Source organism: Musa acuminata, chromosome BXJ3-11 (assembly GCF_036884655.1).
Source record: "Musa acuminata AAA Group cultivar baxijiao chromosome BXJ3-11, Cavendish_Baxijiao_AAA, whole genome shotgun sequence".
Classification (NCBI taxonomy): Eukaryota; Viridiplantae; Streptophyta; class Magnoliopsida; order Zingiberales; family Musaceae; genus Musa; species Musa acuminata.
In genome coordinates, this window is record NC_088359.1 from 4,295,664 (window position 1) to 4,365,786 (window position 70,123).

At 38.6% G+C, this 70,123-nt stretch overlaps 7 protein-coding genes, 1 long non-coding RNA gene and 1 pseudogene across 11 annotated transcripts; 4 read left to right on the top strand and 5 right to left on the bottom strand.

The window, feature by feature from the left end:
- Positions 1–14,627: 14,627 nt before the first annotated feature.
- LOC103970473 (UDP-glucuronic acid decarboxylase 4) lies at positions 14,628–18,311 on the bottom strand. 2 transcript variants are annotated; one of them, XM_065174488.1, is made up of 6 exons: positions 17,612–18,311; positions 16,791–16,937; positions 16,521–16,600; positions 16,330–16,413; positions 16,141–16,215; positions 14,628–15,344 (listed from the first exon to the last, which is right to left on the bottom strand). In XM_065174488.1, exons 1-6 carry the CDS (start codon positions 18,237–18,239, stop codon positions 15,009–15,011), a joined length of 1,350 nt encoding a protein of 449 aa, XP_065030560.1. In that variant the 5' UTR covers positions 18,240–18,311; the 3' UTR covers positions 14,628–15,008. The 2 variants fall into 2 exon arrangements, with proteins under 2 accessions (XP_065030560.1, XP_065030559.1); XM_065174487.1 differs by having other exon boundaries at positions 16,791–16,933; positions 17,608–18,311.
- Positions 18,312–21,741: 3,430 nt separating this feature from the next.
- Positions 21,742–32,014, bottom strand: LOC135653246 (protein pleiotropic regulatory locus 1-like). The gene is made up of 17 exons (XM_065175013.1): positions 31,737–32,014; positions 31,557–31,581; positions 31,147–31,267; positions 30,272–30,353; positions 30,111–30,164; positions 28,507–28,591; positions 28,217–28,309; positions 26,824–26,887; positions 26,633–26,718; positions 26,437–26,538; positions 26,209–26,292; positions 24,217–24,277; positions 24,077–24,143; positions 23,910–23,987; positions 22,515–22,579; positions 22,275–22,352; positions 21,742–22,159 (listed from the first exon to the last, which is right to left on the bottom strand). The coding sequence occupies exons 1-17, from the start codon at positions 31,889–31,891 to the stop codon at positions 21,987–21,989; spliced, it is 1,473 nt and encodes a 490-aa protein (XP_065031085.1). The 5' UTR covers positions 31,892–32,014; the 3' UTR covers positions 21,742–21,986.
- Positions 32,015–32,432: 418 nt separating this feature from the next.
- Positions 32,433–33,822, bottom strand: LOC135652321 (tryptamine hydroxycinnamoyltransferase 1-like). The gene has a single exon (XM_065173164.1). It carries the CDS (start codon positions 33,723–33,725, stop codon positions 32,433–32,435), a length of 1,293 nt encoding a protein of 430 aa, XP_065029236.1. The 5' UTR covers positions 33,726–33,822.
- Positions 33,823–34,639: 817 nt separating this feature from the next.
- LOC103970475 (chaperone protein dnaJ 49) lies at positions 34,640–38,638 on the bottom strand. Of its 2 annotated transcripts, XM_009384261.3 has the most exons (3): positions 38,325–38,638; positions 37,104–38,215; positions 34,640–35,074 (listed from the first exon to the last, which is right to left on the bottom strand). In XM_009384261.3, exon 2 carries the CDS (start codon positions 38,190–38,192, stop codon positions 37,116–37,118), a length of 1,077 nt encoding a protein of 358 aa, XP_009382536.2. In that variant the 5' UTR covers positions 38,193–38,215; positions 38,325–38,638; the 3' UTR covers positions 34,640–35,074; positions 37,104–37,115. The 2 variants fall into 2 exon arrangements, with proteins under 2 accessions (XP_009382536.2, XP_009382535.2); XM_009384260.3 differs by having other exon boundaries at positions 37,104–38,638.
- Positions 38,639–43,490: 4,852 nt separating this feature from the next.
- On the top strand, positions 43,491–45,804 carry LOC135653373 (phytochrome A-associated F-box protein-like). The gene is made up of 3 exons (XM_065175288.1): positions 43,491–44,619; positions 45,166–45,242; positions 45,467–45,804. The coding sequence occupies exon 1, from the start codon at positions 43,567–43,569 to the stop codon at positions 44,593–44,595; it is 1,029 nt and encodes a 342-aa protein (XP_065031360.1). The 5' UTR covers positions 43,491–43,566; the 3' UTR covers positions 44,596–44,619; positions 45,166–45,242; positions 45,467–45,804.
- Positions 45,805–49,214: 3,410 nt separating this feature from the next.
- Positions 49,215–54,735, top strand: LOC135653371 (beta-glucosidase 22-like). 2 transcript variants are annotated; one of them, XM_065175285.1, is made up of 13 exons: positions 49,215–49,578; positions 49,910–49,973; positions 50,155–50,213; positions 51,584–51,659; positions 51,732–51,803; positions 52,461–52,548; positions 52,671–52,926; positions 53,010–53,125; positions 53,200–53,420; positions 53,507–53,532; positions 53,621–53,726; positions 53,818–53,914; positions 54,172–54,735. In XM_065175285.1, exons 1-13 carry the CDS (start codon positions 49,411–49,413, stop codon positions 54,398–54,400), a joined length of 1,578 nt encoding a protein of 525 aa, XP_065031357.1. In that variant the 5' UTR covers positions 49,215–49,410; the 3' UTR covers positions 54,401–54,735. The 2 variants fall into 2 exon arrangements, with proteins under 2 accessions (XP_065031357.1, XP_065031358.1); XM_065175286.1 differs by having other exon boundaries at positions 49,235–49,572.
- Positions 54,667–55,870, bottom strand: LOC108951743 (uncharacterized). Its single transcript, XR_010502403.1, has 3 exons — positions 55,632–55,870; positions 54,910–55,552; positions 54,667–54,816 (listed from the first exon to the last, which is right to left on the bottom strand). It is a non-coding gene; the product is annotated as an uncharacterized LOC108951743 (long non-coding RNA).
- Positions 55,871–56,982: 1,112 nt separating this feature from the next.
- On the top strand, positions 56,983–62,244 carry LOC135653372 (beta-glucosidase 22-like). The gene is made up of 13 exons (XM_065175287.1): positions 56,983–57,293; positions 57,631–57,694; positions 57,873–57,931; positions 59,207–59,282; positions 59,355–59,426; positions 60,087–60,174; positions 60,297–60,552; positions 60,636–60,751; positions 60,826–61,046; positions 61,133–61,158; positions 61,247–61,352; positions 61,440–61,533; positions 61,791–62,244. The coding sequence occupies exons 1-13, from the start codon at positions 57,132–57,134 to the stop codon at positions 62,017–62,019; spliced, it is 1,569 nt and encodes a 522-aa protein (XP_065031359.1). The 5' UTR covers positions 56,983–57,131; the 3' UTR covers positions 62,020–62,244.
- Positions 62,245–64,729: 2,485 nt separating this feature from the next.
- LOC135653116 (beta-glucosidase 22-like) lies at positions 64,730–70,048 on the top strand (annotated as a pseudogene).
- The last annotated feature ends 75 nt before the right edge of the window (positions 70,049–70,123 follow it).

Sequence of the window (70,123 nt, forward strand, 5' to 3'; positions counted from 1 at the left end):
CTCTGCTGTAGCTTATTCCTATGCTATAACATTGCTATAGCTTTTTCCATTACTACAGCTTTCTCCTCTACTACAACCGTCGCCGTCGCCGTCGCAACCGCAACAACAACAACAATAGCAGCAACGATCTGCTTTTGCCCTACTTACGAAGCCTCTGGCTTATAAACTATTTGCTTTGCATCAATCCAAGATTGGTATCCTTAATAGGAGTACCATCTTGTAGGGGCATGATAGTAGATAAGATTTCCTCAATTATATGAGGAAATCTCTCTACTCTGTTGAGAGAAATCCTCTATTCTGTTGAGGAAAATCCTCCCTAATCTGTATAAATAGGAGAGAGACAAAGCTAAAGTTACTTCAATAAAACTTCTTCAATAATTATTTTATCTTCTATTTTTTCCATCACAGACTTCTAGAAAGAGATTAGTAGTGCGATGGAGCCAATGACTGATACTTGAATGACTTGTAGAATAAGACAATATTATCGCAACCATAACTTGTGATCAATATTTGCTATTATGATGTGTTTTCTCGATATTTGGATCTTTTTTTGGTGAACAACTAAGAGAGACATGAATATAGCCTAATAGATCATATCTAAAGAGGAGATTGTTGAATTGTGCTTGCTAAAATGCATAGTTATATCTTTCAAGAGCTTGAAGGGATTAGAGTTGGTTTATTGATATATATAAGTCCTGTAGGTTGAGATGAACTATTGTTTCTTGAGAAAATAATAATTGGAGTGTCAAATGTAGATGAGGAAAGATGAGGAACATATGTTGAGAAGATGTTGTGATCCAATTAGGAAAATCTTGAACTAATAATATAGTTTGGATACACAAATAGTGGAGATATAATCTATTGGAGGAGATAAGATATGAGAAATGCACAAGGGATGATCTATTGAATCTCGGATTTTGATGATGAAACCAATTGATAAGTGTTTATGATTTAATCTACATTTTGAGTGACGCAGGATGCTTCGATCAGGATGAGACAATTAAAACAGAAAGAATTATGTTGGGCTGGTGGAACATGTTAGTGCTAGTCATAGGTGCCCAGCAAGCCAATCACGTGAGTGATGGCACGTGTGACTTGATACAGAATCTTTTTGCTTATTATATTTTGGCGTATATCACTTTATAACTATTGCATAAATGCATATATATATTGTGATGTCCTTGGATTTGTGCAATGGGAATCGGATCGTGATGAGATCACGATAATGAGATCGATTCACCTTTAAACACATATCCTAAATAATCCCGGTCATAGGTTACTCGAGAGGGACATCGTGATAACCGGATAGACTGGTGTGCTGTATATCCGTCCATATGATGGATGCAGCTGGTCTCATAGCTGCTCGTGTAGGGACACTAGGGATACAGTACAGGTGCTCATTGGAGAATGAGTTCACTGATTGATCCGCTTACAGAATGCTGGATGGTTGATGATGCCTTATTGTCAGACAGCGATTCCGTAGTCCTAGTGGTGTATCTGGTCCTTAGACTTGAGACACCAAGGATGTCCTGTATGAGTGCTCCACTCTTTGATACCAGACTTATAGGTTTGGCTGTTCCCAGATCTAGTACAGTTGGTCATTGGGAGTGGTAGTCGACCTTACGAGGGCTATTGAGTGTCAATAGAGGATCATCCACTCTCGGCGTCATGAGAGGAATATCCTATGTGTTCTTGCTCAGACAAATCCCTGGCTAGGGTCATTCGGGTTGAGAGAGAAAGAGTTCTCCGGGAGGATCCGATTAGAGTGAGACTCGAGTAGAAACCGTATGGGTCTGACAGCACCATGCTCGATATACGGTCTCTGGGATATTAGATGGATGAGGGACTATAGGTACATGGTAACTGAGGACAGACGGGTCCAATGGATTGGATTCCCCTGTATCGTCTGGGGACTACGGCGTAGTGGCCTAGTACGTCCGTAGTCGATGAGTCGAGTGAATTATTACAAAGATAATAATTCACTAAGTTAGAAGGAGTTCTGACAGGTATGACTCACGGCCAGCTCGATATTGGGCCTAGAGGGTCACACACATATGGTAGACATTGCGATGAGTAGAGGTTCGGATATGAGATATCCGACGGAGCCCTTGTCTTATTGGATGCAGATCCAATACCCACTAGGGAAGGACCCATTAGGGTTTGACACGGGATCTCTATAAATAGGAGGGATTCACAGCCTCATAGGCTAGAGTCTTTGCTTGCCTTTCCTATTCTCCTCTCCCTCTCCACCTCAGAGTAGGCCTGGAGTTTTGAGGAGCGTCGTCGCAACCCTGCTGTGTGGATCACCGCTAGAGAGGAGGACGCTTGACCTCCTTCACCCTCTCCTAAGGATCTGCAAGGAAACAGGGATATACGATCTCCCTAGGTAACACAATCTCTATACGCAGTTTTGTGTTTTGCGGATTTTTGCGCACCAATCTTCGCACGACGACGAACATCTTTTTGGGAATCGGGGATTTTTGTTTTCTTGTTCTTCCGCTGCGCATATGATGTCGCCCTCAATGATTTCCCAACATTGGTATCAGAGCCAGGTTGTTCGTGCGAATGATTGGTTTTGAACTGCGTGTATTGTGTTTAGGAAGAATTTTGCGTCAAAATCGTTGACGCAAAAGCGAGGAAGGGCAGCAACAGTTGCTGCCCTCGATCTGCATGCCTGCAGCCACCTGCAGCGGCAGCCGCAGCCGCAGCCAGGCAGCACAGCGCCGGCGCATGCGCAAGCGCTGTGCCTGCAGCAGCCGGCCGGCGGTCTGCTTGCAGCAGGCTTGCTGCTGGCGGGGCTGGCAACCCACGGGCAGAGGCGCCGCAGGGCAGCGGCGCCTGCCGCCGAAAGGAAGCGGCGCCTGCCGCCGTAGGGCAGCGACGCGCGACGCCTGCCGCCGCTGCTCCCGCGGGCGAAACCCCCCTAAAGGGGCGGCCGCCCGGCGGTACAGCACCGCCTGCGGAGGCAGCGGCGCCCGAAGGGGGCGCCCACCCGCAGCAGCATCGCCGCCAGTCGGCGTGCCGCCTGCAGGTGAGGGCAGCGCCCTCGCCCCGCCGCACAGGCCGCCGCCGGCAGGGTGGCGGCGGCGGCAGCAGCGAAAGGGGGAAAGGGCATTAGGGTTTTCTGGGAAAAAGACAGTTTTGCCCTTCGGAATTTGAGAAATTCCAGTTTCTGTCTTTTGACCAAATTACGAAAATACCCTTCGGAATTGAAAAATTCCCTACATGTCCCTGATTTCAGAAAAATATTAATTAATTAAAAGGTTTAGTTGATTATTATTTTTATTATTATCTACTAGTCCTACATGATGTGATGTATGATGTGTGGACGGATGATCATGGACCGTGTGATGTGTGTACTTGTGATTATTATTATTGAGGTCTGCGAACCTCCATTATATTTCTCGTTTATTGTCGGGCCTACGTGCCTATGATTAAGTTGTAATCACACGAGGAGGCGCAGCGGGAGCGTGGATGCGATAGCGAGACCCACGAGACGGACGATCGTGATGCATGGAGATGCATCAAGATGTCGACGGAACTGACGAGGACGAGATGGACGATCACAGGGCATGGAGATGCACCGTTGCACACATAGATCTTGATGTGAGTGATTAGGCCTACTGGCTCGGGCCTAATCATATTAGGTAGTGGTCCATGATCATCTGATGTGATTGCTTATACACATACTAGATATGTATATATATTTGCATGCGATGTAGATATATATTAAATATGTATATGTGTGATATGTCATATTAGGAGACCAAATTATAGAAACATCTCTCGATAATATTAAGTCGGTAAACGTGAGGCAATTAGATTGACCCACGTGGCCTTCCATCGTTATGAGTAGGAACCGAATCCCGGTGTAGGTTGAGTTGGTCGAGTCCCTCGAGACTTACCTATATCGCGATTCGCTATCTTGCTTACGACATAGAGATGTCACCGGTGACCTGAGGGCATGGTATGCTTGGTCGAGTCCCTCGAGGGTATATCATAAAATCAGACTCATCTTGTAATGAAGGTGTTGACTTAACCGAGCATCATGGTTGGTCGAGTCCCTCGAGGCCATGGTGATTCGGAGGCCGAACAGGACGGGAATCACAAGGAGTTGTGATCAGCAAGAGTTGCCTACCTTTTAGGCTTAGTGTGATTGGTCGAGTCCCTCGAGGTTACACTAAGACGCTGATTGGATCCTGATCCCCACTAGAAGTCTGCCGGAGACTTCCGTTTCACGTGCTGAGGGTGTCGCGTGACTCGTTAGTAAAATAGTGGGAGCATATTAAGATAGAAGTTCATATCTTGATAGTTTATTTCTTGCAAAATCTGCATGTTATTCATTTATGCTACATCTTTATTTTCAGAAAATGTCGCTTTCAAATCTCTTACGTGGCATACTTGATGTCAACCGCCTCACTGGTCCAAATTATACGGATTGGCTCCATAACTTGAGAATTGTTCTCACAGCGGAGAAAACCGTGTACCTCCTTGATACAGTGATGCCTACGCCCGAAGAAGGGGCAAGCGAGGATGAGATCGCTCGCTACGTGAAGTACATTGATGACTCCACTCTTGCTCAGTGCTATATGTTGGGCTCTATGACTCCAGAGTTACAGAGACAACATGAAAAGATGGATGCCAGATCTATTCTCTTACATGTCCGTAAATTGTTTGAGGAACAGGGAAGGACTCAACGATATGAGATATCCAAGAGCCTTTTCCGCGCTAGGATGATTGAGGGGACACCGTTTCAGAATCATGTCCTAAAGATGATTGAGTGGATAGAGAAATTCACAGGTCTAGGAATGGTCCTAGAGGATAACTTGTGTGTGGACATTGTGCTTCAGTCCCTACCATATTCCTTTTCATAGTTCATAATGAATTTTAATATGAACAAGCTTGAGGTGACTCTCCCAGAGCTCCTCAATATGTTGAGGGAGGTAGAGAGTACTATTAAGAAAGAGAAGCCAGTTCTCTACACTGGTGAGACCAGAAAGAAAAGGAAAGCAGAAAGGTCCCTTAAGAAGGGAAAGGGCAAGGGCAAACAAGGTAAAGCAAAGGTTGCTAAGAAAGACCCAACAAAGGACAAAGGCCAGTGCTTCCACTGTGGTAAAGATGGGCACTGGAAGAGGAACTACAAAGAGTACCTTGTAGAAAGGGCGAAATAGAAGCTTAGAGAAGCTTCAGGTATATTCATGATCAATCTCCAATTGGCAGATTTTTGTGATAATGCATTGGTATTGGATACCAATATTGCTTATCACATCTACAATTTATTGTAAATTCTAGCAAAGCCGAGGGGAGATTGACGAGAGGAATATTGCATAAAGGTTTGTTTATGCAAGACACTACTCCACATATCATGAATGTAAGTGTCTAAGAGGAAACGAGATGAGGTGAACAGTGCATACCTATGGCATTGCAGGCTAGGTCACATCCATGAAAGAAGGATTCAAAAGTTGCTAAATGATGGATATCTAGATCCATTCGACTATATGTCTTATGCAACTTGTGAGCCTTGCATTCGTGGAAAATTGACCAACTCTCCATTTAGCGGAACTAGAGAGAGAGTCACTGAGTTGTTGGAACTCATACATAGTGATGTATGTGGACCCATGTCAACTCATGCCATTGGAGGTTACTCCTACTTCATTACATTTACTGATGATTTCTCAAGGTATGGATATGTGTACTTAATGAAGTACAAGTCCGAGGCCTTTGAGAAATTCGGAGAGTATAAGAATGAGGTGGAGAACCAGACTGGAAAGAGTATCAAAACTCTTCGATCAGATCGAGGAGGTGAGTACTTAAGTACAGAGTTTACTCAATTCCTCAAGGAACATGGGATATTATCCCAATGGACACCTCCTTACACACCTCAGCTCAATGGTGTCTCTGAAAGGAGAAATCGTACATTATTAGATATGGTACGGTCCATGATGAGTTTCGCTGACCTACCCATCTCATTCTGGGGATATTCCCTAGAAACCGCAGCTTACCTTCTGAACAGAGTTCCAACTAAGTCGGTAGTGTCTACACCATATGAGATATGGAAAGGGAAGAAGCCTAATCTTAAGGTTGTTAAGATTTGGGGCTGCCCTGCCCACATTAAAAGACACAACCCGACAAGTTAGAATCAAGGACAAAGCGATGCAAATTTGTGGGATACCCCAAGGAAACTTGTGGGTATTATTTCTATCATCTCGAGGACCAAAAGGTCTTTGTAGCTAAGAGAGCAGTGTTCCTTGAGAAGGAACACATTCTTGGCGGAGACAGTGGGAGAATGATAGAGTTGAGCGAAGTTAGAGAACCAAGCTCAAGCACCACTCTACAGCCCGAGTCTGTTCAGGTACCTAATACACAAGTTTCAACTTTACGCAGGTCTGATAGAGTATCTCATCCTCCTGAGAGATATGTTGGACATATTAGAGGAGAGGATGTTGAGGATATTGATCCTCAAACCTACAAGGAGGCTATTATGAGTATAGACTCCGGGAAGTGGCAAGAAGCCATGAATTCTGAGATGGATTCTATGTACTCCAACAAGGTTTGGAACCTAGTTGATGCACCCGAAGGTATTGTACCCATCGGTTGCAAGTGGATCTTTAAGAAAAAGATCGGAGTAGATGGAAAGGTAGAGACCTATAAAGCAAGGCTAGTGGCTAAGGGGTATCGTCAAAGACAAGGTGTTGACTACGACGAAACCTTCTCACCCGTAGCAATGCTAAAATCCATCAGAATTCTATTGGCTATTGCAGCACACTATGATTATGAGATCTGGCAAATGGATGTGAAAACCGCATTCCTCAATGGGAACCTCGAGGAGGAGATGTATATGATGCAACCTGAGGGATTCGTGTCCAAGGACTGCCTAGATAAGGTGTGTAGGTTGCTTAAATCCATTTATGGACTAAAGCAAGCTTCCCGAAGTTGGAACATAAGATTTGATGAGTCAATCAGATCTTATGACTTCGTTAAGAACGAAGATGAGCCTTGTGTGTACAGGAAGGTAAGTGGGAGAGCTATCACCTTTTTGGTGTTATATATGGATGACATCCTCATCATTGGGAATGACATAGGAATGCTATCCACAGTAAAGACTTGGTTATCTAGACACTTCTCCATAAAGGACTTAGGGGAAGCATCCTATATCTTGGGGATTAGAATCTATAGAGATAGATCCAAGAGGATGCTTGGCTTGTCCCAGTCCAGGTACATAGAAACCATTGTCAAAAGGTTTGACATGGAAAACTCCAGAAGAAAGGGCAAACATGAATATGATACCTTATCCCTTAGCAATAGGGTCTATCATGTATGCCATGCTATGTACTAGGCCTGATATAGCGCATGCTCTGAGTGTCACGAGCAGGTATCAGGCGGATCCAGGCTTGGAGCACTGGAAAGCAGTAAAGTGTATCCTTAAGTACTTGAGAAGGACTAAGGATCTTTTACTTGTATATGGAGGTAATAGCCTTAAGGTTGAAGGCTTCACTGACTCAAGTTTTCAGTCTGATGTCGATGATAGCAAGTCGAATTCAGGGTATGTGTACACCTTGAATGGAGGAGCAGTGTGCTGGAAGAGTTCCAAGCAAGATACCACTGCTGACTCGACCATAGAGGCGGAGTACATTGCTGCATTAGATGTAGCAAAGGAGGGAGTCTGGGTGAAGAAGTTCATCACAGATTTGGGAGTCGATACAGATAGCGACAAGTCGACTTCCTTATATTGCGACAACTATGGGGTGACTACTCAAATAAGGGAACCCGGGTCTCATCAGAAGTGTTCTGAGGAGGTTCCAACTTATCAGAGAGATCGTAACCCGAGGATATGTAGCAGTGGAAAGAGTTCCATCCGAAGATAACATTGCAGATCCACTGACAAAGCCGTTGTCTCATTTTGTCTATGAGCGTCACAGGAGTCTGATGGGGATCAGACACATAGGTGATTGGCTTTAGGTCAAGTGGGAGATTGCTAGTCATAGGTGCCCAGCAAGCCAATCACGTGAGTGATGGCACGTGTGACTTGATACAGAATCTTTTTGCTTATTATATTTTGGCGTATATCACTTTATAACTATTGCATAAATGCATATATATATTGTGATGTCCTTGGATTTGTGCAATGGGAATCGGATCGTGATGAGATCACGATAATGAGATCGATTCACCTTTAAACACATATCCTAAATAATCCCGATCATAGGTTACTCGAGAGGGACATCGTGATAACCGGATAGACTGGTGTGCTGTATATCCGTCCATATGATGGATGCAGCTGGTCTCATAGCTGCTCGTGTAGGGACACTAGGGATACAGTACAGGTGCTCATTGGAGAATGAGTTCACTGATTGATCCGCTTACAGAATGCTGGATGGTTGATGATGCCTTATTGTCAGACAGCGATTCCGTAGTCCTAGTGGTGTATCTGGTCCTTAGACTTGAGACACCAAGGATGTCCTGTATGAGTGCTCCACTCTTTGATACCAGACTTATAGGTTTGGCTGTTCCCAGATCTAGTACAGCTGGTCATTGGGAGTGGTAGTCGACCTTACGAGGGCTATTGAGTGTCAATAGAGGATCATCCACTCTCGGCGTCATGAGAGGAATATCCTATGTGTTCTTGCTCAGACAAATCCCTGGCTAGGGTCATTCGGGTTGAGAGAGAAAGAGTTCTCCGGGAGAATCCGATTAGAGCGAGACTCGAGTAGAAACCGTATGGGTCTGACAGCACCATGCTCGATATACGGTCTCTGGAATATTAGATGGATGAGGGACTATAGGTACATGGTAACTGAGGACAGACGGGTCCAATGGATTGGATTCCCCTGTATCGTCTGGGGACTACGGCGTAGTGGCCTAGTACGTCCGTAGTCGATGAGTCGAGTGAATTATTACAAAGATAATAATTCACTAAGTTAGAAGGAGTTCTGACAGGTATGACTCACGGCCAGCTCGATATTGGGCCTAGAGGGTCACACACATATGGTAGGCATTGCGATGAGTAGAGGTTCGGATATGAGATATCCGACGGAGCCCTTGTCTTATTGGATGCAGATCCAATACCCACTAGGGAAGGACCCATTAGGGTTTGACACGGGATCTCTATAAATAGGAGGGATTCACAGCCTCATAGGCTAGAGTCTTTGCTTGCCTTTCCTATTCTCCTCTCCCTCTCCACCTCAGAGTAGGCCTGGAGTTTTGAGGAGCGTCGTCGCAACCCTACTGTGTGGATCACCGCTAGAGAGGAGGACGCTTGACCTCCTTCATCCTCTCCTAAGGATCTGCAAGGAAACAAGGATATACGATCTCCCTAGGTAACACAATCTCTATACGCAGTTTTGTGTTTTGCGGATTTTTGCGCACCAATCTTCGCACGACGACGAACATCTTTTTGGGAATCGGGGATTTTTGTTTTCTTGTTCTTCCGCTGCGCATATGATGTCGCCCCCAATGATTTCCCAACAGTTAGAAGCTTGGACATTGAGCCGGAGGATCGGCAGACGTATCGACAGAAGGCTTCGGGCCATGGATTCGGGCATCGGGCCAAGAAGAGCGGATATTGCGTCAAAGATATCGGAGTTACGGAGTCAACTGGTCGATTGGGCGATAGGCCGCAAGAGAGGACGATGCGCCGAAGAATCGGACGAAGCGTCGAGGGACCAATGACACGTCGGACAACATGATTAATGCTTAGTATTAATTGTCTAGATCGAAGTGTATTTTTACATGTGCAGGATTAACTACAATAGCAAGGCATAAAGCAAAATGAAGTCCTAGAGTCAAGGACGCAATTTCGTTGGGAGTTCGAGAGTTCGTCGGAAGTTCTGCAGGAACCTGCCGAGAAGTCCAAGAGCTTACCAAAGAAGCTCATCGGAACTCGCTAAGAAGATCGTCATGAAGTCCAAGAGTTTGCAGGGAGTCCGCTAGAATGTTGCCGAGAGATCGTCGGAAGTTCGCCGGAAGAAACTAGACTTACAGACTTATTTAGCTTAGAATATGTCTTAGGAATCGTAGTTAGCATGTAATTGGGTTTGGATTTAGGCCAACCCAATTAGGGGCCAGTTGGGCCCATGTAAGGACTGTGTTGGGCCCAATGAGAGGCCCAAACAGTATCCCAAGAAGTGGCACTATCGTGGCACAGTCTCCGAGACTATGTCAGGTGGTGATATCGCCCAGACACAACCTCCGAGAGGCTGCAGGCGGTAGTACCACCAGTCTGGACGGTGGTATCGCCCAGTGTAGTGTCAGTGTCAGACTGACACTGACTGACACTGGCAGTGGTACCGCCCAGCACAGGCGATGGTACCGCTCGGACCTAGGAAACCTGGGATGAGATGTTTTTAGGCTCCAAGTTTGAATCAACTTGAAGCCTATAAATACCCCTCTCATCCTTGGTTAACAAAGACAAGCACAGAGAATTTAAAAAGGAAAAAATACTATAGAAATCTCTTGTGAGAATCCTCCTCTAGCCTAAGTGTTAGAATAGTTTGAGAGGAGTGAGTGCTTGTAAAGGTTGACTCCTAAACCTGTGAAAAGGAGAAGAGGGGTGTAAAAAGGAGGTTGATCTTCACCTATTAAAGGAAGATCGATAGTGGATGCCGGTGGCCTCGACGGAAGAGGAATCGGTGGAGTGGATGTAGGTCACGACGAACGAACCACTATAAATTGGTTTACAGTCTTGTTCTGCTTTTAATTCTTGTATTGCAAACTGATTTACTTACTTCACTTGCTCATTATATTCTTACAAATGTTTTAAAGTTAAACACTTTCCGAGATCGATTTTCAATGTATGAAGATTTCACGAAATCGGTGATTTTACTGCTGCACTAATTCACCCCCCTCTTAGTGTCGACCCCTTTCCTAACAGGATCTAATCTGATGAAAGATATTAGATCTAAGAAGTGCACAAGAGTGGATTTGATCTAAGATGTGTAGGAGAGGATGATCTCTTCCTTCCTCTCTTGAGTCATTCTCTCGATCACGAGTACTGATGACATAGTTGAGAGGATGGTGGAAGGCACTGGACTATCGTTGAGAGGTCAACCGTGGATTCAAGGTGTCAGTGAGTTTTGCGATTAACAGGAAGTGGACGAGGACATCGATAAAGATGCTTGGTAGTAGGTAAGAGTAGAAGGAACACCCACCACCCACCAAGTAGAACTACATAGTAATAGAGGATCATCAAAGAAGTCGATCGATCATTAAAGGAGGTGATTAGATTACAAAGTGAAGTAAATTTATTACAAAGGAGTCACGCTAGGAGATTGATAGGGAGAAGTCACATGTCTTCGTTTTCAATACAATGCTAGAATCCAAAAGCGAGAAGCAAAAATCAAGAGTTGTAAGACAACAACAAAGAAGGCGAGAAAGATGAATAACAATTGCCAATAGGTTAGTGGGGTTACGAGGAAAAGGGAGCCATACTTAAAGCAAGAATGCTGTGATACCATGAAAAATTTATTGTGAAAGAGATTATTTCATTACACAGGTTGTGAGGAAAAAAATTTCTTCAATCATGTACTCAAATTATGCACTCAAATATATAATTGATACTTCAATCATAGATTGTTGAGGATTAGAGTACGTAAGAAACGTAAAGTTATCATTCCGTACTTATCTATGTCATGATCTTTTATCAATTTTTTTTAATGAGTAGGTGAATATGATTTTAAAAAATCTTCCTATAACCTCATCATGTCAGATTGGTTCATACCCAACACATGAAATTGGAATTGATCAGGATATACTTTTTTTTCTCCTAATGTGACTTGAATAAGATTTAAATATGGGATCCTTCATTTTAATACTATGATAAATTTTTTATCACTGTACCTTAAAATTCAAAGATAATAGATGATACATGATCCGATCTATATTCTAACAACACCTACTAATCAATAATTAGTTGAGAGTAACACATTAGTTAGTTAATAAGAACCATTTCAATTCATTCCCTCGTTAGTTAATCAATCTGATGAGGGACAAACTTGGTTACATGGCTGCACATACTCCCATACGACAACACTGGTCTGCCTAGTGGTCCATCTTCAAAATGGGCTAATTAGATTTTTATACTTTAAAAATTATATTGAAATCCTTATAATTATGAAAGTGAAATATTTAGTTTCAATTATAAAAACGTTGTCAGTTTTACTATCGAAAATACGAAAATGATAAACAAAAAAATAATCTCAACATCCTAGTTATGTTTTTTGTGATAACAGACAACAACGTCATTGGAGACCGCTAGTAGTTGTTGTAGATGAGGAAGAAGACTAACGACAAGAGGTGAGGCAAAAGGATAGGAGAAAGAAAACGATAAAGATGTCGATGCTCTGTATCTATGTCAGCACCACTCGATAATTATGTCACGTTGATGCAGTTATTGAGTGACGAAAGGGCCGCTCGACATTTGCATCGACGTCAATGTAGATGTTGAGCGGCCCTTTTACTACTTTACATCTTTGTCAACATCACATCGCATTTGCATCAATACCGATGCAGATGCCAAGCGACCCTTTTGTCGCTTTTCATCCGCATCAGTGTTGACATAGTTGTCGAACGATGCCGACATAGTTATCGAGTGGTGTCGAGGTAAATGTAGAATGACGAAAAAACTGCTAGGCATCTGTATCGATGCTCACATTAATGCAGAGCGGCACCGCCCTTCCCCATATCATTGACAATGCCAAAACAAATGTAGAGCGACGTCGCTCTACATCTGCATCTATGTCAACACAGATACAGTTGTTGAGCAATGGCGGCGCAAATATAAAGTGTCAGCATCTGCATCATCCTCTTCCTCCTCTCTCTTTGCCTCACCTCTCGCCACCGTTCTCCCTTCTTATCCATAACAGTAACTCGCAGCTCTCAATGATATCATCGTCCATCTCAATCGAAAACATAACTAAGATGTTAAAATTATATCTTTATCCATCGTTTTCGTACTTTAATCGGTAAAAACGATGACGTTACGATAAATAAAGTTAGATGTATCACTTTCATAATTATATGAATTTTAATATAAAATTTTTAAATCTAAAAATCTGTTCTTAATTAGTCCCCTCTAAATAAAGGTAAAAGAGATGTTTCAATTTTCACCTCATGCAACTCACTCTCTCTACAGCGTTGAGCTCTAAGCTTTTTAGTCTTCATTTTAAAACCCGAGGATCCTTACGCTCATCTCATACATATCTAGTATTAAGGAGTAGAAGAATCAAAATCTTATAGACGTCACAGTCATATCTCTACCATCTCGGAGGCATCTTTTAAGTGTTAAGAGTCATCTCACATCAATCGAAAAATAGAGAAACTAAGACCTTACAAGTGTTACAGTCACCTCTATCCTCAATATTATCTTTTGGGTCCATTCAAACGAGCAAAAACTGTATGAAGTCCATCCAAAATAAATAATTCTTTGTGAGTATTTGTTGAAGACAAATGATGCTTATCATCAGTAATATAGACTCTTCGAGAATGAAGCCAACACTCTTCGGTCTAATCAGTTCACTAGAAGCAGCCCAAAACCTAGTCAACTAAGCTCAGTATTACTTATGGTAGATGAACTTAGAATAAGATTCCTATTTCTATCATTAGAATCCTCTATTAAATCTGATCATACTTGTCTGGTTTTGGCTAAAGAACATGTCTAAATTCTCTACCAACTGATAAATACTGGGTGAACTTGTGGAATGAGGTAAGATATAAGGATTTGTGTGACTCTTTAGGCAAGGTTAACCTGATGAACTCAGTGACTCCATTGAAATCAGTGGTTAGTCATCAACACACACCACAAGTGCTGATATTTTTGGCATCACCAGTATTGTTGCTACTGAAATTAGTCTTGAGATTCTTGTGACATTAACATGACTGTAGGCAAGGGACTTCACATAGGTGATCTGGGAACTTAAATCAGTTTCTGATCTGCTACTTGTGCTTGAACATTCAACTGAGATAATTTGGAGAAACTGCAGCTGCTTCTCTCACAAGTGATTTCTGATGACTCCATCTATTTTCTCAACCATTAGTATGAGATTGGTAGTGGACTATTGACCAAGCTGCATGCAACTTTTTTGCCAATAAATGGAGATATACCAATTGTTCATCATCTTTGAGTAATGTAATTAACCAGAAGACCAAAAAAACCAATATATCATTATGCCATTAGACATCAGGTTGGTAATTTGCATAGGAAACATGTGCCCCCAATAAATATACAGTAATTTCATCTGTGTTTCAAGGTCAAGGAGAACATCTAAACTTGCACACAATGTCCTATACAAGTATTCAGTTTTGTTGATTTCTGTTGATTCTGATCTCTCTGCAAACTCAGCATTGTCTCAGTGATACCAACTATTTCAAATGCTAAGCAAGTAAAAGACAGAAATATTGGTTGAAGCATTGATTGAGTGTCAGGAGATGAAAAAACAAACCACCTTTCGCAAGGAGAAATCAGATCAGCTTTTACAGCCTTTGATTTAACCCTTTATTTCAATAATACACCAAAGTATCCAAAAGGCTATTAACCACTTACCAAAGCTTAAAAAACTGATACTGCACCAGAACAATGAGCATAACATTTTCTGAGAACAGAGGAGGGCATGGCACCCACGAGCATCAGAACATGACAAAAAGACAACATATAGGAGATTCTATTAATTCATTCAAAGCAAATATAACACCTGTATTAAACTCAAATTAGATGACAACACATGAGGACACCTGCTTCAAAACTAAAGGGAAAAAAAAATAAAGCAATAATGTCTCCAAAGGGACTTGTCCCACTGCAATGCAGGAATCTCTAGTAGCTTATACAGCAACCAGCAAAAGGACAATAATGGCCAAGTCATTTAGAACCTAAACCAATCAAGGCATGATCCTTCTCTTGCTGAGCTTCGACCAAATGGGATTCTTATAGTCTGTAAATTTCCTGTATAGCACAAACCAGGTCCAAAAGAGAACTTTGAATCTTAGGAGGATCCCGTTCCAAAAGAGAACTTTGAATCTTAGGAGGATCCCGTTCCAGTGGCTGTGGAAGTTGTGGATGGTTTAGCATCAGAGTGATCACCAAAGATACGTTTGTGAAAGTCGGAGACCATTAGAGGAAGACCCTGGCGGAGAGGGATCTTGGGCTCCCAGCCGAGCAGTTCCTTGGCCCTGCTGATGTCAGGCTTGCGCTTGTGAGGATCATCCTCTGTGTTGGGACGGAACTCGATTTTAGCATTGGGGTCAATGGTTTCCTGCACAACTTTAGCAAGCTCCAGCATTGTGAACTCTCCAGGGTTGCCCAGGTTGAATGGACCAATGTGTTCTCCTTCCATCAGCCTCATTAACCCCTCCACCTGTATTTTGTTGTTAAACACTAAGCAAAATTTGTAGAAGATTCTCACACATTGAATATGAGGACTCTCTGTCCCTTGGTCAAGCATGGACTACCGCTTTACCAATATCATTTTTGTTTATTTGTCCTTTTCTACCTACCTTTTGAAGAGACCACCAATGGATTCTTAAAATACATGAAGCCTCTTGTTCAACAAGTGTCTATGTATTTATTTTTGGAACTAGAGCTAATCCCTCGGTGTGTATCGGTCGGTACTTATTGAGTATAGAATAGATATGCTTCTCTTCATCTTAAGAATAAAATTGGTCAGAATCATATTCAGGAATAGAACATTCTAGCAAGATTCATGGAATTAGAAATAATATTGCAACAAATATGTGACAAACAACACTATGCTTTTATTAATGACCTCCAGGAATTGAAGCTTAATAAAGTATCTAAACTTTGATTGCTAGACTAACTAAAGGACCAACTGGGGTCTAAAAGGTGTGACCACTACTGGGCAAAAGGACAACAATGTGAAGCCAATGGAAAGGAGAACAATCCGTTTAGACATGGTAGGTTGATTCTGCACATGAATGTGCTGTTTTTGAATGTCCAAATAACACTTGGACCCACCCCCACCAACCACAAGAACTTGAGAAACCTAACTGGTCCATGTGGGCCTAATATGTACCAAAGCCAGAGCTATTGGTTTGTTGTATGATCACAATTTCCAACATAAATAACAAGCATATATATGACACAAGAAAGGACACAAAAGTTGAAGTTGGTAGAGCAATAGGAAGAAGACTTACAAGGTCAGAAACATATTGGAAACTCCTTGTCTGCTTTCCATCCCCATAAACCGTCATTGGCTCCTTCCTCAAGGCCTAAATCATGTATCAAATTCAAACAGCGGTGTTGCACTCATTAATCCAATGCATATCACTTTATTTATTGAAACTAAACAGAAATCTCGAAATCTCAGCAAAGTTGTCACACACCTGAGCAACAAAGTTGCTGACAACCCGGCCATCGTCAATGCACATGCGGGGCCCATAAGTGTTGAAGATTCGAGCAATCCTCACCTGTATCAGAGGAATTTAGCATATAATAAATACCAAACGAGCCAATCAAGAAGCTAAATCTAGAGCAGAGACACATTATATTATGGATTAGTTAGAAAGTGTATGACCTCGACTTGGGCACCACGGTGGTAGTCCATGGTCAGTGTCTCCGCTGTACGCTTGCCTTCATCATAGCAGCTCCTAACCCCTGTGCCCATACCAACAGCTTGTTAGATTCTTTTATATATTTTATATGACAAAGTAAGCATCTAACTAATACACAAAAGGAAGAAAAAACAGGACACTCACCAACTCTAGATCAAATTTATTACACTTGAGATTCTATGAGAGAAAAAGCTGAAGAAATGAGAGACATGGTGATAGAGAGAGATGCATACCGATGGGATTAACATTGCCCCAGTAGGTCTCAACTTGAGGGTGCTGCAAGGGATCGCCATAGACCTCGCTGGTGCTGGTGAGGAGGAACCTGGCCCCCACTCGCTTGGCCAGGCCTAGCATGTTGAGAGTTCCCACAACGTTGGTCTTGTGCACTCCACAGAAAAAGCTCAATGAATCAAGGCTTTTAACAGGCAAAAGAAAGATTCTTGCTTTTCTTCCTTCTTATTCTATTCTAATCTTGACTGAAAGACTAAGAACAACCACAGAAACCAAATCGAACATTTTGGAACAAGAAACAAGCAACAATTTGATCTCAAAAGGCCAATATTAAGATCTGTTCAACAACTACTAACTTTCAGAAGTTCAAATTACTGAAGACCAGGTAAAAAGGGACCCTGTTTTCATCAAGTTGTAGATATGAGGAGACCACCACCAAGAATTAAAGAACCAAGATCACATAGAACAGTACTGAGCCAAAAAACAGTCCTTTTTATCAATGATCAACGGAGCAGGACAAGGCTATAAGAATTATTTTTAGGTGATGGAAGAGATACAGGAAGCCAATTTTAGGAGATCTAATGATAAGAACACAACAGAGACAGTCTACCACCAAAGACGAACAAAATTAAAAGACCTTTAGGGAATATAAATTACAGGAATAAAAAGCAAAAAAAATGCAAACTTGAAAATTATCTATAGAATGTATACGAAAAACCAGAAACTTCAGCCAACTTGGAAAAGAGCGATTTTTAGCACTAAAAAAATTGCAGAAGAAGAGACTAATGAGAGAAGAAAGGAAAAATAGAGAGGAAAAAGGATATGATGGTCTTGACGGGGTTGAACTTGTAGTGGACGGGGGAGGCGGGGCAGGCGAGGTGGTAGATCTGGTCGACCTCGAGAAGCAGGGGCTCGACGACGTCATGGCGGATGAGCTCGAAGTTGGGGTTCCCGAAGTGGTGCATCACGTTCTCCTTCCGCCCCGTGAAGAAGTTGTCCACCACGATCACGCTGTCACCCCTGGCGATCAGCCGGTCCACCAGGTGGCTGCCCACGAACCCGGCCCCGCCCGTCACCACGATGCGGAGCCCTTTCCGCTTGATCCCTAGCGGCACCTTCCCCCCGACGAATCCCCTCGCCGCCGCCTCGAACGCCGCCCTATGGTGGTGCTGTTGCTGCTGGCGGTCCATCGCCGACCGGAGGGCGAGTTCGGACGCCACGGCGGAGGAGTAGGAGTAGGAGTTGGTGGAGGAAGACGAGGGAGCGAGGGCGAAGAGGAGGGAGGCGAGGGCCATGCCGACGAGCACGAATACAAGGCGCTGCTCCCGCAGAAGGTAGCGAAGCGGGCGCCAGAGCCAGAGGAGGTGTTTCTCCGGCTTCGGGGTGTACCCGCTGCCGCTCTCCGGCGGGTGGGCGTCGTGGCCGCCGCGGTAGATGAGCTCGGAGGCCATCGTCGATAGCACGGGGATCTGGTTGCGAAGGTAGCAAGGGGGCCTTCCACTTTGAAGAGTCGTCGGATGGGGGGGGACGGGGGGGCGTCTTGTAGAGAGGGAAACAAAGAGCCAAGGGCCTGCGCGTAATTTCGCCTCGCTCCCCGCCTTCCCAAGGGTACAGATCGAATGCGTGCCAGGTGGACGGCGAGGATGCGCGCGGCCCCTCCACGTTCTGCTTGGGCCCACGCAGGACGTGCTTCCGAGGGCTTGGCTACCTCGCAAGCGACAAACTGGTGGGCCCCGCCGTTTGACTCGGCTACGGAAGGGTGGGTGGGGGAAGGGGGCGGCCGTCGGTTGGCTGCTGAGCCTGGCGCCATGTGCCGCGCAGGACTTATCCCGGGGGGGGCGGTACACGCTCCTCGCGGTTGGTAGATCGGTGGGGACGGGCGTCGGGGGTGGCCTTTTCGGAGACGTTACTCAACCGAAGGTGACTTGGCCCGCACCACCGCATCGGCCCGTGGAAAGCACGTGGACTTTTAAGACGACTCGGTCCGAGTTAGGCGACGCAACAAGAAATCGTCCGCATCGGACCAAACCGAGGTCCCCCATCCAACTGCTGCCCAAATTAGGCCGACCCAAACAAATTTAGAGCTCCCAAAACACACGAAGAAGACGACGCAATCAACTTCAATTATAGAGTAACAACTATTTTATCCCCAAAAATGTCATATGGTTTTTGTTTTGCCCCCCATACAATTGATCGCAATTTCTACTTGTTTTTTATTATATTCTTTTTAACGTGACAAGCGATCGTAGTTTCAGCACAATAATAAGATTGTTCTCTTATGACGTAAAAAATTATAATTTTTATCTATATAGAGATAAGGCGGTATATATTAATATTTTTTAAACTATTATTTTTCTTTCTAAATTACTGTTATATAGAGATGAAATTTTTGTGTTCTATTCGGAGTTTATTTCATGACTCAAGAAAATATCTTGCACCTATCAAAATCAATGGAATCAAGAGCCAAAGATCCTAATTAGGTGGAGTGTCTTCATCAACCTAGTAATTGTGAGTAGGCATTTCTAAAAGTCAAAAGGAGATGCATGATGTCTTCGTCGAGAGTTGTTTGGAGATTGTTGCCGTTTCAAGAGCTTTTAGAATCTGTATGCGATTCATCATCAATATCAACCCAAAGTTCTTCCTTTGATGCTAATTATGTTCTATTGGGTTTGCCTTTGTCAATCAAAGATTTGGTCCAAAAATGAAAGGAGGAGGAGGAATCTATTAGTGTTATGGTTATTTTCCTAGTCTAAGAGTTAGGTAATTAGTTCTTGTCACATACTTTCTTGATGATAAAATGAAGTTGACTGATTCCATGGCTCCAATGACATCAAAATGCTATGCATTGTATTGATGGATACATGTAACTAAAACCTTAGTAAACATTGAAACAAGTCGAGCACCTTCAAATCACTCATCAACAAGAGATTTAAGTTATCAGAAATTAAGTCAGTCATACTTTTCATTTGAGAAGGTTCGGTTTGTGGATCTATCATGAAAGAATCTCGAGGACAGAGGTGTTCTTCATGTATCAAATCTTCTAGGGCAAACACAAAAATATGTTTCTACTTTTGGGTACTTTTTCTCTATATGAAAAATAAAGGTCTCCTAAGGGGTATGTTTGTGTTGTTCCCAATAAGAAATAAATTCATGTTAGTTTGATTAATAAATTTAGAAAGAAAGAATCTAAAGAGAGTTTTATCCCTTGGAAGTTCCTATTTATAAAGAAATAAATTTAATTATGAGATGATTGGCTAATTTCTATATGATAGGAGATTGTGAGGTCCTAAGTCGATGATGAGATTGTTGGATGTCGATGTGACACTGATTTGAGAGTTGACTTTGCTCCAATGATATATATATATATATGTATATATATATTCTTCCCATTTATCATTTGGAAAGATGTTTTTAATTGAAAAGCATATCATATTACATATCTAATTTATGATTATTAGGTTTCAAAAAATTTCTTTTGATCCTTATATAAAAAGAATTAGACTAAATAATTCTTAGCATATGATAAAAATAATTACTTCATGGATTATTAGCAATGCATAAAAAATAATTACACTTTTCTATTCAAACTTTGACTAGTAGTCTTTTTATTTTGATTGCAAACTTGGTGTTGATGTTGTAAGAGGAATACTTGTAGGAAAAGAAAAGGATGGGATATTCTCTTTTGTTCATCAATTTATCATTACTGAATTATGACATTTCAAAGAACAATGGAGATTTATCCAAAAACAAAGGCAAACATTGTTCTCATAATTGTCTATTTTGGTAGGTCTAATCAACAAAATATAGACAAAGGAAAGAAAATGATGGGTTACCAAAATGGAGCACACTCATTTGGTAAATCTTGATGATTCACCCAAATTATAAAAAGAAAAAAAAATATTAGTTTTACATAGTTTATAAGGTTGCACCATAACATTCTGATCCAATCAAGTGACATGATGGTAGTGTTGCCAATCAACCATGCATGATTAATTATTTATTTAGATAGCACAACAACTCTTTCAAGGAACATTTGGTCCCAATGGCATTCACAATCATGATTAAATCCCATGTGATACAGAGACTATTTTGCCTCAATAAGACAAAAGGAAGCTTGAATCCCAAGCCATGATATGATATGATGATCAATGGTTGTGACACATCAAATACCCCACCTTTTGCCTGCAAAGTCAAAATCATTTAGACACACACTGCTGCTTCACCATCCAATGGGTTGCATGTCACTCAGCCAACTTCCCCACATTTAAATATTTGCTCAGCAACTTGAAAATGACCATTCTTGATTGAGTCAAACAAATAAACACTAAAAAAAAAAGATTTATTGGCACACCGATTTCTAATGCAACAGTGTTAGTTAAGATGTTTGTGTTGGATAGGCCACAGCCAACGTTTACTACTAATAATTGATAGGCAAAAGCATTGCCTGCTGCCTTTGTCCTCTCACACATTGTGATGGACTTTGAAAGGTGCTCTTGAACTGCATCTCCATTTGAGCATTTACCCATATCTTCATTTCTTATTGCATTAAGATCAGTTATATAAATTACAGTGTCAGAGCCAGCTTAGAATCTCGAGGCCAAATCTCAGTAGTTGTCGCCATTGTCCTTTCTAATTAAGGGTACGTTGACTTTGTTAGATTAATCCATAAGACATTCCTTTTTTGAGCATCTCGTATATTACATTGCTCTGTACAATCCTATACGATTTAAGGGCCTTCATCGTCAGGGTAAACTTTCTTTCAAATCTAATGACTTTCGATCTTACATATTGGCATGCAAATAATAATTATCATTATCGACACAAAAGTTTATCAAAACATATAAAAATACTCAATTTTCTTATGCATAAAAAGACTTTTTTTTTCTAAATAAGAAGAAAAACTAGATTATCTCAGTTGTTTAACTAATGCTCTGTCTAAACGTAGCTAACCAATGAGCATAATAGTTAGCTTCCCTGTCTAAACGTATACAGGAATCACTTCTGTATCTATATGTATACAGGAATCCTACCAGCATGGAACTTGTCAAAACAATAAAAAAGATGTCGAATATAGCTGATAAAAGATCTTGAACAGTGTCTAACCGCTTAAACTTGTTTTGCCTGTTCCGAATCCCTGAAAACATATTCAGAAGTGCCAGGACATTCTGAAGAATATCTGAAAACCATCTTAGCCGAAATTAGTATCTGCGGAATTCTTTTGGTGGCTTGAAGTTTAGCGGATGGGTTTCCGGAGTCGCACTTGGATCTTCTTTCCACATCTTGATAGTTTTGTCTGCTTCACAAGTAACAAGTCTTGAGCCGCTTATATCATACGAAAGAGCATAGATGCATGCTTCGCTGTCCAGGGACCCTGAAAAAAAATTGTATAAAATTACAAAAAGGAATTCGGGAAAATCAACATACCGTCAGGCATAGCCAGAGAGATAAACAAGGATACACAAATGAAAGTACTGGATAACACTAACCAGGCTGGACAATTGTCTGGGCTTGCTGGAAGTTGTACCCGCTCTTCCAATCCCAAAACCAAAGGCTTCCATTGTCACCTTCACAAAACTTGCACATTGTCACTCCCAATAATTGGCTACATGAGGATTTTTCGACCATGTAGAAGCAGAATATTATGATGCACAACTAATGTAAATATGAAACATTATGCTCTCCGATGGCATGCGATCACTGATACCACAAGTTGGTTTACAACATACCAGCAGTGGCCAATACACCATCTTCGTTAACTGCCATTGAGTTTATTATTGTTTTCTGCTGCAACCTGGACAACAAAATATCACAAGAAGCATTTCAGAGTCTGTTTCACAATATTATTATTGACAATTTTACAAAGAGTGAAATCTACGCAAACAATCCACAATTACAATTGCAAGACAAACTGAACTACTCATATCAAGCCACAAATTGCCCTCGATCATTCTGTGATGAAAATACGGGAGTAGTGAATAATCCACAAGCTCTGAAGCAAATTCATAATACTGCGACTGTCAGTTGGAACTTGCAATTCTCCAATAACTAACATCAAGCCAATTAAAAATCATGTGTTAGCTTATAATCTGGTTATTCATTCGACCACCAGATTGTCTTCCTCCCCCATGTCCTTTGAAATGTAAGTTCAATGAATGCTCATGTGATTCTAAAGGATTATCAGAACCATTGTCCATGATAAAGTGAAATATGTCGAACTAAGGACAATGAAGAAAACAACACTATAACTCCACTACTCCACAACGATTCACTGAGTACTCACAAACTTACTCAGTAGACTTAGATACAAAATACACAATCTACCATATTTACCAATTGAAAACTGCAACCTCAAAACATAATGCAATTTTCAAGGGTATGCATCACCAGTAAGATGATCAATCATATCTACTAAGGACGAAAAACCCTATGAATTCAACTTTATCCATAGGAACAATTCATATGCTTTCAAATCTTTGAAACAATTCTATTATGATCAAGCTGTCTACTTCATAATATTTCAAATTTACATAATTGCTTCACTGTTCCAATCCATAGATTGACAAACTACACGAAAATGTGCCTCAACTCAGCTCAACTAGATAATTCTGAGGTATGCCTCCAAAGCTTACATTAGATATCAAGTCTATTCATATGCATCTTCTTATCCTCCGTTTCTTTTTTTGTTATCCTCAAAATTTTAACTACAAGCGTGTAGAATTAAATATTTAAAGCTACAATAATGTATCAAAGTATTCAACATATTTTTGTCTTGAACTTTATGCATATAAAATAAAAAGGTTTTCCAAATTGTGAAATCTCTGAATTTAAGTCATTTTTGAGCGACCAACACGAAAACGTAGAAAGCATATTTTACTCGACCCAGATGTCTAAAATAAAAATACAAGTAAATACCAAAGAGCAATACTCTTGCATCAAGATCAGAACAACAAGAGAAGAATACATGGTAACAGATAAATGAAACTTGACATGTGCTCATGGTCATCTGCAAGTGAAAGCACAGCTCATAACAAAAATAGCACATAAATTGATTGGTGACTTTCTTTCCAACCATGATGCGCTTATAGACTTCCATTTAAAATTATGTAAGAACAAATACTCACAACATGTTGTGAAGAAATTCTCCTTTTGGAAGGTTAAACTTCTTTATATTGTCTGCTGATGCAGATGCAAATGCTCTCCTACAAGAACAGAAATTAAATAGCTCCATGGACAATTTGATAATAAAGAATAAGACATCGTTACCAAGCCATGGGTTATGAAGAAATACTCTTTTGGATGCAATGCCATAGCCCGAACAGATTTCTTATGATGGGTAAGTGTTGCCATTGTCTTTCCTGCAAATGAAATGTCTCTTCATTTATTTGAAGAACAATAGCAAACTTATGGATATCGAAAGCAGAACATTACCAGCTACAAGATCCCAAAACTTAATAGTACTGTCATGGGAGCCAGTTACCACTTGTGGATCCTGCAAAAAGGAAAGAAACAAGTTGCTGCTGTAGTAATGTGAGAAAAGATGGCCAGGCAGTATAATGTGAAACAATGGTTAAGAGATTCAGAACTGTCTGTATTTCTCCTTGAATATTAGCATATGCAGCAGAACCATGAAAAATACTCAAACAGAATCAAAGAACCTTGCTAATGGGGCACTGAAAGTAAGTTGGACCAGAACATAAAATCAGAAGTTTCTGAATATAAAAATATAACTTTGGTACTGAGTTCAATTCTAGCCAATCTTTGCATCCACTTCTGCTAACTATACATCAGGATGCTGAATCCAAAGATGTCCCAGAGTGATGAATGAAACAACTAGATCTGAGCCATCTAAAGATTTGTAAAACAAGATAAATGTGACGATTGAACCAACTAGATCGTTCAAACTGTCACCAGCATGACACTAAGAGTGTGTATATAGATGGGAATCAACTAAAATTAACTATTGCCGTGGAAAATGAACTTCCCCAATTTTAATAGCTCTGACTAGTAAAAGCACATATTTTATATGTACATTACATAATTTAAAACAAAATGTATTTCCAAAATATATCCCAAGTTTAAAAAAGAAAAGATAGTTGGGCAACTTAAGACAACAGCGCAAGCCATTGACTACGCTAAGCCACTTACCAGCAATTCTAAGTCATGCCAACTCAATCAAGAACAATATCTAAGTCACGCTAGCAAGCCCAATAACTTGTGCACACCATGGCAGGCGCCCAACTCACCCAGCATGGCCGCATTACACCTCTAATTACCACGGACAAGAGACCAAATCATAGGAACTTGAATCCATCTACCCGCCTTAGAATTGCAATCCAGGATTCTCATCCTGATTCACATTGGTACTAATATAAATGGCTGTAATTGTGAATCGAGTCTCATTCAATGCCATTTACTTTTACTGGTATAATTATGACAAAATAAAATCCATATTCCCACACCAGAATCCATTAAGAAATGCTCAAAACAAGAAAAGAAAAAAAAATCAGTGAATTAATAGCTTTCAGATTTTCTACTACCATTGCTCTTGTCTTGTTGTTTTTACTTATCAAGATTAAAAAATATTTTAGAAATCAAAGTAAATGGCTCAATATGTATGTACTACAATCCAAAATAACAACCCAACTAATCCTGACTTCCCATGTATCATGAACCAAGCAAAATAGCATCTGTTGTAATCAAACACACTGCATCCAAAACATTCAATGAACAATATATCTATAGCCCAAATGCTACAAATATGAATTGCATCCCTGTCAAACCATAAGTTTGGTTAGTTAGGACTACCCCAGTTTAAGTATAATAAATAGTTATAATTTCCTCATGCTCCTCAAAGTTTAAATCAATTTGGTCTTGCAAATCCAGCAAGTATAATTTCCAACAGATCAAATATCTAAATTAATTGATACTATGTTCATTTGTCTCCATCTCAGCCTTACTTTTCCATATGAGGATTCAAAATTTGAAAATTAGATTCAAACAAACATAGACTCATTGAAAGACATGAGCTTATTATCAGATAGAGTCACATTACCAGATTACAAATAAATTGCAAAATCCACACTTGAGAAGAGGAAATAATTTTCTATACAACTTCAAGCAACTTAGGTCGAGGTGTGCAATGGCACTAAAAAAAAAAGAAAACAGAAAATGGTAAAAAGGTTTCTCACTAAGCAAAACTTCTTTCTAAGACTCACTAAGCAAAACTGCACAATGACATAATACTAGACAAGGTTTCTCACTTAGCAAACCTTCTAAGACTCGCAAAGCAAAACTGCACAATGTTATGATACTAGATTGTCTCTAGGGTAAGACTGCATGAGCAAATATCTTCAATAACAAACATGGTTCACAAATTCTGTCCGTTGTCATGTCTTCCAGAGTAAAAGTAGATTTTCATACCGTTGGTCGAGCAAAAACTGAACAAACAGTGTTCTCATGGCCGGAGAGAGCCATAACCATTGCCTTTGTACGAATGTCCCAGACCTAGGTCAAAAACAAGACAAATAAAAAATATAGTTAGATTAAACCAATCTAACAAGAAGATGTCACTGAATTTCAATTTTTTCAAGGGACATCAAGTAAACTTTACAATTTACATAAACATATGCTACAAAATGAGTGTCATACCCGACAAACAGAATCTCGACCACCTGTTAGTAAAACATCAATGGTTGGGTGAAGAGATAAGCAATATACACCACTCAAATGTCCATGATAAGACCTAATAACCTTGAGATGATTTAGAAGATAGAAGTCCAACTAGCATGTTAGAGAGTTCCAAATGGTTAAAACTTTAAATAACAAAAGTTTACAGAATATGAACCTTATTTTGTTCAAGGTCCCAACATTTAACTTGTTTATCATCACCAGCAGAGAACAAATAAGTGTGTCTTTGACTGACGGCAAGTCCTAGTCATTCAAGGGCATTTATATGAATACTACATAACTTACAGAAACATTATAAAAGAAAATTGGGAACAGAAGAGGAACCACAGATCTGTCAAATCAACTAACCACGTATTTGTTCAATATGTCCTGTCAGTGTTAGCTTCAATCTTCCAGATGCAACATCCCATATCTTTAAAAAAAATAGGCAAACACATCAGATCTCAAGGACCTAGTCTGCTAATAATATACAAAATGATGCTCACTCCTTTTCGACAACCATAGTGAGTGATGATTAATAAAATGACAAGAATAATAAAAATACATGAAGAGTAACAAAACAGATATATGCTCCTATTTGCCAACTTGGTGGATACCATTATACATTCTTATCATGTTATACCTTCATAAACTTTCTGTATACATCATGCTAAAACAGCAACCAAAAAGAATATTTACAAAGAAAGTGCTCAAAGGCACATTCAAGTTGGCAAGTTTTAGCAGAAATCCAGTAACATAAACATACTGATCCTAACTCATTTTTGCAATTCAAGGAAAATTCATCTTAACAAGTGTAGCTTACAGTTTGAATAATTTAATTCATGAAGGACGAACAACCACTCAACAAATTCCAAATGCACAACAAAACCAGGCAGAAACTAACAAACATACCCATTTCCTTTAAAATTTTAAAAAAATTATTGAAGTTGAAAGGTTGAAGATTATATTCCAGCTATCATGAGTACTTTAAGCATATGTACAAGAAAACACTTGCAGAGTTAACCATGTCTGAGTCTTGTGGAATTCATAAAGGTTCAACATTGTACATATCTTGATATAAGACAAGTTGCACAGGGTTCTCGACTTCTTGTCAATGTCTAGGTTAGGCTTATTTGAGTCAAAATCCGAGTTCATATTGTACTTTTATACTACTGAGTATTTTTTGATGTATCCGTCTAATTAATTTTTAGTCATTCTAGATAATTCTAGTCTCTAGAATCTGATCTCAAGCCATATTGATGCTTTATTCTTCTTTTATATATCATGGAATCAGAAGTTTGGACTTGGATTTGGAATGCTAGAGGACTTCATAGGTAGGATTTTGTTGGAATATGAATTCTTAAGAGAAAAAGGATTCTTCCACAAGTCCTCTAAGTTCACTCGGAAGCTAAGTGAACTCCATAAATAGCAGACTACACAACTAATTGTAGTAGGTTGTAATTCATAAAACCAGCTCAAAGCCACTTATTCGACAGATTTGACTACAATTCAAGCTCTATTCCAGGCAGATAAAACACAAACTTACTTTGAACTACCAAAACTGATAAAAACAAATTTAATTCAATCTGATCCCATTTTCACAGAAAGCTAACCTAAGTAAAATAGGACTAGGTTTAAAATTTGGATTTGATCATTTTAGAAGGGCCTACACCTTCTGCATGGCCACCATCTTTGGCAACAGAAGCTAATAATAACATATCGTTCACAATGCCAGCTGAAAAGAATGACAGATAGAGGGAACCTTTATCGTCCTGTCTGCTGAACCAGTACAGAACCATGTGTTGCTTGGATCAAATGCAATGGATCGAACCCATCCCAAGTGGCCACTGATAACCTGAATCAATTGGCAAACAATTTTGATCAACAGCGAATGAGATGTCAAATAAAATCAACTAACAAGTTATGAATTCTGATGCAGCGAACCATACAGATAGCATACTTGTTCTGTAAAACAGGCTCGTCTCTAGGAAGATACCAAGCAGATGATGGTCATATTGGACAGAGATGAGAAATAGGAGACAGAGAATATACCCTATAATTCCTCCAAGGAGGATGCCATATGGGACGAGGCCACCTACTTGGAATTCTTTCCATAAGTGCAGATGTAGACTGATATCTGAAACAAACAGGCAGTACAAGTAGCAAAAAAGTCACACAAAAGTATTTATACCACACTCAGAAAAGGAGAGACAGAAAGTTTTAACCTGCATGAGCCAGTAATCCTTAAAACTGCATAATTTAGCCAAAAAAGATCTCCTATTGAATACTCAATGTAGCATTATATGAACTAACGCTAGCAGGCAGGCAGCCCACTCGCTGATAACAGAGTCAAACATGTGCATCCAAAGGATTGGCAATTAATACCTTTCTATTTGTGAAGATTCAAGGCAAAATCATAGTATAGGATGTCGAAATCCAAACTATAACATCTACTGGGAGCAAAATTAACCTTAGTGTGCCTAAGACTAAGAGTATGGATTATGCCACAAATTGATTAATATAGAAAAGATCCAAGATTCAATCAATTTGTCCAGATTGAGCCCTAGATCCTAAATGAGCCTCCTCAACGGAGTCATACTGAGATTGAATCAAATGTGCATTTTTTTCTATCTTGATAAAAAAAAAACCCTGATGGGATATATTCAAAATTTGGGAGACTCTCTGGTAGTTACTGCTTCGTTTTCAGGTTCCTAATGAGACTAGAAAAAAAGTATTTCCTTGACATTTTAAACATAGATTCATCAACCTGTCCTTTCTGTTTTGTAGTCCTGATTGAACTAGTATGATGAGCCAGTAGATGCAATAAGATTGACTAATTCAATCCAACATTCAGTTCCAACCACGACTAACAGAAAACCATACAATTAAGTTGATCTCTTTAAGAATACTTTATGTGAGGTCTTGTTTGATAAATTTTAAATTAAGGTTAATCTAAACAGCCGAGTTCAACAAGTCAAAAGGTACAGGTTATTTTGTTACAGTAGTTAAGTTATTGAGCATTGTTCACTTCAATATGGCACGTTTAGTGATGTCATAATAACTGCATCTAGTCTTCACAGGAAAATTGATTCCTATCCTGTCCGCAATTTGTATACTGACTCCATTAAACACATAGTCTCTGAATGCTCTCATGCTCTTTCATTTTGGCATTTGTTGGAGACCCAATCAGCATTCGATTTTTGGATAATTGATTATTGACACAATGGTGCCTGGCTGGATGAAGGAAAAAGCCTGATACAAGATTCATTTAATTGGCTGCAATGCCACATTGCCAATTCTTTTTGGTAATGTAGGCCTTGTTAAGCATCATATGACTACCGCCTGCCGGCAATCATACAAGAGAGTTATTCTTCACTAGACCTATGAGTGCCACTTATGTCAAGTCACATCATATGGAAAAAGCAAGTGAAAGGTAATCTAGCAAGCACCATCATTGCATCTCTATTGCATATAAAAGAATATATATGTGACTAATTTATAGAAGTTTAAAGATACAAAAGCAAATTCTTGTAAATCATATCCAAAACAAGAACAATAGAAAATTATTACAGGCAAACATAATAGCAACCAAACAAACAAAAATGATCATATAAATAAAATAAAGATAGACCATATAAAAGGAATTAGAGTCTCACCTGTCGGTAACTGAAACTACAGCCCCTGTATTTCTGCTTGCAGGACCAATCTCACTGTAGAAAGAGAAAACATATACCAGGTGTACTTAAGCTAATCACTGAAATATCTGCAGAAACTGAAATCGATTCACAAAGGTGACATGTAAAAACAGCAGACATACGGTCCCTTTGGGAGCATGGTAGGTGCAGGAATAATTGCATTTTGGTTCCCATCATTTTGAGAAGCCTTGGCTTCTTGACTTCCTGCAAGAAAAATCAAACGATATTCAAAAAGCAGGCTAAGACAAATATTCTAGTATAGTGGTATTCTAAATTTCTTTCTACAAATTAATTGCATGGTAAAGACTTACAACAGAACCAAAGTTTAGATAAACATTTAAAACCCAACAGGAATTTACTAAGTTAAATGCAACAATCAGAGAAATAGAAGAGTATAATTTTCCAACTATAAATTAATTAGAGCAGGATACTGCAGTTAAAATAACATTTATAACTTAAATGTATAGTTAACATGTCAATAATTAGACCCATCTCAGCAGTGGACTAGACAGTGATCATTTCGATTGCTAATTTCGAGGAGTATCAACATCAACATTAAGTGAAATATGCAACTAAAAGAAAACAGACAAACTCCATCTCCACAAACTGCTTTCTCTTGAAAAACAATAAAATAATTCCCACTGAAGCACATGTTTCTAGTTTTTGCTGATTAAAAAAGGTTGATAAGTTGATTGATCCAGTTGTCAATGTTACATTATACTGAAGCTATAAACAAGAAAAACTACAAATTGGTAGACCCAATGGTCAGTATTAAATTATGTTCAAACCAATAAACAGGTGAATATTAAAATACATTACAGTTTTGCATCTGATTCATCAAATATGTGCATACAAATTATACAACTTTTTAGCGTTGAAAAATTAACAATTTCCATTTTATGAAGTACAGGAGCTGAGTGAGAAAATAGAATAAGACGATATTCAGATGATGGAATGCACATATTGTAGCTGAAAACAAATATATTTAAAGGCATACCTGGGAGAGCCAATGCCATAGATGTTGAAGTTTGATCTCCTTTTCCCTGCTCACCAATAACGTTTTGCTCACCAGCTTGCTGACCAGCCAAGTTTGTTACTGAACCATATTCAGCTTGCACCTCCAAGATTCAAAGTCATCAAGCAAATGCACGAAGTTAGAACTTCTCGCAAGACTCTTTTTTTTTCCCCTTCCTTGCATCACCAAACTATGGCAACCTCCCCCTTGTTTGCATTATAATAGAATAACTGGACGAAAACCATGAACAGAGAGGTCGCAACATGCAGAAGAAAAAAACGAAGGTACGACCCCCAATTGCAACTTTCATATCCATATGAAATTCTTTTTCTTTTCGGTAAACCGAGAAAGAAGTCGTGAGAAACAACAGAAATCGAGATAATGTCACCAACCTTGTAGCTGATACGAATCCGCTTGCTGCGAAGAGAAGGGGCAAAGAAGAAAAAACACCAGAAAGAGAACACACAAGTCAAGCCAAAAAGAGAAGATTTAGCGAAGGGACAAAATTGAATGAGAAGCGAAGAGAGGGGTAGGGTTAGGTTTAGGGTTAGGGTTTAAAAGGCGGCACCGACCTCTGGGGATCAGGAGGGGAGCAATGGCCGTGGATCGGCGAGAAGAGGTCGAGGGCGCGCTTGAGGGACTTGAGACTAAGCTTCTTGAGCGACTGCGGCTCCACCGGGAGCTCCATTGCGGCTGCGGGATGCGGAGCCGCCATGGCACCGGGCATCGACCGATCACCCAACTTCCTCACGCCCTTGCTCGCTCGTTAACTCCCGCCCCCTATTCCTTCGCAACCTTCTTCTTCCCGATGTTTCGCTCGTCGTTCGCCGTTCTTTTCTCCTCTCTGGTGCCGAATCCTTGCGCCGGCATCGTCTTGTATATACTTTTTGGATTCGGGTAAGGATTCGTGCAAAATTAAGCCCGACCCGACTTTACCAGGGGTCTACCACCGAGAAGATCCGTATCCACTATGAACGCGAAAGTTGAAACGAAGTTAGCGGGTTCGGATGAAGTCAAACGGACTTTGGATCATAAAAGTTCGATCCAATTAACTTTAGCAGCTTGCCGCAAAGATATTAATTTAGTGAGAGACAGGTCACACAGCAAAAAAGACAGATTTATTAGGGTTTGGCTCAACCACATACGTAGGTAACGCGAGGTAGATGATTCACTTATTACAGTCATTCAACTCATCATACGACGATAACACCTGCAACAAAACCGCCATCATCGCTAGGCATGCAGGCAAACCTCGGGCTTTAGCGGCGTCACATTACGCAGTGAGAGATCTGCCTCAGCTTCTCAGCATGCTCTTCAAACAACGCGACAACAACATTTAAACCCCCATCCTGCTCCAAACCCGGGACGAAGATGACCAAACCCTCGAAAGGCACCCAAGTCGGAAGGAAAGCACACAACTTCCCTCCGCCACCGAAGTCCACCTCCTGGAAACGAAACCTTAGCCAGCTATCCACCTCCAGGTTGGGCGATAACACGTCTCCATCTGTATCATAAACGGGCACGAGGTCATCCTCTCCGTGCATCGCCCCGAAATCTATAATCGACTGGAAATAGCTCTCGTCGATCCTGCGAATGGCGTCATGGATGATCTTGGCAGCCCGCTCTACGCCTCCCTGGAGGAGTAGCTTCACGTTCGACTCGGGATACGCGTTCAAGACCAGATTGCCAACAAACTCATTTGGAACCGGAGGTCTCATTCGTGGTCGGCCGTTCACCGTAACACGGATCATGGTATGCCTCCGGTCATCGAGGCCACGAGCCATGGTAATCTTCCTCCAAAGGTGGGCTAACACAGTCTCAAAGGTCGTGTACTTCCCTTTCGTCTTGGGCTTCAGCTTAGTGGTTATGAACTCGGATGAGTAGCGCAGCAATATGTTTGTGATTTTGCTGGGATCCTCGTCCTTCTGATTCGAAGTTGAACCATTACGATAAGGTGGGACGCGCACGAACTCGAGATCCCAGTGCTGGAACTCGCACTTCGGTGGGGATCGCGGCTTGATCCATGATTGATCGTACACAGGAAGTGAGGTGACGGGCGTGCCACGTATCGTCTCTCCCCATGCAACGAAGAAGGTGCTCATGGACTGGCCATCGGCCACCCTGTGGTGAGTGATCGTGGCCACCACGAGGCCGCCGCACTTGAACCGGTTGAGTTGGACTTGGAACAAGTGGTGGGTTTCTTCCGTCGGAGGGTGCAGCAGATGGAAGTCCGCCGAGGGTTCGAGCGGCAGGAAGTCCGACAGGTCCGCGTCCACCGTTGCTTCCACCACCAGTGCGCCGCCGCCTTTGCCTCCGACTACAAGGCAGGGGCGACGTCGGAGGCGGCTGTAATCGAGCTGAGACGTGAGTAAGGGGAAGTGCACCAATGTCTTCGACAAGCCCTCGATGATCTCGGTGTTGGAAGGGGTCGGCGCGGTGAAGGCGAAGAGCACCGCGATGTTGATGTTGGAGGCGAAGAGATCGAATATGGTGAGTGGAACTTCCTTGAGGGGATGGGCATGAGGAGCTAAGATGGTGGATCTTTGAACTTGGACCTCCATATGGTTTCACTGCTCCTGAGCTTGCTGTCGAGAGTTTGTAATACTTGTATTGAGAAGGTTGATGCGTGCGAGTGACACGATTGAGTCATGAAAGAGTCCAAGAGGATGCAGTAGGTTTGCTTTGGAAGTGTATCCTCTTCTCGAATTAACAACAATGAGGAGTGGCTGCATGGGCGGTTGCGCTCGATGTGTTTCGTCTGAAAGGAGACACCTGGATTTGTGGATTGACGATTGACATTTCTGAGGAAGAGATGTTTCAATACCTGTTTGGAGGTTTCCTAGTCAGCAATGGACGAGGGTGATGGGGGATGACGTTGTGCAAACGAAAGAGGACGAAGCTTGCGGTTACACGTCGGCGATTTTACTTATTTTGGCTGTTGACTAGTTACGACACTTTCAAGACGCTTCTTGTCAACCCTGGCGACTTGCCGGTGACGCGATCTCTAATCTGCGCCGTCGATTTTTGGTGCCTGTCGATGAGGAGGGAACGTCGAGTTCAATTATTGATGTCAGCACGGCGTCATGGCTGCAACTCTCCGGTATAATGAAGAACTGATCCTCGAGAGAGGGAGAAAATGATGATTTGATCCATATGATCCAGGTTAGTAGACAATAGTAGATGTTTTGGAGGGAAAATGAATGCCAAGTTGTGCATAAGAAAAGTTTCATACCTTTTGATATATTATGCAAAAACAGCTTTCAGAAATTAATCAATGACAGTGTAAGCAGACAATCGGGATGTCAATTGATCATCAGCACTTCCAGAAAATTACAAATTATGAGCTGGAAATTTAACAGGATGAGGTTTCCCCATCAGTATCCACATTGACGACCACACGATCACATAGTGGGAGTAGCAATTGAACTATAGTATTTACCTGCAGAAAAAGATGGTAAAACCCATAACAAAGCACTAGACAAAGATAAATTGCAGCGAGTTATCACGTGTACTTTAAACAAGAAATTATGCTCAAATTGCACGCAACCGATCATCAAATTGATCACTAGCTGAAGCCTGCCAGTTGACATTCTCCCTTGTAACATTACTTCTTTGCAGAGATAAAATCGTAAGGCACACAATTCGAAATTATCAAAGACAAGGATCATCTATAGTTATAGGTAACTTGTCACACGAGTATCGTTTTCCCTGATTTGCTTGCTTTCAATGCCAGTCTTACAAATATAGGTCTATCAACCACCAGACCTATCAGCACCAAGTCATGTTCCTTCGTGAATGATCAACCTATCTCTCTCTTATATTGTGCAAGTAACATCCTCTTTGATTTATATGGCAACTCAGATTGTTAATAGAATTCTTCATTACCAACTTGAAGAAACCTCCATGAACCCTGCAGAGTCACCAAGAAGCCGCTTAGATGATTTATGGCCTGATTAAGGGGAAAAAAACATTTGAGATGTTCAAATGGATTGAAAATAAAGACAAAGCATACTGTCTAAGCATGCATTTAAAAGCTTAATATGTCATGCTGATAACAGCATCCTGTATCAAAAACTTTATATTTCATGCTGATAGCAACACTTCAGCTGCTTCAAGCATTTACAGGCAACATATGAAAATGAACATTCGATGAAATGGGATCAGTAACCCAAGATAGCATTAGATGAATCTCTTATGTATGAGCATGCATTAAAAAGCAAGATACATCATGTGCATGGGAGCATGGAACAATATGTTTTGCCTTTTGCGAACTTAAACGCATCAATAAGAAAATAAATATGCATGACGAATCAGAACACACTACTTCAGCATGTTCTTCTAACTTCCACCAGCCAACATCAGTAGCAGATTAATGTTCCTAGAAATTCCATAAGATACACTGGAATTATGAAACAAAATTGTGCTCCCAATGAGAAGGTTTAAGACAAAAGCATTTCAATTGGTTTCCAATTATTCCTTCCCTTTTATTATACTATATACAATGATCTTCATGGACAACCAGAGCCAACAGTAGAATATATAAAATATTTATGACATTACTGGTTTATTCTAGCAACAGGTAGAACATGGCACTGCTTTCTATAAAAAAATTGAGTGTTACTACCATTCCTGGGAGTTTTGAACATTTGAGGGTGATGTATCGAAAAAGAACTTTTTAGTTCCTGTTGAAGCATGAAATCCAGATACAATTCCTAAAGCAAGTTTATAACATCAGCCGTACTATATCATAAAGAAAAGCTACAAATACCTAGGATTTAGTTTTCCGCATCTGTGCCTCAATTTGCTTCATTCTCACTCTACTTTTATTTGATAAAGAAAATCAGTTAACAGTTTTTACGGTGTTCTTTGTGAACAAGAAAGAACATGGGACGAGAAAGACAATGTTGCCTTGACTCTCTTCATGGGAACAATCTTGAGAACATACAACATCCCCTTCAGATTGGAAACTAAAGCTTCTTGTGGCTTATGGGCTAAACTGTCCAGTTGAACTTGTCCAGAAGACTTAACAAAAACTCTCTACCATTATCTTCTCAAAAACTAAATATACAATGGATAGAATTTGTAGGGTCAACAAGATTCATCTCCAAAATATATCTTTCACTTTAAATTTGTTTGTTCACCTAGATTTCACAACAATACAAGTATCCCTAAAAGTAGATGCTACTCCTGTCCAAAAAGGTAATGTAAGATCAATATAATTCTCATGGTTTTATGGAATCCTAAAATGAAAAATAATAATGATCACATGTTGTCTAGTGAAATTCAAGAAAATAGAGGTATCAAAAGTCAAAAATTCATATGGATGGAATTAAATCAAAGATCAAAGCAGTTCTTATTAGTCAAGAGGAATATCTTCTATAAATAGCACCACGACATGCTAGATGTTTTCTTAAATACCACTAACCATTAATGTTTCCCTATATACAAGGATACAGCACAAACCCATCAGCATTTCTAACTTTCTTCACAAACACTGAAGTGAGCATTTCAACTGTTGTAAGCTTATATGTGTACTACATAGACTGGTGGAATGCAGAATATCTCTAAGGACTTATTTATAATTGTTTTCATCCTTCTCTTTACCTTGTGTTTTGAAATATCAAAATCAAGATTTAGTGCGTCAATACTACCACATGAAGAGTTGAGTCAGTGCCCAACTATCAAATCAGGGAATAAATTCCAGATCTCTATCCTTAGCTTAAGCAGTGGAGACCACAAATACACTCTTGAGTTGACTTTGAAATCTCATTGACAATTGTGCTACATTTGTATCTGTGGTCCATAAGATGGTGCTAAGAAAAAGCATGCATATACATTTGCACAATTAGTGTTTCCACATGATTTGTGTTTACCAAGATTAAATAGTTTCCAACTGACAGAAAATATGAAGAAGAGAGAAAATGAAGAAAGCAATTTACCTCACTAGACCATCAAGCAACTTGAAGATTCCGAAGTTTATCACAGTATGGTGTGGGATAACTCCTGGACCACTGACGTCTTTGCAGTTCAATACGACAATATCGGCTCAGTATGCTTCTATAGTCTCTAAAAACATTGTATTCAAGAGTCTCTCTTGAATAACTTCCTAGAGGAAACTCTCGTTCAAAATCTTCTGACCTAACAAAGTACTGTACTCCATCTTTTGCAGTAACCTTAGGAATCTCGTATACACGAGTCTTCTGCAAAGAATAATGTGGCTCCGGGAAAGGGAAATACAAAAACAGGAAAAAAAGCAAGATTGGCAATATCTGAAACAAGGCTATGAAACTAAACCCTCCACCTCCTCCTTGAACATTGTGTTCCCTGAAATGCTGGCCCATTCCTCTTGCCCTGTAAGCTCGTTGGGTGCGAAATGCATTGCCTTGAGTACCAAAGAAGAAAGACCTAAAGATTTCATCCGGGTCGAAATCCTCATCCAAGAAGTCATTCTTTGTGGTTCTCCTCCTCCTTCGCCTCCTCATGTTAACGTTTTGCAGGTTGTACTCGGAATCTTCGGCCACACCAATCTGATCATAATTTCGCCTTAATTGCTCATCACTCAGATACTTGAACGCCTTGGAAACGGACTTGAAGGCCTCCTCCGCTCCCGGTGCCTTGTTCTTGTCAGGATGCACCTTAAGCGACAACTTCCTATAAGCCTTCCTGATTTCCTCGACCGAGCAATTCTTCTCGACCCCGAGAACGGCATAGTAATCCTTGGTCATTTTGATCTGACGAATCAGCCTAACATGATCTTCCGTGTAGTCATGTCCTTCACCTGCAGTCTCCGCCGCCTTGGAGCACGATGGCTCTTCGCGAACTCGATCTGCTGCTACCTCTTCCTTGCGGTTCACAGCATCGGAACCATCTAACTTCTCGCAAGCAACAAGCAAACCATCCAGAGGAAGAGAATGATCCAATCTTCGCGCGATTCTGATGAGTTTTAGAGCCCGCTGCTTATCTCCGGATGCTAAAGCGGACTTAGCTATCTTGACGCATCTTGCAGCTTCATCCTTGTTGCCATCCATAGTTCATCAAATCCCTCCGTATTCTACAATCAAATATTCAAAGAACAAAAATCCCCAAATCTGAATTGCTATCAGAATCTCCACTCACAAATTCATAAGGGCCTCACGAAACAAAGTAAAGAATATACATACATCCCAAAATCCCCGAATCGAGGGCTCGGAACAAGAACAAAGGAGATCAAAATCAAACAAATAACCTCAAGAATTGAATTCGTCGCAATGATATAGGATAAGGGATTGGAGAACCTCGGAATCCAATCCAATACAGGATGAATGGATCGGCCGCTCAAAGCCCTAGAAAGAAATCGATCCCCCGGCAGATCGGGAGTCCGTTTGGGATGACTAACCGGAGCGACGAAGTTTAGCACGAGAGAGGGGCGGGTGAGGTTTCCACACACGGCTTTGTGTAAGGGGCGTGTGGAAAGGGCCTCATCATTTGCCACGTAAGGATGGTCTTATATATGAACCGTAGAAACCCGTCTCTAGCGAGAATGCTCCCCGTACTCGAGGCACCGGCGCTTCGGGACAGGCACGCAGTCATATAATTAATATCGAAATTGACATCAGACCTAGATCGGTTTGCGCTGACGCGATGTGAGTATGATCGGCGGCCTGCGCCGCCTTTGATGAATATCGAGATTCGTGACACGTCATGATGGATGGCGTTGATGCGATGAGGATATGATTTGCGGGCTGCGCATCCTGTGATAAATATCGATATTCACGTCAGGCCTTGATGGACGGCGATGATGCGGCATGGGTATGATCTGCTCGTTGCACGTCCTATGATTGAGATTTGCGTCAGCCCTTGATGGCATCATATGACTAATATCGAGATTCGCTTTAAGCCTTGATGGACGGTGTTGATGCGGCGTGGATATGATCTGCGGGCTGTGCATCCTATGACAAACATCGAGATTCGCATCATCCTTGATGGATGGCGTTGATGCAGTGCAGTTATAATCTGCGGGCTGCGCATCCTATGACAAATATCGAGATTCGCATCAGCCTTGATGGATGGCGTTGATGCGATATGGGTATGCGCTGGTGATATTGATCTTGTGAACCAAAAATTAAGGAGAAATTTTTACCCAAAAAAAATCCGGGTTTTCTTCATTAGCCCCACATATTTTAGAATGCTTCAGTATGATAGAATTCACCTACCAAAATTAATTAGTTGGGTTGCTTGAATAGATTTACAGTTGCTTAGTTCACTTGAATGGTTAGTTTTCTAGTTTAGTAGACTAAAGTATTATAAATTTATACAGAAAATATCATAACTTATTTTCTATTATCATTCGTTCATAATAAATAAATATTAATATTTTAAGAGTTTTAAAATACATAAAAGATGTATTTATAATTTATAATTTTTATTTTTTAAATATATCAATATGTTCCTAATTTTCATTAAAAAAAAATCAATCTTTAATATATTATATTTTTAAGATCTAATTAAAAAATAATGTTTTAGACTAATTAAAGTTTGGTTATAATATCTTTGAAAAATATTATAATGTAATTATAAATATGGATGAATTAGTTGGCTTATAGCCATGATTACACCTCCATCCTATCGCTCGTGCCACCCCTGGTTACTTCCCACCTACTCTTCACTTGTCACCCTCCTCTATTGCTTATGGCCCCCTCATTCATTTGTGATTATTGATGTAACACTTCAATCATCTCACAAAAAAAGGATCAAGACTAAAATTAGTTTATAATAATATGATGAGTGTATTATTATTAATTTTAGCTTAATTATTTTGATCATTAGTTTAGATCAAATAAAGTCAATGGGCTAGTTAGTCTATCAAGTTTGAGTCGTGAGCTAATTTAGTATTTGAACATAGTGAAAAGGTCTAAATATAAAATAGATATTTATGCATAAAGCTAAAAAAGCTATAGAGCTATAATTAGGCTACATCTCAAATTTACTATGTTAGAATTTCATCTGGGTTATATTAGGTCGAGAATGTTCAACCCTTGAGTAGAAAATAATATAATATTTTGATTAGTTTCATATTGGAATGGGACAAGACTAAAATTATTTTATAAGAGTTCAATGAGTATATTAATCATAGTGACAAAGGTACAATGCTAACATTTTTAGGTGATTAATTATGAAAGTGATATGGGGTAAAATTATTATTTAAAATATTTTTTATGAAAATTTTGAAAATTGGGTTGTTGTACGAAAATTTTTCATAATTAATAAAATTTTAGAATCCACCTAAAATAGTATAAATTTTATAAAATATTATAATTGAATAATATCTCTTTATTTATCATTATTATTCCATAATTAATGAACCCAAAGAGATAAGTCTAGATATTAAGTGACGAAAGAAATTTTTCATCGTTTATATTGAAATGTATTAAAGTTATTTTTTATTCCCATCCAAAATCACGTATATTATTGTATAAATCATTTTATAAAACCTCAATACATATAATAAATTCGATAACTAAGGTTGGTATAAGTTTGAACTAATTAAATCTCAGTTATACTATTTTTATTTAGTAACAAAAAAAAAACACTATCACTAGATAATGTCTCATTCTTTTTATCATAATAACTTAACATAAATATTTAAAAAAAAATTAAAATACGTAAACCAAAATATAAAGTGACATGTCATCTTTTATTTTGGCATGTACTAAAACAATTTTAATTTCCATACAAAATCATCCTTAAACTTTCAAGTAATCATTTTATAGAGCATCAAAATGTACAATAAAATTGATAATTAAGGTCGTTAGGGGTTGAACAAACTTATCAAATGATTATAGTGTTTTTTAATGTAATTTTTTACATATGATATGATTTTTCGCTATACATCAGATTTAATGCAATTATATAGGAATCATTATTAAAATAGAGAAGGGAAAGTTGCAACAAATGAAGTATAGAACACTAAACTACAAAAAAATATTATGGATTCTCTTCCCTTTGAATCTAGAAAGATTACTACACAAGTGATAAAGTGAGTATTGATTAGTTTCCTATGCTTTTGAGCTTTGAAGAGCTGAGCTTTATTTATTTATTTATTTTTTTTGAATATAGAGCATTAATTTTATTACACAACCGAGATAATATATTTTTTTTCTCGGAAAAAAAAAGACTAAAACGAAGGAAAATTCATAAAGCAAAGGAAGAAAAAGAACTTCATTTCTTTGTTTTCCCTGTGCAGTGAAATGCTTTTGTTTTGGGCTCCGGCGAGGTCTCGCCAAGGTGGCCTCTGCCTGAGTTCTGCTTCTTCTTACCGGTGCTCCGGCGAGGTCTCGCCAAGGTAGAGGTTTGTACTGCACCGCAATCCTCGAACGAGATAGAAGAACCCCTGAAGTCGGAGTCTCAATTCACTTTCGTTTACGTTGGCTCGTGTTATACACGTTCTCCTCCACTATACGACCACTTGTTATGCTGCGCAACCTTATCAGTTCTGTCATCTCGGAGATGGCGGACGCACAGGTGGTTTTCTCGAAACCATGAGCACTCACTCTCGCTCTCTTTCTCCCATCGCATTCCGCGGTATGCTCACAGCGTCTACCACACGTTCCCCCGGATGCTCTCCGCCACCCTTTTGCAAGTGGTCCAACGAACAACATGATGCATGAGTCGAGAGAGAGAGAGAGAGAGAGAGAGAGAGAGAGATAAGATAGAGAGGCGTCTTCCATCTCCGTTTTGTCCCTCGAGGACTGTGGGCGGCTCTCAGCCGCAGGTTCTGCTCCTCCGTTGTCTTGTCCCGTAGCGTGTATTATTGGAGGCATGTATTCTATCCTTAGTGCGAATCTATTTGTATTCTACTTACTACATTGAGGTTTGTCCCGAGGCTATTGAAAGGAAAGACACTGTGTCATCTATGTTCTATGCTTTCATGAACACTGACACATTCCTCTTTATGTTCATGGCAGATTTTTCTGTGCCGCCACTGTCGATTGTGCAAATCTTTCAAATCCTTATCGGTCGATTGTCCCAGAAAATATTTCTTTTAATTTTTTGTCGAGCGACATCTCTTTCAAAATTTTAAACAGTGATTTTTAATTTAAAATTCCAAAAAATACCTTAAAAATTTATTATGCATTTTTATCTAAATTTTAATTTTTTTACCATAATTATATATATATTTTTAAAAAAATATTATATAGTATTTTTGAAACAACACTACATGGTATTTTTATTTTAAAAATACTATATACTATTTTTAAAACAAAAACGTGTTTTGTGTGGATAAAAACCAAACCATAAAAATAATAGTTTTTTTGAAATATATTTTTGGAAGATTAAAAATAGAGGATCACTGTTTGATAATTTTGAAAAGATGATATTTTTTTCGAGCAATTGCTCATATTTATTTATCTACTAAATATATATAATATAAATATTATATATTTAGTAATATTATCATGTATTAGATTGTTTCGAATAATTTAATTTTCTAGATATTAAATCTTAAGATGATATCAAAATATGTCATGAGTCTAAAGTCTATCCTTTTTTTTAATGTTTAATTAATAATATTTAACAAATAAAGATTTGACAGATCTTTATAAGATGCTAATTAACTCAGTTAAATTTAACAGATCATTATCTAAGGTTCTTGTCTGGATTCTCCCACTTACCTTTGTAAAGAATTATCCATGAAGTATGGGTTATTTATTTAGTCTAATCTTTTTTTTATCACAAATAATTTATGTTCTAATTGACTTAAAACAAAAAAAAAGTAAAATCGAACCGTCCGTCCATCTTTTCTATATTTTTAATATCAAATTAAACCTACAAAATTTAGTAAATATATTTGTTAGAGATTAAGGCTCTGCCTACACCTATATATTTATGTTTTAAAATATATTAGATAATATTATATCTTTGGATTATTTTATATTATAAGTTATAGATGCAATTTTTTGTTTTTATTTTTTCTATCAAATTGCTAACAATATGGATAAAGGAAAAAAAATCTAAAACATACAATTTAGAGTGGAACACAACAGTCATTCATGTGTTCACAATTGTTTATTTTTATCACTTTTTTCCCATTGCCCTTTTTTTTTAATGTAATCTCAAAAGCCAAACAAATATGTATTACTCCCCCCTTAAAAATAATTGAAAATATATAAAAATAAAAAAGGGAAAAAAATCTAAGAAAAAAAATATAGAAAAAAAAGAGAAAAAAAAAGAAAAATCGAATAAGAATAATGAAGAGAAAAATAGAAAATAAATAGGACTCTTTTCATTATCCAACTATTCCTTAAAAAATAATATAAAAAGAAATACACTGTATATATTGAGCTAATCTTTTGGTTCCCTCCTCCTCCCCTCAATTTTGCTGTCATCCCTTGTTCCCAAAAAGATCTCATTTTTATCGCTCCGATGACCTTACCGTCCTCGTCCGCCTCCTCCACCGCGGCCACCCCAACCACCGACTCAGGCGGAGCCTCTTCCCCTTTCGCGCTCCTCTCCGACGACATCGTCCTCAACATCCTCGCCAAGCTCGAGGTCGATCCCCGCGACTGGGCCCGCCTCGCCTGCGTCTCTGCCCGCCTCTCCTACCTCGTTCGCAACGTCTGCTACCGCTCCCGCTGCTCCCGTTCTCTCCCCTCCGATCTCCTCCCCTCCGCCGCCGCCTCCTCCGCCGCTTGGCCGTCCCTGTACAAGATCTCCGTCTGCTGTCCCGGTCTCCTCCGCGCCGGCATCCTCCTCGAGCACTCTGACTTCGGCCTCGAGCGTGACATCGGACCCCATATCTTCGTACCCCCCCTCTCCTCCTCGTCCTCCTCCTCCTCGTCTTCCACCTCCAGCGATCCCCCAAACCCCCTCCCTCTGATCCCTTCCGAGGCCGCCGATTCTTGTTGGTCCCTCTTTGATGACCTCTACTTCGACACGGTCTACGATCATTCCGAGTCCCAAGATGCCACCTTGACGCCGATCGATCCGTCTACGGGTGAATCTCCCGTCAGAGTCGGCTCGGTTGCTCCCAAGAAGAGGAAGAAGCAGAGGGTTGGGCCGGTAGGCTCCCATTTGGCTTCCGGGCCTTGGTCTCTTAGCCGTGAGCAGGGGAACAAGCTGCTCGCCAGCCGTTTTAGGGGTGATTGTCTCTACATATGTGACTGGCCTGGATGCATTCACGCGGAGGAGAAGCGGAAATACATGCTATTTAGAGGGGTTTTCAAGAACTTTAAGCGATCAAGAGTGTGGAAGACGATAAGCGACTCGAACAGGGGCAAGATTGCGTTGGACTGTGCATTCTGTGCTTGCAGGGAGACCTGGGATCTTCACTCTGCATTTTGCTTGAGGAGGGTCTTTGGGTTTCATGATGACGGGGAGCCAGTTGTCCGGGCATATGTTTGCGAGAATGGGCATGTCTCAGGGGCATGGACTGAGAGGCCATTGTATGCTTAAAGATGGAATTCTTTTGAGTTCAAAGTGCGTGTTTTGGCTGGTCGATTTGGTTTTCAAGAAGTTTTATATTGTTTATCTAAGATTCTGCTAGTACTGATGGTGTTGGGATTTGGTATTATTATGTTAATTTGACTGAAAGTGGATAACTTCCCCTGGTTTCTTTAAAAGTTCGGATGTTTAAGCTCCAATAATTGTTTCATTTCTGGATAATGCTTGGTATTTTAATTTGTCATTGGACGAAGAAGGACCTTTTATTGCTTTGTTAGTTAGTGCCAAGAAGTATGTTTGTTGTGACGACAATAATCCATAAACATCGCCATGCAACAGCCTGTGAAGTTATGGCCATTTTACTGTCACCTAATTTCTTATTGCTTTGGTTGTCATTATTTGAATGTATTTAGTAAGGTGTAGTTTGAGGGGATATTCCATCATCCGGCTGCATCTTTCTGTATCTTATGTATGCTCTTTTTCTGGTTCTTAGTCTCCTACATTCATCAACTTATGTATCTTTATTTTATGGTAGTAGGCAATTTTTAAACCTATAAAGTTCATTTATGCTCATTCTTGCAGAACGGAATCTTGCTATGGGATAACAGAGGCAGTACCGATACAGTAAAATATGCTAGGTTTGGAGGAACATGTGCTAGGTAAGCATCCCTTTGCAACATTCTTTGTACTGAAGGAACTTTTTTACTGCTGCTTAAAAACTAATCCAGAAGTTTGTTGTAGGAGCTGCAATTGCTTCGCTTATTTGATAGCTGTACTCTACAAATTCAGCTGTGTTTTTCTGTTTTGACTATTCCATTTGAAAGTAATTTGTGTTCTCAATTTCAACAAATTATATTTCAACAAAGTACTTTACAATGTGCAGGGATCTATTTCAACAAATTATCTGGATCCAAAATTTGATGGTTCTTAAAGACTTCCCACCCAGTTGTCCTGCAAATCCAGTGTTCTATATTGCAGTTTCAATTAGGAGGGCTTCTGTATTTCGTTGATGGATTTTCTGGGGGAACACCTACATAGCAATTCTAACTCGAAACATTTTTCTTATGAACAACATTCAATGTGACAAGTTCCACCCATGCATCTATGTTTGGCCTATTTTTTTTATTTTTCGCTATCCTTGTTTGCATCTTCCATCTTACCTTCAACAGTTCATTCTTTAATGGGAAATTTATCTCTGCTTTAGTGAAACTATTTTATTGAGGCTCTGGGAAATTCAGTGGTGTCAAAGTAGGGTATCATGTTGCAGTTAAAGCGTTTGTAGGGTAAATGGTGATTTCTGCTTCAGATTCGAACAACAATAGAATGGCTACTGAGTGACTAACATCTGATTACAATCTGAGTTTAAGATTTTGTTATGGTGAAGAGTTGTCTTAATTATTATTATTGTGGAGATATGGAAAATTAGCTTAAATTGTTGGCCTATGGATCCGACAGAAGTTTTGTTGAAGATGGCATGTAGTTCTCTCTCTATTGTTTTAAATGAGAATCCAAGTTTGGAAGTGCATGTTAGAAATCTGGTAAGTTGCAGATCATTGTTAGAAAACTGGTTGCCTTTCTCATGTTTTTCTTCTTTCTTTCCATATTTTTCTGTATGCACTTTTACAGGAAAAAAATACTTTCTTTGTTTCTATTTAATTTTATCATGCTATTTTCATTCATGATAAATATCTAATTATTTGAATAGCATCTTTCCTAATGGCTTAACATTCTAGCTCATAGACCACAAAAGAACTTAATATATCTTAAGTTGTCTATCTCAGGGTAAGTTGGTGAACACTTAGCAATTCTAATGTCCCTCAGCTTTACAATTCTGCTTTTACTCCACAAAGAATATCTTCTTCAATCTACATTATAATTGGCACCAATGTTACATCCTAGTAATGTTCAAAAGCTAATTTGGTTTGATTTGCTTCTGGGAAGAACATAATTTAAAAAGAAAAACTCTAAAATACAGCAACGATAGGATAGCTGTTTTTTCAAGTGGATTTTTTTTTAAAATATTGGTGCCATGGTTTGGAGGGCCAAGTTATTAATTCGTTCCATGTGCCTAGTAACATAGCAAAAAGATTCCTTTTGAAGAGTATTGTGGCTGTAACGTCATCAAAATGTGCTAACAATGATGTCTTGATTTAAAACATAGAATTGCTGGACATCTGCTGGGTCATTAACCTCCATTTGTATAAGTTTTTCTCTACACATCACGGAGGATCTTCTTACCCTTCAGTTATTTTTCTCTTCAGTCTTCAAACTACAGTGTTGAGAAATCTCTATAAGTAGCATCCCGATAAAGACTTGGTTTTTGATTCGTCTGAGATCAACCTGACACTTGAAAAGAAAAATCACTATTTTTATGGGGTTCAGAATTTAATGTACATTATGTGTGGAACATATGCATTTGCCTTTTCTTGTAGATAAATTAAAATGATGATTCCAGAGTTTATGCCAAGAAAAGGCATAGTTCTGTGAAGATATGGTGCTCTTTATGAGCGTTTATTGATATCACAGACTTCTACATAGATATTGTGCTCTTTATAGCTGTTTTTGGAGTTATACATCTTCGGGCAGGTTGATAGAATTGAAGTTTGACAGATTTAGGTAAATATGTAGGGAAATATAGTCACCTGCATCTTTAGCTGCAATGCGGAAACAAGTTCTCTACTTGTAGGGATAGGACTGCATATATCCAGATGTGCATTAACAGGAGCCTCATATACTGGGTTCATCCTTCTACATCTTTAGCTGCCATGGTTGTTTGGAGGCTTGTGGTAGTGATAGATTGGGCAGACATTCAGTTATGCTTTTTGAGCAACGATGTTAGTAGCGGGAGAAATAGCGACAGTACTTTAAGAGGTTCGCTATCATGATAGATTAGATTAGGTAGATGATTTCTTTCTTATTCTACTTTATTTCTGTGTATTTGCTACTAATATTTCTTTCTTTAGATTAGGTAGATGATTTCTTTCTTATTCTACTTGAGATTAGGTAGATGATTTCTTTCTTTTCATTTTTGTGTATTTACTACTAATATTTTCCAGTTTCTCTTTAGTTCTGTTTATACATTCTTGGTAACAGTGATGATTGCAGTGCTAGTCCTGTTGTCTTTGGTATAGTATCTTGATTGTTTGGTGCTTAACTGGAAATTGGACTGTATTGTTTGTTCTATCTTCTTACTTTTGGGGAAAGCTTAAGTTTTGGATACCATGTTCTTTGTTCATACATAAGTTATGAGAGAGATTCTTCGGTTGCCGCTTGTTCAACTGTAGGAACTTTTTCTGCAAGATACAGTTAGTAATCCCAAGTTCAATTTGCTCCATCTTTATTAAGAAGGTGATATGAAATATGAAATACCAAAACTTCAACAGGTTTTGATTTTTTTAATACTGCCTTTCCAGCATACTGTCTTCATTTATAAAAGAAGTGAGAAAGATAAATGCTTCTTGAATTGTCTTGTCCAACACTAACCCTTTTCAAGTTGTGTAATTGAATCTCTCGGACTTGTTAGACAACTATGTTAAGATCTAGTGTTCCTTTCTGCATCAGAGAATTCCTTGGCATTCTTAATGTACTGATCCCCCAATGTAAATTTGTCTATTATGTACATAAGACAACACCAAAAAAGTTTTCCTATGCTGAACTATTAATACCGGTGTTTCTGGTCTTAGGTTTCTTTGTATGTGTTCTTCTTGACATTATGCACCTGAGTTAGCTCAAGTTATCTACCATGTGCTCCCAAAAATATGTTTGTAGAAAAGTCTAACCAAATTAAAGTCGAATGAAGTGTCATGCTTAACTTGATGTTAAAATGCTGTGGTAGACTAATTGATGATTTTTATGACCACCATGGCAACTTTTCCAGTTCAAGTAGCCTTCCTGTTGTCAGTGCATGCGTCACTTAATACAATTTCTGTGACTTCCATTGAGAATAAGATTTGTGGTATGCTCTTCATCCAATAAGTTAATCTACATTTTGGCTTCTTCTTCCTGTCTGACCGGTGCAGGTCACACATGAGACAACCAGGAAAGAGTCTGTCATGTTCTGGCTGGCATGATCTTTACCAGAAGTCTCCAATCCCAGTATTAAATCAAGTGTAGATGCCACTTGCTCTCTTTTGCTGCTTCTTAACGCAATAGTAATAATTATGGTCATCATGACCATCAAATTAGGTCCTTTTTTAAAGTTATGTAGAGCTTTACTAGTGACTAATAACCATAGTGATATCAATTTTTTTTTTTGGAAAAGTTTGAATTGATTGAGGCACTGAAAAGTGCTAAAAAGAGCTTGTAATATATAATTCACCAACACAAACATTGATGGTGGTTTAACATCTCAACTGATATATTATTTTAGGTGTGTGTTAGTCTAATTGATAAAGATCTTGACAATTTATCATAAGACTCTACTCAAATCATATTTTTATTATTTATTTTTTTAAGAAAATAATACACAACTCTGTTCATGAATGTACTACTAACTATTCTCATAAAAAAATTAGATGCTCATGAGGAGTTGTTTGTTTTGTTGTCTACTTCTTGATTGTGATGTAGCACTAACTATTACTAAAAATCAATAAACAATGAGGAATTCTATACTCAAAAAAAAAAAAATGTAGCGCTAAAATATTATCCCTTCCATTTTTTACTTAGCCCACAAAATTCAACCATTATCATCTTCATGAAAAGAATCTTTGTGCGCGACATGCTCAAATAAAATACTTACAGGAGGCCCGCACTGCACGACTGCTAGCGCAGCTTTCACCGCTTCCGACTCCTCACCTTCGTGATCTCAGGAGACTCGAGCGAAAGGAGATGAGGGAAGGGAGACCAGCCTGGTTGCTCATCCCAGGAGTGGCACTCCTGCTGTTTTTGTCTTCGTTAGAAGAGGGTTCGGGGCAGCTGACGGAGCCCAGCTTCAGCAGAGCTGACTTCCCTTTAGACTTCGACTTCGGAGCTGGGACGTCGTCTTATCAGGCAAATGTCTGCCCCCGGGCTTCTCATCTCGTTCCATACTGGGGGTGTTAAAAAAAATCCTCGATCACCGTCCATGACCTGTTCTTTATAGATTCTTAGTGAGGATGTTTTCCCCCTTTGATGATGCTTACTGGGTATCAGTCAGTGCACTCTCACAAGCTTTACTGCAAATCTTACCTAATCATGTGCGAGACAGCCCATCACTCCATCTATTCGTCATCTTCTTGAGTTTTTCTTGATATGAGATATAGCAGAGAGAACATGAGAGATTGCAGAGAGAAAAGTGGTGAAGGGCGATGAAGTTGAAAAAGGTATATAACTGAGATTGCATATGTAGGTGGAGGGAGCAGTATCTGAGGATGGAAGGAAACCAAGCATTTGGGATACCTTTACCCATGCAGGTGAACATTCCTTGTTTCCTCTTCAATTACTTCACTCGGTATTATTATTTACCAAACTAATAAATAATATGTTAAAATAATTTCCATGCACAAAGAGTTTGAAATCTGGAACTCTTGTAATTTGTTGTTATTTTTGGGATGAATAACTTGGGGATTTGAATGGGGATGATGAATGTTTCAGGGCGAATGCTGGACAAGAGCACAGGAGATGTGGCTTCTGATGGCTACCACAAATACAAGGTCTGCAACTTCTACCTTAATCTATGGAAAAAAATAAAAGAAAAGAAAATAGAATTCTTCATTTTAAGGTGTCACAAAATTACTTGTTCCAATCTAGACCCTTCTTGTTCCTTGTTCTATTGTGCCAAATTGTCTGGACAAAACATGTTTCTGGCTCCAACACTGTGGTAAAAGGAAGAAGGATTTATCCATAGAAATCAAAACATGTCCCATGTTAATGCCATCTATGAAGACAAACATAAAATAGAACAGTAATGTATAGAGCAACTTTTTCTTAAGTTATGCATAGGACATACAAAAAGTTTTAATCATACCTAAGTGCTTTTATTTTCACAGGAAGCAAAATGGCCATGACTCAGATTCTTGACAACTGTGTGATAGATAGGGAGCCCTTTAGAAATATATGGTTACAAAAAGAAGGGGATCTAAATTTCTTTATGAACCTTTTTCTCCAAAGCCTACTCATCATAGATTTCTCTGACTGGTAAACTTTTAGTCTCTACATGGCCTGACCAGTTCTTGGATCGGAAATTGACCATGATGCAATAACCTGTTTTTTCACCTACAACTCGGTTTCAAGAAAATATGCACTTATGCTGTCCCACAAAAGTCAAAGAAGAGACACTTTTGATCACAATATTAGAAACTTTAAGCATACTTACATCTCTTAGTAATGTTTACATCCCATGTTTGTCCAATTATAATTGTCCAATTATAATTTCTAAAGTCCTCTATGTTTAAATATTAATAAGGTGGGTTTTTCCCCTGTTGAAACTTGAAAAAAAAAAGTAGAATTCTGAGTTTTCCTGATGATTAATTTGGTGAATTTTCATTGAAATCCGTTCATTGAATTCTTAGGAGTACAAATGCAGTCATCAGAAACTTGTTCTGAAACTTTGCCCTTTTCCTTCTCTGAATATGGGATATATGAAGAATAGTTGCACTATTTAATAAAGCAATTTCAGGATGAAAAAAGATTGTTTTGTTAAAAATGTGATATATTGAAGGAATACCACGAAAGTTTTTAAATGTGTGATCAGTTGATTCTTCAAGTTCTCAAACTCATCAATACAAGAAAAAAAGAAGGAAAAAAAAAATCTTGCTCTAGCTATACCAATATTGACATTTCCCCCTATTGTAAGTTTATTAGCTACCAGTTCTATCAACTTTTTTGCTTATTTTTGATCCAAGAAATCTTCTCTGATATATATAGACCACGGCCTAGTGTAATTTAAGCTACAAATAGGTTACCTATAAGTTTAAGATTGTTAAGCACGTGTAACGACTAATGAGTATCCAGATAAAAGATTTTCAAAGACAGGCTTATTCATTAGGGGTGAGTCTTTTTTACAAGTGAGGTAATATTTCAGGAAGATGTCAAGCTGATGGCTGAAACAGGACTGGACTCCTACAGATTCTCCATCTCTTGGTCCAGACTTATCCCAAGTATGACTTGATCGAAACTTTTAGATCTCATACAAAGGTGGTGTTGTTTATGTGATGTTACTTGTTCTGCAGATGGTAGAGGAGCTGTTAATCCTAAAGGCCTACAGTTTTACAACAACTTGATTGATGAGCTAGTAAAATATGGTGAGTCTTTCTTTTAAGTGTGTTTTCAGTATGTGTGATTATGCAATTATAATCTGCCTCTCAACTGGAACAGCCAACCAATTAGACGACAAATCAACACTACTGATGAATGATCATGTATGAAAAATGCTTAAACTTCTCTTCTTGGAAATTATACCTTTAATGAGGCAATCATTTCTTGAACTAGATTGGAATGAACTATGAAACTATCCGACAAGCTTCAAACTGTATCTGTTCATAGCTAAATCATTTCCGAGTGTTACTCTCTGAATATTAAATTTAACTGGCAAACTATATAATTAAAACTAAATCAATCTCTTGCAAAGAAGCTTGATGAATGATAAACGAGGGAAAATCATAAGAGATAAAAAAAGAGAATGTACATTTTGCATACTCATAGAGATAAGGCATTCTTTTGTGCATGACCCAAATAGATAATCTATACTTGATAATTATATGTTTCGCAATCATGTAAACACATAATAGCTGCAAGAAAGATTATAAAAACAAAAACAAGATACAATTATTTCCAGAAGAAGTAGCAGTAAGCAATGTGATACATAAGATTTGAATTTAATTTCTGTTTGAGAATGGATTTTTATGATAGTCAATATCCAATCCTTGTTCATAAATTTATTCCTTTCCTGAATGCTACAGGAATCAAACCTCATGTGTCACTATACCATCTTGACCATCCCCAAGCACTTGAAGATAAGTATTCAGGATGGTTGAGTCCCAAAATGGTGTAAGATGTCCTTCGATGACTAGCATACTTTGATATCATTACTCATTAGTACACTTTCTCAATCCCAAAACTAATTTTGATAATCTCAGCCAATTAAGCTGATATGTAAAGATGTTTTTCAGGGATGATTTCACAGCATTTGCAGATGTATGTTTCAAGAATTTTGGTGACAGAGTTCCTCGATGGACGACTATTGTCGAACCTAATATAATGTCACTGGGTGCATATGACATGGGAACACTTCCACCAAATCGGTGCTCTTATCCATTTGGCATCAATTGCACAGTAGGAAATTCAACGACAGAGCCCTACATTGCGATTCACAATGTCCTATTAGCCCATGCATCGATCGTCAAATTATACAAAAGCAAATATCAAGTAAGTCATTTGCCTTCTTCACTTTGTATTATCCACTATTTTACCATGTCAACATTGATTTTATACATTTACCATTTATACAGGCAGAGCAAAATGGGTGGATAGGCATTAATGTCTACACTTTCTGGTATTATCCATTCACAAACTCTTCTGCAGACATTGAGGCAACCCAAAGAATACTTGAGTTTTATGTTGGCTGGTATTCTATTTAATTTAGTGTGCGTTATCTTCTAGTCTCACACGATTGTGTTCTAACGAGCCATCCACTATTAGGATCCTAAATCCATTGGTGTTTGGAGACTATCCTGAGGTCATGAAGAAGTTCGTCGGCTCGCGACTCCCATCCTTCACCAAATCTCAATCTGAACAGATAAAGGGCTTATTTGATTTCATTGGCGTGAATCACTATTCTTCAATATACGTCAAAGATAACATCAATGCTTCTGAGATGGGTCTTCGTGACTTTGTAATGGATTCCTTAGCCTTGGTGACAAGTAAGTTATTCTCTTGCTCTTTTGGTTCAGATTTGCATTGTGTTTTCAACTTTAGTGAGCTACTTACTACTGATGCTTCGATGCAGCTTCAAGGAATGAGACACCTGGCCAGGTAAAAATAGTAGAGTTAATCTTCCTACCATGTAGTTTCTTCACCGTGAATACTTGAAATGGGCTAACATCTGCTGCAACATAAACAGTATGATCCTACGACACCTTCATCATTCGATCCTCAGGGGCTGCAATACATGTTGGAGTATCTCAGAGATGCCTATGGAAATCCTCCTCTTTTTGTTGAAGAAAATGGTCAGTTCAAGTGTTCAACCACTCCTTTTCATCATGGATTAAAAAGATGCGTTGTTTTTCATCAAGTACTAAGTACCGTAATTTCTATCAGGCTATGGCATAGGAAGGAGAGAGAGTGACGACCTTAATGACACCGATAGGATCAATTACCTGAATGGCTTCATCGGTAGCACGCTCGATGCTATCAGGTCGATATTGATGTCTTGATTACAAGCATATGATAAGCCTCCAAACGTAGGAAGTATTGCTTTAGATTTACCATCAAGATTTTTTGAGCTTTTATTAAAAATATAAATAAAAATTTAAACAATCTTAATATAATTAAAAATATGATTTTTTTAGAGCTTAATGATAGTAAAAGATCGATATAGCCAACCCCAAATAGTTGAAACATTATGACAATTTTATCGTTGTTAATACTTATAGGAGGATCTTTTGTTTGCAGAAACGGAGCGAATGTGAAAGGTTACTTCGTTTGGTCGTTCATAGATGTCTTTGAGTTTTTGACTGGGTATCAATCTCGTTGCGGATTGTACCATGTGGATTTTGATGATAGAAACCGGAAAAGAAAGCCGAAGCTCTCTGCTGGTTGGTACTCTAAGCTTCTTGAAAGAAAGGATGGCATGAAACTGAACAAAACTGCAATGGATACAGAATACCATGCTCGGTGGTAACATTCCTCCGCACAATTCCTGTGTTAAATAGATTTAGATCACACGAGTCAGTTTTCTCGTCTTGAGCAAATACAGGCACTCGAATTAGCTCAATAAAAAATGGGATCTAAAACTGGTAGGACTGTGAAAATAAAGTGGTCTACTCCTTCATATTAAGTGTTTTTGTATGAGTTCAAGCATGTAGTTCAAAAGTTCCTGCAGTGGTTTGAGTTATATTTCACCTCATCCACCTGAACTGGAGAATTGTTATTGGACGATCTATAATGCAGCACTTCTTGAAAGAAAGATTTTACCAAAGAAAGGGATGATAATGAACCTCGATACTAGTTGTGATGGATGTGGATATCATCTCCTTGAATCTGCACCAATCTTTAACCACCCCACTCCATTAAACAGGCATGAGATTGTTCTGCAAGCTGCATGCATAAGTTGGTTGGCACAATTAAACTGAGACTGCTTGTCACTTGTGTTAGAGATGCTTGCAAAAAGTGTGGCCAGGGAAATCATACCTCTTATTGTTGGAGATGCTCTGAACTTAATGTAATCTGTCTCCAATTGCATCTCCTTTCTTTCTCTGAAAACCAAAAAAATAAACCAGGGGAAAAACTCAGAGGAAGTGTCTGAACAGTACATTGATCAAACAAGAAACCAGTCTCAAAGAATTGAAAAGCTCCAATGCAAAGAAAAAGAAAATTTATCAGATGTTCGAGAAAGTATAGCATAAAAAATATAGATCAATTTTAAATGCATTGCATTTACACTTGAATGGACAAACTCTTCTTATGGACAACCAAAAAAGGCTCCCAAAAGTGGTCGCAGAGTGTTGTTGCTCCATCAGCAGGCATCCAGCACCCACAGACAGCCAGATAATTTAGTTGGATCACTGTTGAACACACAAATACTTCTCTCCCATACTCATAGAAAGAGCAATGCAAGTGATACAAGAAAGCAAGGGGAACTATATTTGAGCCAAGAATTAAGTCCTTCAAACGTGTAACTTCAAGTATATCTTCCATCTCCAATCAACCTGTGGTAATGAAGTACAGCAGCAGTCGAGGAGCTCATATGAAGATGCCTACCAGAAACCATTGATGCTTCTCTCCGGCAGGAACAGAGATCAGACATCAGATTCATGTCAATTCATTCAGAAGACTGCAGATCATAGATGTTAAAAAGTTATTTAGGCTCTCAAAGAAGAATAACTGTAAGGATTAAGAGAAAAGGAATTCACATCGAGGTGTTAGCCATCCTAGACAACTTCATCAGCTCCTCTCAGTCGGTATGTTTATGCATACTTGTGATTTTGTTGATGAGCTGCTTCTCACGAGAATAACTGTTTTACAGACAACAGCTTAAAATTTAAAATCTCATCTAATAAATTTGAACACTACTTGAGGAGGATCTCAATAAAATCAAAATCAAAATTAATACAAAAATATGCGGTGTTCATCGCATGTCTGACCAACTCCATTCATGAACAAAGCCAGAGTTGTGGTATGCTCTTCATCCGATAAGTTCCATCTACATTTTGGCTTCTTCTTCCTGTCTGACCGGCGCAGGTCATACATGGGACAAGCATGAAAGAGAAAACCACCATTAAAAGAGACTTTCATGTTCTGGCTGACATGATGTTTCCCAGAAGTCTCCAATCCAATCTTAAATCAAATGTAGAAGCCACTTTCTCTCTTTGACTGCTTAACGCAATGGTAATAATTATGGTTGTCATGACCATCAAAGGTCTTCTTTCAAAAGTTTTGCAAAGCTTTATTAATAATTAATAATCATAATGATGGAAGATAAGATTTTTTTAACTATATGAGAAAATTTTTTATTAAAAAAAATCTTATATTCTATTGAGAGAAATCTTTTCTGAGAGGGGCATGTTAATGTATTTAAGTTAAAATTTATTTAATAATAATTTTTATTTTTTATTCTTTCCATCAATATCAATTTTTTAAAAAAGTTTGAATTCATCAAGCGATTGAAAAGTGCTAGTGATATATTATAATCCACAAACATCAACATTAACATTGGTGGTGGTTTGAAATCTCAACTGATATGTTTTAAAAGGTGATAGCTAATCTAATTAATAAAGATATTGATAGTTTTGAGTTCAAATTTTATTTTCATTATTTATTTTTAAAAATAATATATATAACTATTCTCATCAAGAATTAGATGCTCATAAGGAATTGTTTGTTTTGTTGTCTACTTCTTGATAATGATATAGTATTAAATATACATATTAATTACTAAAAATCAAAAAACAATGAGGAGTACTAACATATTTGAAAAGGTGATGTTTGTTAGTCTAATCGATAAGGACGGGCTCAAATTCTATGTTTAGAATATATTCTTTGAAAAAAAGAAATATAATACACAAACTATTCTCATAAAGAATTAGATGTTCATAAGGAATTGTTTGTTTTGTTATCTACTTCTTGATTGTGAATATAGTACTAATTATGTATCAATAGACAATGAGGAGTTGTATACTCAAAAAATAATAAAAAAATGTAGGATCAAAATATTATCCCTTCCGTTTTTTACTTCGCCCACAAAATTCCACCATTATCATCGTCGTGAAGGCCATCTTTTTGCGCGCCATGCTCAAATAAAATACTAACCGCACAACAAGGGCGCCGGCACCGGACGGCTACTTCCGCGGCTTTGACCGCTTCCTCTTCCTCCTCCTCACCTTCGTGCTCTCTGGAGATTCGAGCGAGAGGAGATGAGGGAAGGGAGACCAGCCTGGTTGCTAATCCTAGGAGTGGTACTCCTGCTGTTTTTGTCTTCGTTAGCAGAGGGTTCGGGGCAGCTGACGGAGCCCAGCTTCAGCAGAGCTGACTTCCCTTCAGACTTCATCTTCGGAGCTGGGACGTCGTCTTATCAGGCAAATCTCTGCGCACTGGCTTCTCATCTCGTTCCATACTGGGGGTGTTAAAAAAAATCCTCGATCACCGTCCATGACCTGTTCTTTATGGATTCTTAGTAAGGATGTTTTCCCCCTTTGATGATGCTTACTGGGTATCACTCAGTGCACTCTCACAAGCTTTACTGCAAATCTTACCTAATTATGTGCGAGACAGCCCATCACTCCATCTATTCGTCATCTTCTTGAGTTTTTCTTGATATGAGATATAGCAGAGAGAACATGAGAGATTGCGGAGAGAAAAGAGGTGAAGGGCGATGAAGATGAAAAAGGTATATAACTGAGATTGCATATGTAGGTGGAGGGAGCAGTATCTGAGGATGGAAGGAAACCAAGCATTTGGGATACCTTTACCCATGCAGGTGAACATTCCTTGTTTCCTCTTCAATTACTTCACTTGGTATTATTATTTACCAAGCTAATAAATAGTATGTTAAAATAATTTCCATGCACAAAGAGTTTGAAATCTGGAACTCTTGTAATTTGTTATTTTTGGGATGAATAACTTGGGGATTTGAATGGGGATGATGAATGTTTCAGGGCGAATGCTGGACAAGAGCACAGGAGATGTGGCTTCTGATGGCTACCACAAATACAAGGTCTCCAACTTCTACCTTAATCTATGGAAAAAAATAAAAGAAAAGAAAATAGAATTCTTCATTTAAAGGTGTCACAAAATTACTAGTTCCAATTCCTTGTTCTATTGTGCCAAATTGTCTTGACAAACCATGTTTCTGGCTCCAACACTGTGGAAAAAGGAAGAAGGATTTATCCATAGAAATCACAACATGTCCCATGTTAATGCCATCTATGAAGACAAACGTAAAATAGAACAGTAATGTATGTAGTAATTTCTTCTTAAGTTGTAAAAGTAAATATATAGTAGCTTGGTTCGTTCATGGTTATGCATAGGACACATACAGAAGGTTTTAATCATACCTAAGTGCTTATATTTTCACTGGAAGCAAAATGGCCATGACTCAAATTCTCATTCTTTACAACTGTGTGGTAGATAGGGAGCCCTTTGGAAATATATGGTCACAAGAAGAAGGGGATCTAAATTTCTTTATAAACCTTTTTCTTTGAAGCCTACTCATCATAGATTTCTCTGCCTGGTAAACTTTGTCTTTACATGCCCCGACCAGTTTTTGGATCGGAAATTGACCATGATGCAATAACCTGTTTTTTCACCTACAACACGGTTTCAAGAAAATAGGCACTAATGCTGTCCCACAAAAGTCAAAGAAGAGACACATTTGATCACAATATTAGAAGCTTTAAGCATACTTTCATACATCCCTCACTAATGTTTGCTGGTGAATTTTCATCGAAAACCATTTATTGAATTCTTAGGAGGACAAATGCAGTCATCAGAAACTTGTTCTGAAACTTTGCCCTTTTCCTTATCTGAATATGGGATATATGAAGAATAGTTACACTATTTCAGTAAAACAATTTCAAGATGAAAAAAGATTGTTTTGTTAAAATATGTGATATGTTGAAGGAACACCACCAAAGTTTATAAATGTGTGATCAGTTGGTTCTTCAAGTTCTCAAACTCATCAATACAAGAAAAAAGGAGGGAAAAAAAAAAATCTTGCTCTAGCTATACCAATATTGACATTTCCTCCTATTGTAAGTTTATTCGCTACCAGTTCTATTATTAACTTTTTTGCTTAGTTATGATCCAAGAAGTCTTCTCTGATATATATAAACCATGGCCTACTGCAATTTAAGATACAAATTTTCTTATAAGCCACCACTAAGTTTAAGATTATTAAGCTTGTGTAACGAGTATCCAGATAAAAGATTTTCAAAGACATAGGCTTATTCATTAGGGGTGAGTCTTTTTTACAAGTGAGGTAATATTTCAGGAAGATGTCAAGCTGATGGCTGAAACAGGACTGGACTCCTACAGATTCTCCATCTCTTGGTCCAGACTGATCCCAAGTATGACTTGATCGAAACTTTTAGATCTCATACAAAAGTGGTGTTGTTTATGTGATGTTACTTGTTCTGCAGATGGTAGAGGAGCTGTTAATCCTAAAGGCTTACAGTTTTACAACAACTTGATTGATGAGCTAGTAAAATATGGTGAGTCTTTTTTTGAAGTGTGTTTTCAGTATGTGTGATTATGCAATTATAATCTGCCACTCAACTGGAACAGCCAACCAATTAGACGACAAATCAACACTACTGATGAATGATCATGTATGAAAAATGCTTAAACCTCTCTTCTTGGAAATTATACCTTTAGTGAGGCAATCATTTCTTGAACTAGATTGGAATGAACTATGAAACTATCCAATAAGCTTCAAACTGTATCTGTTCATAGCTAAATCATTCCCGAGTGTTACTCTCCGAATATTAAATTTATCTGGCAAACTCTATAATTAAAACTAAATCAATCTTTTGCAAAGAAGCTCGATGAATGATAAACGAGGGAGAATAATAAGAGATAAAAAAAAGAAGAGAATGTATATTTTGCATACTCAAAGAGATAAGACATTCTTTTGTGCATGATCCAAGTAGATAATTCATACTTGATAATTATATGTTTCGCAATTATATAAACACATAATAGCTGCAAGAAAGATTAAAAAACAAAAACAAGAAACAATTATTTCCAGAAGAAGTAGCAGTAAGCAATGTGATACATAAGATTTGAATTTAATTTCTGTTTGAGAATGGATTTTTACGATAGTCAATATCCAATCCTTGTTCATAAATTTATTCCTTTCCTGAATGCTGTAGGAATCAAACCTCATGTGTCACTATACCATCTTGACCATCCCCAAGCACTTGAAGATGAGTATTCAGGATGGTTGAGCCCCAAAATGGTGTAAGATGTCCTTCGATGACTAGCAAACTTCATTGTTATTACTCATTAGTAAACTTCCTCAATCCCCAAAGTATTTGTGATAATCTTAGCCAATTAAGCTGATATGTAAAGATATGCTTCAGGGATGATTTCACAGCATTTGCAGATGTTTGCTTCAAGAATTTTGGTGACAGAGTTCCTCGGTGGACGACTGTTGTCGAACCCAATATAATGTCACTGGGTGCATTTGACGTGGCAATACTTCCACCAAATCGATGCTCTTATCCATTTGGCATCAATTGCACCATAGGAAATTCGACGACAGAGCCCTACATTGTGGTTCACAACGTCCTATTAGCCCATGCATCGATCGTCAAATTATACAAAAGCAAATATCAAGTAAGTCATTTGTCTTTTTCACTTTGTGCTATCCATCATTTGACTATATCAACGTTGATTTTATACATTTACCATTTATACAGGCAAAGCAAAATGGGTTTATAGGCATCAACGTATACACTTTCTGGTATTATCCACTCACAAACTCTTCTGCAGACATTGAGGCAACCCAAAGAATGCTCGAGTTTTATGTTGGCTGGTATTCTACTTAATTCAGTGCACATTATCTTCTAGTATCATGCGATGATGTCCTAACGAGCCATCCACTATTAGGATCCTAAATCCGTTGGTGTTTGGAGACTATCCTAAGGTCATGAAGAAGATCGTCGGCTCGCGACTCCCATCCTTCACCAAATCTCAGTCTGAACAATTAAAGGGCTTATTTGATTTCATTGGCGTGAATCACTATTCTTCGGTATATGTCAAAGATAACATCAATGCTTCTGAGATTGGTCTTCGTGACTTTGCTATGGATTCCTTAGCCTTGATGATAAGTAAGTTATTCTCTTGCTCTTTTGGTTCAGATTTGCATTGTGTTTTCAGCTGTAGTGAGTTGCTTACTAATGATGTTTCGATGCAGCTTCAAGGAATGAGACACCTGGCCAGGTAAAAATAGTAGAGTTAATCTTCCTACCATGTAGTTTCTTCACTGTGAATGCTTGAAATGGGCTAACATCTGCTGCAACATAAACAGTATGACCCTACGGCACCTTCATCATTTGATCCTCAGGGGCTGCAATACATGTTGGAGTATCTCAAAGATGCCTACGGAAATCCTCCTCTTTTTGTTGAAGAAAATGGTCAGTTCAACCACCCCAAAACAATGCCTTTTCATCATGGATTAAAAGGATGCTTTGTTTTTCATCAAGTACTATAATTTCTATCAGGCTATGGCATAGGAAGGAGAGAGAGCGGCCTTAATGACACCGATAGAATCAATTACCTGAATGGCTTCATCGGTAGCATGCTCGATGCTATCAGGTCGATATTGATGTCTTTATTACGTGCATATGATAAACCTCCAAACATAGGAAGTAATGCTTTAGATTTACCATTAAGAATTTTTGAGCTTTTATTAAAAATATACATAAAAATTCAAATGTTCTTAATATAATTAAAAATATGATTTTTTTAGAACTTAATGATAGCAAAAGATCGATATAACCAACCCCAAATAGTTAAAACATTATGATAATTTTATCATTGTTAATACTTATAGGAGGATCTTTTGTTTGTAGGAATGGAGCGAATGTGAAAGGTTACTTTATTTGGTCGTTCATAGATGTTTTCGAGTTCTTGACCGGGTATCAATCTCGTTGCGGATTGTACCATGTGGATTTTGACGATGAAAACCGGAAAAGAAAGCCGAAGCTCTCTGCTGGTTGGTACTCTAAGCTTCTTGAAAGAAATGATGGCATGAAACTGAACAAAACTGCAATGGATACAGAATACCGTGCTCGGTGGTAAAATTTCTCTGCACAATTCCTATGTTAAATAGATTAAGATCACACGAGTGGGTCGATTCAGTTTTCTCGTCTTGAACAAATACAGGCACTCGAATTATCTCAATAAAAAAAGGATCTAAAACTGGTAAGACTGTGGAAATAAAGTGGTCTACTCCTTCATATTTAAGTGTTTTTGTATGAGTTTAAGCATGTAATTCATAAGTTGCTGCATATGAGTTATATTTCACCTCATTCACCTAAACTGGAGAATTGTTATTGGACGATCTATAATGCATCACTTCTTGAAAGAAAGATTTTACGGAAGAAAGGGGTGATAATGAACCTTGATACTGTGTTGTGATGGATGTGGATATCATCTCCTTGAATCTGCTATTCCTGTTTTCCACAAGTTGCCAGCAAGCCAAACTTTCATAGTGCACGTATCTTGTCACTTTCGCATTCAGCGACCAACAACTGGATATGGTATTTGTAATAGTTACGTAAATCTAGGAGAGAGGAAATTGGTGGATATTTGATAGACAGCAGCTCGAACCTGCAGTTCCATTGAGAAATGCCTATAAATTGGTTTCTGATGGCAAGCACGAATCTTTAACCTCCCCCCTCCATTAAACAGGCATAAGATTGTATTGGCCGTGTTCTGCAAACTGCATGGATAAGCTAGTTGGCACAATTAACACAAGAACTTGTCACTTCTGTTAGAGATGCTTGCAAAAGTGTGGCAGGGAAATCTTACCTCTTATGTTGGAGATGTTCTGAACTTGAATGCAATCTGTCTCCAATTGCATCTCTCTCTTTTCTTTCTCTGGAAAAATAACAAGGTCAGAAAGGATCTGAAAGAACATAAAAATCAGATAGCCTAACTCATTATTCCCGCGAGGGAGAATTACTGCAGCTGTGGTTTCTTGTAAACAGCATGAAATCACAGCAGATGATAAGAAAGAAAGTGTACAACTGTCTGAATAGCACATAGATCAAACAAGAAACCAGTCTCAAAGAATTGGCCATAACTTTGAAAAGCTCCAATGCAAAGAAGAAAAAAAATTATCAAGGTGAGGCAGATGTCTGAGAAAGTATAACATAAAAAATATAAATCAATTTTAAATGCATTGCATTTACACTTGAATGGACAAACTCTTCTAATGGACAACCAAAAATGGCTCCCAAAAGTGGTCCCAGAGTGTTGCTCCATCAGCAGGCATCCAGCACCAACAGACAACCAGATAATTTAGTTGGATCACTGTTGAACACACAAATACTTCTCTCCCTCACTCGTAGAAAGAACAATGCAAGTAATACAAGAAAGTCAGGGGAACTTTATTTGAGCCAAGAATCAAGTCCTCCAAATGTGCAACTTCAAGTATATCTTCCATCTCCAATCAACCTGTGGTAATGAAGTACAGCAGTCGATGAGTTCATATGAAGATGCCTACCAGAAACCATTGATACTTCTCTCCGGCAGGAACAGAGATCAGACATCAGATTCATGTCAATTCATTCAGAAGACTGCAGATCATAGATGTTAAAAAGTTATTTAGGCTCTCAAAGAAGAATAACCGTAAGGATTAAGAGATAAGGAATTCACATCGAGGTGTTAGCCATCCTAGACAACTTCATCAGCTTCTCTCAGTCGGTATGTTTATGCATACCTGTGATTTTGTTGATGAGCTGCTTCTCACGAGAATAACTGTTTTACAGACAACAGCTTAAAATTTAAAATCTCATCAAATAAATTTTAACACTACTTTAGGAGGATCTCAATAAAATCAAAATCAAAATTAATACAAAAATATGCGGTGTTCATCGCATGTCTGACCAACTCCATTCATGAACAAAGCCAGAGTTGTGGTATGCTCTTCATCCAATAAGTTCCATCTACATTTTGGCTTCTTCTTCCTGTCTGACCGGCGCAGGTCATACATGGGACAAGCATGAAAGAGAAAACCACCATTAAAAGAGACTTTCATGTTCTGGCTGACATGATGATTCCCACAAGTCTCCAATCCAATCTTAAATCAAGTGTAGATGCCACTTTCTCTCTTTGACTGCTTAACGCAATGGTAATAATAATGGTTGTCATGACCATCAAATTAGGTCTTCTTTTAAAAGTTTTATAGAGCTTTACTAACAACTAATAACCATAGTTCGATAGACGATAAGATTTTCTCAATTATACGAGGAAATCTCTTTGAGAAAAATCGATAGTTTATCGTAACATTCTGGGTTTTGAGTTCAAAATTTATTTTTATTATTTATTTTTTTTAAATAATATATACTATTCTCATCAAGAATTAGATGCTCGTAAGGAATTATTTGTTTGTTGTCTACTTCTTAATTATGATATAGTACTAAATATGCTTATTAATTACTAAAAATCAATAAACAATGAGGAGTAGTAACGTATTTCAAAAGGCGTTTGTTAGCCTAATCGATAAGGACGGGCTCAAATTCTATGTTTAGAATATATTCTTTGAAAAAAAGAAATATAATACACAAACTATTCTCATAAAGAATTAGATGTTCATAAGGAATTGTTTATTTTGTTGTCTCCTTCTTGATTGTGAATATAGTACTAATTATGTACCAATAAACAATGAGGAGTTGTATACTCAAAAAATAATAAAAAATGTAAAACCAAAATATTATCCCTTCCATTTTTGACTTCGCCCACAAAATTCCACCATTATCATCTTCGCGAAGGCCATCTTTTTGCGCGCCATGCTCAAATAAAATACTAACGGCACAACAGGCGCGCCGGCACCGGACGGCTACTTGCGCGGCTTTGACCGCTTCCTCTTCCTCCTCCTCACCTTCGTGCTCTCTGGAGATTCGAGCGAGAGGAGATGAGGGAAGGGAGACCAGCCTGGTTGCTAATCCTAGGAGTGGTACTCCTGCTGTTTTTGTCTTCGTTAGCAGAGGGTTCGGGGCAGCTGACGGAGCCCAGCTTCAGCAGAGCTGACTTCCCTTCAGACTTCATCTTCGGAGCTGGGACGTCGTCTTATCAGGCAAATCTCTGCGCACTGGCTTCTCATCTCGTTCCATACTGGGGGTGTTAAAAAAATCCTTGATCACCGTCCATGACCTGTTCTTTATGGATTCTTAGTAAGGATGTTTTCCCCCTTTGATGATGCTTACTGGGTATCACTCAGTGCACTCTCACATGCTTTACTGCCAATCTTACCTAGTTATGTGTGAGACTGCCTATCACTACTCTATCTATTCATCATCTTCTTGAGTTTTTCTTGATACGAGATATAGCAGAGAGAACATGAGAGATTGCGGAGAGAAAAGAGGTGAAGGGGGATGAAGATGAAAAAGGTATATAACTGAGATTGCATATGTAGGTGGAGGGAGCAGTATCTGAGGATGGAAGGAAACCAAGCATTTGGGATACCTTTACCCATGCAGGTGAACATTCCTTGTTTCCTCTTCAATTACTTCACTTGGTATTATTATTTACCAAACTAATAAATAATATGTTAAAGTAATTTCCATGCACAAAGAGTTTGAAATCTGGAACTCTTGTAATTTGTTGTTATTTTTGGGATGAATAACTTGGGGATTTGAATGGGGATGATGAATGTTTCAGGGCGAACGCTGGACAAGAGCACAGGAGATGTGGCTTCTGATGGCTACCACAAATACAAGGTCTCCAACTTCTACCTTAATCTATGGAAAAAAAAAGAAAAGAAAATAGAATTCTTCATTTAGAGGTGTCACAAAATTACTAGTTCCAATTCCTTGTTCTATCGTGCCAAATTGTCTTGACAAACCAAGTTTCTGGCTACAACACTGTGGAAAAAGGAAGAAGGATTTATCCATAGAAATCACAACATGTCCCATGTTAATGCCATCTATGAAGACAAACGTAAAATAGAACAGTAATGTATGTAGTAATTTCTTCTTAAGTTGTAAAAGTATAGTAGCTTGGTTCGTTCATGGTTATGCATAGGACACACACAGAAGGTTTTAATCATACCTAAGTGCTTATATTTTCACTGGAAGCAAAATGGCAATGACTCAAATTCTCGTTCTTTACAACTGTGTGGTAGATAGGGAGCCCTTTGGAAATATATGGTCACAAGAAGAAGGAGATCTAAATTTCTTTATAAACCTTTTTCTCCAAAGCCAACTCATCATAGATTTCTCTGCCTGGTAAACTTTTAGTTTCTACATGGCTTGACCAGTTCTTGGATCGGAAATTGACCATGATGCAATAGCCTGTTTTTTCACCTACAACTTGGTTTCAAGAAAATATGCACTTATGCTGTCCCATAAAAGTCAAAGAAGAGACACTTTTGATCACAATATTAGAAGCTTTAAGCATACTTTCATACATCCCTCACTAATGTTTGCTCCTCATATTTGTCCAATTATAATTGCCAATGAGATATATATGACATAGCCAGCATTTCTAAAGTCCTCTATGTTTACATATTAATAAGGTGGGTTTTTCCCCTCTTGAAACTTGAAAAGAAAAAAAGATTTCTGAGTTTTGCTGATGATTACTTTGGTGAATTTTCATCGAAAACCATTTATTGAATTCTTAGGAGGACAAATGCAGTCATCAGAAACTTGTTCTGAAACTTTGCCCTTTTCCTTATCTGAATATGGGATATATGAAGAATAGTTACACTATTTCAGTAAAACAATTTCAGGATGAAAAAAGATTATTTTATTAAAATATGTGATATGTTGAAGGAACACCACCAAAGTTTATAAATGTGTGATCAGTTGGTTCTTCAAGTTCTCAAACTCATCAATACAAGAAAAAAGAAGGAAATTTTTTTTTCTTGTTCTAGCTATACCGATATTGACATTTCCCCCTATTGTAAGTTTATTCGCTCTCAGTTCTATTATTAACTTTTTTGCTTAGTTATGATCCAAGAAGTATTCTCTGATATATATAGACCACGGCCTAGTGTAATTTAAGCTACAAATAGGCTACCTCTAAGTTTAAGATTGTTAAGCACATGTAACGAGTATCCAGATAAAAGATTTTCAAAGACATAGGCTTATTCATTAGGGTGAATCTTTTTTACAAGTGAGGTAATATTTCAGGAAGATGTCAAGCTGATGGCTGAAACAGGACTGGACTCCTACAGATTCTCCATCTCTTGGTCCAGACTTATCCCAAGTATGACTTGATCGAAACTTTTAGATCTCATACAAAAGTGGTGTTGTTTATGTGATGTTACTTGTTCTGCAGATGGTAGAGGAGCTGTTAATCCTAAAGGCTTACAGTTTTACAACAACTTGATTGATGAGCTAGTAAAATATGGTGAGTCTTTTTTTGAAGTGTGTTTTCAGTATGTGTGATTATGCAATTATAATCTGCCTCTCAACTGGAACAGCCAACCAATTAGACGACAAATCAACACTACTGATGAATGATCATGTATGAAAAATGCTTAAACTTCTCTTCTTGGAAATTATACCTTTAGTGAGGCAATCATTTCTTGAACTAGATTGGAATGAACTATGAAACTATCCAATAAGCTTCAAATTGTATCTGTTCATAGCTAAATCATTCCCGAGTGTTACTCTCCGAATATTAAATTGAACTAGCAAACTCTATAATTAAAACTAAATCAATCTTTTGCAAAGAAGCTCGATGAATGATAAACGAGGGAGAATAATAAGAGATAAAAAAAAAAGAGAATGTATATTTTGCATACTCAAAGAGATAAGACATTCTTTTGTGCATGATCCAAGTAGATAATTCATACTTGATAATTATATGTTTCGCAATTATATAAACACATAATAGCTGCAAGAAAGATTAAAAAACAAAAACAAGAAACAATTATTTCCAGAAGAAGTAGCAGTAAGCAATGTGATATTTAAGATTTGAATTCTGTTTGACAATGGATTTTTATGATAGTCAATATCCAATCCTTGTTCATAAATTTATTCCTTTCCTGAATGCTGTAGGAATCAAACCTCATGTGTCACTATACCATCTTGACCATCCCCAAGCACTTGAAGATGAGTATTCAGGATGGTTGAGCCCCAAAATGGTGTAAGATGTCCTTCGATGACTAGCATACTTCATTGTTTTTACTCATTAGTAAACTTCCTCAATCCCCAAAGTAATTGTGATAATCTCAGCCAATTAAGCTGATATGCAAAGATATGCTTCAGGGATGATTTCACAGCATTTGCAGATGTTTGCTTCAAGAATTTTGGTGACAGAGTTCCTCGGTGGACGACTGTTGTCGAACCCAATATAATGTCACTGGGTGCATTTGACGTGGCAATACTTCCACCAAATCGATGCTCTTATCCATTTGGCATCAATTGCACCGTAGGAAATTCGACGACAGAGCCCTACATTGTGGTTCACAACGTCCTATTAGCCCATGCATCGATCGTCAAATTATACAAAAGCAAATATCAAGTAAGTCATTTGCCTTTTTCACTTTGTGCTATCCACCATTTGACCATATCAACATTGATTTTATACATTTACCATTTATACAGGCAGAGCAAAATGGGTGGATAGGCATCAACGTATATACTTTCTGGTATTATCCACTCACAAACTCTTCTGCAGACATTAAGGCAACCCAAAGAATGCTCGAGTTTTATGTTGGCTGGTATTCTACTTAATTCAGTGCGCATTATCTTCTAGTCTCACATGATGGTGTTCTAACGAGCCATCCACTATTAGGATCCTAAATCCGTTGGTGTTTGGAGACTATCCTGAGGTCATGAAGAAGATCGTCGGCTCGCGACTCCCATCCTTCACCAAATCTCAGTCTAAACAAATAAAGGGCTTATTTGATTTCATTGGCGTGAATCACTATTATTCAGTATATGTCAAAGATAACATCAATGCTTCTGAGATGGGTGTTCGTGACTTTGTTATGGATTCCTTAGCCTTGATGATAAGTAAGTTATTCTCTTGCTCTTTTGGTTCAGATTTGCATTGTGTTTTCAACTTTAGTGAGCTACTTACTACTGATGCTTCGATGCAGCTTCAAGGAATGAGACACCTGGCCAGGTAAAAATAGTAGAGTTAATCTTCCTACCATATAGTTTCTTCACCGTGAATACTTGAAATGGGCTAACATCTGCTGCAACATAAACAGTATGACCCTACGGCACCCTCATCATTCGATCCTCAGGGGCTGCAATACATGTTGGAGTATATCAGAGATGCCTACGGAAATCCTCCTCTTTTTGTTGAAGAAAATGGTCAGTTCAACCACTCCAAAACAATGCCTTTTCATCATGGATTAAAAGGATGCTTTGTTTTTCATCAAGTACCATAATTTCTATCAGGCTATGGCATAGGAAGGAGAGAGAGCGGCCTTAATGACACCGATAGGATCAATTACCTGAATGGCTTCGTCGGTAGCATGCTCGATGCTATCAGGTCGATATTGATATCTTTATTACGTGCATATGATAAACCTCCAAACATAGGAAGTAATGCTTTAGATTTACCATTAAGATTTTTTGAGCTTTTATTAAAAATATACATAAAAATTCAAATATTCTTATTATAATTAAAAATATGATTTTTTTTAGAACTTAATGATAGCAAAAGATTGATATAGCCAGTCCTAAATAGTTGAAACATTATGACAATTTTATTGTTGTTAATACTTATAAGAGGATCTTTTGTTTGTAGGAATGGAGCGAATGTGAAAGGTTACTTTGTTTGGTCGTTCATAGATGTCTTCGAGTTCTTGACCGGATATCAATCTCGTTGCGGATTGTACCATGTGGATTTTGATGATGAAAACCGAAAAAGAAAGCCGAAGCTCTCTGCCGGTTGGTACTCTAAGCTTCTTGAAAGAAAGGATGGCATGAAACTGAACAAAACTGCAATGGATACAGAATACCGTGCTCGGTGGTAAAATTTCTCTGCACAATTCCTATGTTAAATAGATTAAGATCACACGAGTGGGTCGATTCAGTTTTCTCGTCTTGAACAAATACAGGCACTCGAATTATCTCAATAAAAAAAGGATCTAAAACTGGTAAGACTGTGGAAATAAAGTGGTCTACTCCTTCATATTTAAGTGTTTTTGTATGAGTTTAAGCATGTAGTTCATAAGTTGCTGCATATGAGTTATATTTCACCTCATTCATCTAAA

Excerpts from the sequence above, each read along its gene's own strand:
- LOC135652321 (XM_065173164.1), bottom strand. The coding sequence starts at position 33,725 with ATGGAGGTCCAAGTTCAAAGATCCACCATCTTAGCTCCTCATGCCCAT.
- LOC135653373 (XM_065175288.1), top strand. The coding sequence starts at position 43,567 with ATGACCTTACCGTCCTCGTCCGCCTCCTCCACCGCGGCCACCCCAACC.
- LOC135653246 (XM_065175013.1), bottom strand. The coding sequence starts at position 31,891 with ATGCCCGGTGCCATGGCGGCTCCGCATCCCGCAGCCGCAATGGAGCTC. Across the intron at positions 24,278-26,208 it reads CAGTTTTTGCTCGACCAACG|GATCCACAAGTGGTAACTGG; the intron begins GTATGAAAATCT and ends TCCTTTTTGCAG. Across the intron at positions 24,144-24,216 it reads GTTTTGGGATCTTGTAGCTG|GAAAGACAATGGCAACACTT; the intron begins GTAATGTTCTGC and ends TTTCATTTGCAG.
- LOC103970475 (XM_009384261.3), bottom strand. The coding sequence starts at position 38,192 with ATGGATGGCAACAAGGATGAAGCTGCAAGATGCGTCAAGATAGCTAAG.
- LOC103970473 (XM_065174488.1), bottom strand. The coding sequence starts at position 18,239 with ATGGCCTCCGAGCTCATCTACCGCGGCGGCCACGACGCCCACCCGCCG. Across the intron at positions 16,601-16,790 it reads GGGCAATGTTAATCCCATCG|GGGTTAGGAGCTGCTATGAT; the intron begins GTATGCATCTCT and ends GTATGGGCACAG. Across the intron at positions 16,414-16,520 it reads ACCGTGGTGCCCAAGTCGAG|GTGAGGATTGCTCGAATCTT; the intron begins GTCATACACTTT and ends CCTCTGATACAG.
- LOC135653372 (XM_065175287.1), top strand. The coding sequence starts at position 57,132 with ATGAGGGAAGGGAGACCAGCCTGGTTGCTAATCCTAGGAGTGGTACTC. Across the intron at positions 60,553-60,635 it reads TATACAAAAGCAAATATCAA|GCAAAGCAAAATGGGTTTAT; the intron begins GTAAGTCATTTG and ends CCATTTATACAG. Across the intron at positions 61,534-61,790 it reads AGCATGCTCGATGCTATCAG|GAATGGAGCGAATGTGAAAG; the intron begins GTCGATATTGAT and ends TTTTGTTTGTAG.
- LOC135653371 (XM_065175285.1), top strand. The coding sequence starts at position 49,411 with ATGAGGGAAGGGAGACCAGCCTGGTTGCTCATCCCAGGAGTGGCACTC. Across the intron at positions 49,974-50,154 it reads GGATACCTTTACCCATGCAG|GGCGAATGCTGGACAAGAGC; the intron begins GTGAACATTCCT and ends TGAATGTTTCAG. Across the intron at positions 53,533-53,620 it reads GGAATGAGACACCTGGCCAG|TATGATCCTACGACACCTTC; the intron begins GTAAAAATAGTA and ends CAACATAAACAG.